We start from the raw sequence: 61733 nt of genomic DNA on the forward strand, positions 1-61733 counted from the left end.
ACGCAGCAAAACGTGCGCTTGAATGCCGCGGAGCGCTGGCAACGCCGCGAGACCGACGACCTCGTGTTATCGCCGCACGCGGTGACGCGGTTTCGAAAAGGTCACCACACTGTGTTACCCAAACCCACCATCCGCTGATGTCTTCGCCATCTAAACAATCGCTGTTTTCACATAGATTCCTAAGTACACCTTAATTACACATTCGCGCTGCGGCCTGCGACGTGGCCCGCGCGGCACCTCTCTCCGTCCCGCTCGCCCAAGTGCCGCTCCCCGCGCGCCGGCCCCGCCCCCGCGCACGCCGCCTGGCGGCAGCGCCGCGAAAATGAATACGTCGTCTATGTACACCGATGCCACTTCGTACTTATAATTATTTCGCTGGACGTAAATTTCATACGAAACGGTTCAATGGACTTTTCGAAAACATTAAACGTGTTTTGTAACGTGAAAAGTCTCGTGCTAAATAAGAAAAATTTAAGGAAATAGTGTTGCGCAATTTGTTCCGTAAAGTATTTGTGTAATCCGAGTGCGTATTCGTGCCCCCGCGAGTGAGTACCGTGTTAAATAATCCCGTTGGAGGGCTTTGCGGATTTATCAATAAAAGGTGAGTACCGAGAAACTTTCTTTGCTTAACTGTAGGAAAACTTTTCAAAAGGAAACTTATTTTTACTCTACAAAGTTTTGTATTTCATAATTATTAACTTTCCCTTCGTCATACGATCTAACTGCGTATTTAGAATTAACATTCTCGTATCTTATTATTAAATTAATAGAAGACAGTTCAGTGTCACCCATATTAGTTCATTATTATGTAAAATAAGAAATAAATATTGACGAATCTCATATCATAGTATCAAGTCCAGGGATTTTAAATTGTGGCATTCCATTCCTCAGAAAGCAGCTCATTGGTGGAACGGTCAGAAAGTTGTTGTTTGGACGTTTAGGCGCAAGGTTACGCGCTAGGTATGTCTTAAGTCTCAAGTCTATATATATATATATAGACTTGAGACTTAAGATTATACTATATATATATATATAGACTTGAGACTTAAGATTATACTATATATATATATATATATAGTATAATCGTCATTCTAAAATGGAAACTGAACTTAACTTTACCGCGTAAAGTAATTATTATTATTATCATTAGTAGTGATATATTTCTATTTCAATTCCGAAAATCGTGCCATCCTCCGAAAATAAACGCAATACTAAAAATGAAATTAAATGCTATACTAAATTATTATTCATATTGCACCTACCTAGGTAGGTATGCATTCATAAAAAATGAACTTTTAAACAATAGAATTATTTCTAAAAGAATAGTTTAGTATTCGTTTCTGTAACTAGGTAATTTAATTAATAAAAAAATTAATGTCATTAGAAAAATAGAAAAGATAGCGAGATATGAAAACATTATAAACAAGAACTGTTTGTTTTACATCCAGTAATTTCTGAGTAAACTATAAAAAATCCACGCTAAAGTACTTAGCAAATAGGCCTTAGGTACTAATATTATATTATGTATTAATATAAATAATACTAATATTATATATTAATATAAGTAATATGTGAAAGAATCGTATTTCTTAAAAAATATAATAGTCACTAGATATGCCCTGCGGCTTCGCTCGCATGAACAGTATACCTACCTTAGTAAAACATATACATCAATAAATCAGATAGGTACCAAACGTAAAGTTTTTTTCAATCGTACTGAAAGTGCTAAATTACAAACCTATGATATTAAGTATAAGTAGTAGTATTTCATTTCGACATTTTTTTAAAATGAATCCTAGATAGGTAGATCGATTTATCTATCGCCCCCGAAACCCCCTGTATACTAAATTTCATGAAAATCGTTGGAGCCGATTCCGAGATTCCAATTATATATATATATATATATATATAAATATATATATATATATATATATATTATATGTACAAGAAGTAAAAAAAAAAAAATTAGAATTGCTCGTTCAAAGATATGAGATATATAATATTATATTATATTAAATATAATATTATATATCTCATATATTATATTATTATTATGATATAGGTACAAAATCATCCACTATCTTGAAAGTTAGAAGCAGAAGGACTTCGTTTTTTTTACCCGACACTAAAAAAACGAACAAACTTGTCCGCTCCACTAAATTACTTAAATCAAGGTACAAGCTCACTTACAAGGTACCAAATTACTAATTTCCAAAATAGGTGGGAAATTAACAGTTTGTACTTAATCGCCACGTCATGAGTAAAAGCTTTGGTGTAACAGGCATGATGACTAATTTGGAAAAACTACCACTTGATGTTCGGAAGATACTTCCTATTACCTGCTATATTAAAAAAAATATCTTGCACAAAGAAAATACAGAAATTTTCCCAAATTGCCCCTGCCGGGAATCGAACCCGGGACCTCCAACCTAACTAAACAGTGCTCACCGTTGCGCCAGGAAGGTCGTCAAAAACTGTTGGAGAAATTATAGGTTTTGAAGATTTGAATTGCAAATTATATTTTATAAAAATATTTCCTACGAAAACTCTCGCCGGGGGTAATTACGCCTCTCCCATTAGTGGACGCCCCAAACACAGCCTTTACGACCTGGAAGATCAAAGAACGACAATCAATTCAAAATAGGATATATTCCTCGTTCCTGATTTCTTAAGCCAACCCAATTCAATTTACCTAACGTTTCCCAAAGTTCTGGTCTACGCCTCACATGAGGCACTCTCAGGTTGACGTTGAGTACCTCACCAGCAGTTGAACTCCCTGGCGCAGTGGGGAGCGCTGTGGGCTTACAAGTCGGAAGTCCCGCATTCGATCCCGGCAGAGTTTGGTCGTGACTGACCCATGATATCGCGTTGAAATCCTGTAACGGCCTCAAGCGGTTCAATAATACATAAACTTTATAATAAGATTTCCAATTAAAATTATTTTTTCATATAGTTTTAGTTTACTAATGTGTTTAGGAAGGAAGTCGATGTATCAAATCGCAGAACCAGGGCGTTTCTTTCTCAAAAATTGTAACTATGATATATTAATATAAGTACCTATTTTATAAAAAATAGAAAAAACAAAATTAATAAACAAAAGAATAAACACCAGCAGACAAAAATTTGCCGCCAATTGATTTAGCATTCTGGTATCATGATGCCGCGTAGAAACCGAATAAGTATGGGTTTATCTATATATTAATTAAAAGGTTATCCTGCTACCATCTTAGACTGAATCTAAACTTATCACACGGTAACATTGCAGTGGAATAAGATTAAAAAATCATTTTTTTTTCAGTAGGCTTAGTCTATAATCACTTTTAAAAACGCCAAGTCAGTCTATTTGTAGTGACTCTACCACCGATTCGGAAGGCAGACAAGAAGCTTGCAAGAAACTCGGCAGTTGAACGAAAAAAAAAGCATAATTCTCCCCCGTAACTAAGGTACCCAATGTACAGAACAATAGGACTGACGCATTGTGCAATAAATAGTCTCGTATTACTGTATCGCGCATGTGTGTTTTCGCTTATCACAGCGTAAACATGAATTGTCAACTTGCACATTATAATTAGTACAAACGATACGAGTATAATTTGAAACTTAGCATTCTAGTGACTAGGTACCTTGTTATTAAATTATTTAATTTCTTATAGTTTAAAGAGTATATTCTATTACGGTTGTTTGAGTACTTGATACTTCGAATGATTCGAGTTGAATTATCTTAACTATTAGAGTTCGATTCAAATATGGTGTATATTCTAAAAGTATTGCAAAACTATTTTTTTTTTAATTTAAATTCCCTATCGTGAGTGATTGTTGTTTGATTTAACAAAGTGGTATCACGAATGCTGTGGCACGCACAGAGTTCCTGGATAAGATGTTACAAAATAGTCTTAAAATTAAATTTATATACTAGTATTCCGGGTGATAATCAATTACTGTTACAGACAAAGTTTTGCGATCACAAGATATTCATAAATAATTACAGATCTCCTTCTTATATTTTTTTTTTTGTTTGTATTTTTGTAGAAATTGTTGCAACAATAATGTTTTATTAGCTTTTGAATAAGCCCCATTAACAAATATTTCTTGTAATATGTGGTTTACGCAGTTGACGCCGCAGTGAGTAATTTAATTTGTACTATGGATACCATTGTGTAATGTGATACTGTGTTGTTGTTTGTGAACCCAAATAAATAAATAAATAAAAAGTGAGGAAATCTTTAACTAAGTCTTTTTTATATATAGCGTTTAAGAAGTACCACTAACTAAGCTATAGGCACTAACTAAAACTTAAGTAGGTAGTCGGTTCAGTCATAGCTTCTAATTCGCTTTAATTACCATCAGTAATTTAATCCGGCTAAGTTTGTTGTGGGCTCTTCTTAGACCAGGGCGCGATTGGAACCCTCGTAGCTTTAGGTTTAAGATGGCGAACGAAGTTATCATCATGACCTTACAATTATGTAAACATATATGTATGAACGCTTCATAAGTGCCTGTGATAGGTCTACATGAATAAAGAAATTTTGAATTTGAATTGAAACTTCTAGAGGATAACTAGTAGTCTAAATTAAAATTTTCGACCAAATTCCTGTGTTGTGTTAGTCGCCATTTTGATTTGATGCTTAATTACGTATATGATATACTTATTTACTTTAAAGTGCAAATGCTAAGAACTCAATTTTTGTTATTGATTGATTCTCTGTAGTTCTATATTTTACCCATGCGTGATGCGATCAATGTTTTACTTTTCTATTTAACGGAAACAGATTATGTACTTAATACCTGCTTATTAAATGATCTCATTTATTTACTAAGCTTAGTGTTCGAAAGTATTTGGCCAATACACCTACCGTAGCACGCGTACTGTAAAGCCGAATTATTTCTTAATTAAGTTAGTTTTTCTAGAAATTTAGTAGGTCTACCATCTGAAAATGCTTTCTAGGACAGTCCCATTTTTCAGCATAACTGCAATTGGATAAATAACATTATTTGGTTCAGTGTTGTTGAGACTGAGACGGAGAGTCACAAGGGAGTCAAGTCTATTTCACCCTGTCTTCAGTGTTTCGATACTTGTATACATCACAATACATTCGAGCTGGCACATCTCACACACAAATTTTTACAAAACTATTATCACACGAGCTTTTGGTTACGATGCTCAATTGTTAAAGGGGTATTAATATTATGTTATAAATGGATCATACAACATAGTTGGGTCATACACACAGTTCGATCCATTAATTAAATATGTTACTATTTGCCGTCCGCATTAGATATTACAATACTGAACTGTGATCGATTTGTCATGTCAATACGTTTGCAATGTGACGAACTATTGAGAAACATATAAAATTGAATATGGTGAGTGGGAAAGAAAAAGAACCGTAGACTTTGCAAATTATTAGAACTGTTTGTTGATTGACGACGATGGAATTTTAATTAGATGTAATGTTATTTTGAGTATCACCTAAGAATAGGAAAAAATAGTTTTACCACAAAGTGTGCTCCTGTACAAAACAGAATGACTGTATTTTTTAGGTTAATTTGCCGAGACATTCTATTTTACACCCAGACTTGAATAAGTAAGCTAGTAATTAAGCTTAATAATATGGTTCACAAATCCTTAAATTAGTTGAGTAGAGCCAGATAATTGCTTTTTTAGTTCAATAAATACGTACCTGATAATAATCATACGTGTTGCCACTCATACGTTCATCTGAAAGCCATCGTTCAAAATACCAAAGCAATAGTGTTGATGTAGACAGTGAGTATAATAATCATCAAAATTTAAACTAAAATAATAAATATATTTAAATTGTCTTTTTACTTACCATAAAAAAATATCGGTGTGCTTAAGTTTAGATTCCTATATTGTTGCCTATGTCAATGACTGGCACTGGCGCCCACACACTACACGTTCCATTACGTAATATGATAATGTAAACTGCTTCTTGGTTTATTATATTATCCCGACCTCTCTGGCGCAGTGGTGAGCGCTGTGGTTCCAAGTGGGAGATCCCGGGTTCGATCCCCGGCAGTCATAATTTAAGAATTTATAATTTCTGCATTTTCTCTGATCTGGTATGCTGGGAGGCTTCGGTAGTGGCTAGTTACCAGCGTACCGACCAAGACTTGCCGCCAAGTAAGTAAGCGTTCCGGATGTCGCGTAGAAACTAATAAGGGATGTGGGTTTAATATAACTGCCATACCTCTCAGCCAGTTACCATCTTAAGACTGCGTCTTCAGTTACTAGCACGTGGGATTGCAGTCACGGGCTGACTTGTACAGGAATATAAATACACCCCAGGGAGTCCATGGCAGGACGTCTGTTTTCCCACTTCTCGCGATAATGTAGCTTAGATCACTCCTTGCATTTACCATGCCTCTGAAAGTCTTGTCAAAATAGGTTTATTCTTCGATTTTATGTATATCTTCTGCACGCAAAAAGTTACAAACAAAAACAACGAGGGACAAAATGTTAAAAAGTGTGTTTCATTTAAAAAAGAAGCTTTTATTTTGAATTTACTAACAAACGTAATTTAAATTTTACTTATTCGTGCTAGTAGAATCATTTATAAATATAATATACATGTGTCTACTAATAGTAAATGTTTTTCAATATGAACATTTACACCCTTGTGATCTTATAATATAACCTACTTAATCAAAAAAAATTACGTAGCAGCCCTATAGCAAACGTAGGGCGACAACGGGGCGTTGTGAGCTGGAAGGGGCGGAGGGGAAGTAGGTCTATGAGGCGGAACCGTAGAAATTTTCGATATTTGAGTGTTTACTTGGGTGAGTGTGCACTTTGTTGTAAAGCTTGTGAGTACAAAAACCGCCTCACAAACGGTTCCACTCCGCTTATAATATTTTACCTTGTCAAGCGTGAATAGGCTAGATCTATGCAAGCGCTCTTGAGACGTCGCGTCTCGTCTTAGGTATGCTGCAATATCCATCACTTGCCATTAGGACCTGATTAATCATATTAACATTAAAATAACAATTTCACTTGTAAATGCAATTTGCGACATAAATCTTGACTGTTCTTCATACAAGATTATTAACGCAACACATAATATAATTTGAAAAATATAGCTTAACTTAGTGTAATAGTAATAGCTAAAAGAATTGTTCACTTAAGCGAATACGCTGATAGCTAGTGATGTGCTTTGAAGGAGTTCCGTCTCACATAATACATCCGTGTTCTGACAGAGTAACTTACTAGCGGTGGCAGAAAAACTATTGGTTTTAAATTGCCTGACTTAATATTTCCAGCCTATTTCTGATTTATCAATTAAATCGTCATCATCATGGAAAATTGTAGGAGTGATCGTAGTTTTGCGTATGATCATATAAATGAATGGCTGAAAAGAAAACATACTTGCAGCTTTAGCGAGTATATGGCGTATGATGACTAAACCGAAAACGGCAAAATGGAAAACTCAAGGTTTTATTTTAATTAAAGCTGTTGGCGATATTTTATTTATTGGTTTAAGGCTGCAATTTATTGTGTCAATTTTGTGGTATTCATGATTATTAGTTTGAATTTATTAATTGACATGATTTGTAAAACTTAATTGTATGCCGCTAAAATTGTATGAAATAATGCATGCCAAATTACTGGCACTATACCGAACCTAAAAATAATAGAACATTTTATTCCAATATTGAGATATAAATATTTAAACTTATTATTATTACTAGTACCTATGTGTTTGCTATTCATTATACCAATTTTTTTAAGAATTGTTGTAAAATATTTTTCTGTATGTATGTGTTATTAAAACATAGTGTGATGTCCGCAGGTGGCAGTGTGGTGTGTCGGTGCTGTGTGTGAGTGTAGTGGCGTGCCATGGCGATAAGCTAGCGGGGCGCCCCAGCGGCATGCGCGCCCGCTAGCCATGCCGGCTGCGGTCCCATGGCGCAGTACACACAGAGGACACCGCCCATGCACAGGTACGAAACCCGACATGTAAATCTACTGTCAAACCCAAATTTTAAAAAAAGGTGCTATTGGGGAGACCCCGTACGATGTTCTTTACTAATTTGGTACTCTGACCATTTGAATAGAAGTCACATTTAATTAATACTAAATATTTAATCAAGTTTGGTTGCCTCTTGCCACTGCTTGATGATACTACGCTGAACGGAACCGAACGACTCGCATGGAGGGGGCATAACGCTTTTTCTTTACGCGACGTTGTTTACCACTTAGCTCCTGCCGCTGCAGGGCTAGCACGGGCAGGAGATAATAATTATATCCCCCGATTATATCCCCTAACGAGGGATATAATTAACGCATCCATCTCCTAAAGTCCGGGGACATGGAAAAGGAGAAGTTTACCTACGTTTATTATTTCACATATATTATTTCGAATTGAGCACCAGTGCTCTAAGATTTGATAAAGCAGTGGGAGAAGATAATTTTGTATCCATTCCCCGGGGATATAGTTGTTACCTGTTGATGCTAGCCGTGCTGGCCGTTATAGGTAACTTTTTCTAATATGCTAAGTGGTGTTTTTGATTTGATTAGATGTCATATTATTGTTATAAATGGTATCAATGAATAAATATGTAGTCAACTGAAGTAAAAATGCTGTCATTGAATTATTTTTGACATTAACTATTTTCGTATTTATAACATTGTATAGGGTGTAGTGCAACTAAATACCATTATATGAATAGAATAAGATAAACATATTATCTTATTTCACCCAATTTTGCAAATTGGGTAACACATTATTCTATTTAGTTATAGACAAATATTTCATTACTTCGGATTCTTCGTAACATACCTTCTGTATTGAACTAGTGTATCTAAACGTGGAAAGATATAGTAACTTTGTCCTGTAATTAGCTTAATTATATCGTAAACAAGGTCAACAATTAAAGATAAAAAAATTAAAATGTAACATGAACAGATTTCTAACTAGAGTAGCCACTAGGTGTGTAGCTGATACAAAATGGTAAAATACATCTTTAATAGCAATCATTAGGTTTCGCAGTGCGTTGACACAAGTGTAAAGTGCACTGTTTCAACGTTTAATGTTTTTAATTGGAATTTTGGTTATTCTTTCTCAGACTTCTATAGGTAAGTAATTCTCTCTCAGAATCTTTTGCGAACAAAACTTTTTCGTCATAAAACTCAATACTAGCTTCACCACCATTTTTTCCCTGACCTTTTCCTGTATTGCTAGTAATAGCTACCATCTTATCGTTTAAATTGAATAGTTTGGAAACAACACTTTAATTCGTTTTGCATGATCTGATCCATTTTCAGAATATGTTGTTTTTCTAACTCTATGGTAAACGGATACTTGTGTCAGTGTGTCCAAAAACAACTTTAAATTGAGTAAATTCGATAACAGAATGAATAGAATGTTTATATGCTAAAACTGAATAAGTCTGTACTGTTTGCGTCCCAAGACTTAATATGTAGACTGTCCGTTATATTGCAAAAATCTATACACACTACAAACTCCATTTCACACTTTTGAATAATTAATTATATTACTTTAGTCTGCACTTTTATTATGAATGTATAATCTGTCATCGTCGACGTTCACTTCATAACTGCATTAATGCACTGCCTGCTTGCATATTTCTTAAAAACCATATTATATAGCTATTGATTTTTCTTTTGTATCTCCGATTTGGCTTAAACTGTCAAAAAATATTTCTCACTAATAAAAATCGACTTTGAAAATCAGCTCTAGGCGGATCTACTTTAACAATGAATCCCCTCAATTTGGTGAAGGGGTAGGGGGGTAGTTCTGTTTCATTGATAATTCGTAAAACTGTAAACAACATACTAATTTATGCTCAGCCTACATTGTAATTTTAATGATACGTCACGCTTTAATTAAATACGGATTCCATGCGATATGATAGGTATTTATTTAAAATAATGCTAATTAATCCTAAATCGTCTGTTGTAAATATTACTCGAGCGTAGATAATTTTTTAGGCTCTCTAAAAATAAGCTGTGTTGTCCGTCTTTCCGTACGGCTTCTGTCAGCAGATTGTATCGCGAACCGTTATATTATGTGAAGTTGGAATTTTCATACAATGGGTATTTAGAGTAACATATAATACAAAGTACTTAAATATTTTATGAAAAATATATCAAATTGTTCAGTATCAGTTAAAAGTTAAAAACCCTTGACTTTTAATATAGTGTATATTATTCTACTAGACAAGCCCCTTGATTTAATCCCCTATCTAGGAGGTTGAAAAGTAAAAAATGTAATTTGCCATTTTGTTATGGCTACCATCTTGGATCGGAAATTTGGCTTAGTGTATAGTAATCTAGTTATTAAGAAGCCCTTTTATTTGATACCCATATTGAGGGAGTTGCCTGGCCATCTTGGATTGACTTTCATCAACGAAAGCTAAGAACACACCCAACTAATTCATCTTTCAAACGAAACAAAATCGATCCATCCATTCAATACGATGCCATAAACAGAACAGACACACACGAACACGTAAAACTTATAACACCCCGTCAATTTTGCATCAGGAGTTAGAAATATAAAACGTAAACACAATGTGCTTCTAATTGCACCTTGGTACGGAACCCTCCGTATTTGTTATCGCAGCAGATGATAGTAGTAGCAGAGAGCACGCTGCTGTACGAACTCTGTTATATTATAATTATAAATATACTACGACAATACACACAGCTATCTAGCGCCAAGTAAGCGTAGCTTGTGTTATGGGTATTAAGATGACTGATGAATATTTTTGTGAATAATATACATATAAACACCCAGACACTGAAAAACATTAATGCTCATCACACAAATTTTTTTCAGTAGTGGGAATCGAACCCACCGCCTTAGAATCAGAAAGCAGGGTCGCTGCAAACTGCGCCAATTGGCCAGTTCGCCATCAATGATGAACATGAGTGTTTTTCAGTGTCTGGGTGTTTATACATTTAAAACACTCAAATTTCGATTTCGATTTATGCGGATTCTTATGGTGATCTAACTTGGTTGGCTTCTCGCAAGCCACCCGATCGTGAGTAAAACCGCAGAAGCTTAATATGTTAGCTTAATTGTGCTTGTAGATGGTACCTAGTTTCGAGTATCGGGACTCTTGAGTTATGTTTATCACAATCAAACAGGCCTGAAATATATTTTGTATTACCAGCGTCGCGTCGATTGATGAGCGACCCGCGTGAATCCAAATAGCTGTATAATTTTTTTTAAGTGCTGTTTATCGAAGCAGGAACCTCTGTTGTCTGCTCTTACCAACCATGAGTCTTAACCGGAACTTCATAATCTGTAATTTAACTAACCACTAGTTTACGTTGATTAGTTTAAAAGTTAGTATAAAAAGACTGATTAAGAAGCAATTAATTAATCATCCAGGAGAATTTGGCGTTTTATATTTATGCTTTTTTTAAATTTAGCTTTTTATGTTAGTACCAATTTGTTAAATAAATTTATGGATTAATAATAAGTACGTATATCTATATATATAAAAGAGAAAGAATGTGGGTATGTTCCATATAGGCTCCGAAACGGCTGGACCGATTTCAATGAAACTTTCAGGGAATCTCCGGATTGACCTGGCGAGTAATCCTGTAAAGTTTGGTGACGAACGGAGCACTCCTATTTTTGAACTGTCAAACAATACAGATTTCATTTACTATGATGATATTCTATTGTTGGGTTTACATGGGTGTAGATAATGATCTTCATCCGTTCGAGAAGAGAAAAGAAGAGAATGGATACGGAGAGAAATAAATGATTTAATAGGTATATTATGATACTAAAATAAAAAATTTAATGATGTAAGTTTATTGTTTAAATAAAATAAAGCAAAATCTAGCCTGGCGAAGCGGGCTGGGTACGCTTGTAAATAATAAAGACAAGTTAAAGGAACATTTAAATGAAAAATATGAGTAGATAAACGGAAGTGAAATAGACACTATTTTTCATCACGCAAAGTGTTGGGTTCATTGTGTCTTGTACCTATTTATAATAAAGGATCCAACGTCATTACGTTCTCAATTCTAGTAGCATAACATCACATCTGTTCGACGTAGGTAGTACATAACTACGGCATGGCACTTTCCCGTTACATGCCGTACAAAATGCCAAATTCGCCTGTGGATGTACGCTGTACGCGGCATCTTTTCGAAGCGCAGCGGCGCCTTTGACAAAATGCGGCACAGGCCAAGGCGGCACGGCACAAAGGCACTCCACTGTATTTAAGCGAATGTACTAAGTCGCGTCGTGCATGGATGCGTGTTAAGTGTGAAGAGGGCTTTAATTGCATTAATTTAGCATAATATGCGAAGTGACCTTGAATTGTGCGACCTCCCCACTAATTCCACGCCAGTCGCGATAACGACGCGGCCAAACAAAAAGAGTTCGACGACCCCTGGGTATTATTATCAGTATCTCGCAGTAAACAGTTGCATCATCCACGACTTGAACGCTCATTTGACTAACTCACATTTCGTGGGCAAATATGATACGTACTTAATAAGATTTTAAAAAAAAGCGCATACTTTGCCTTCTTGTTGCATCCAGTTCCAATCAAGACTAACGCCCCTGTAGCGTAGATGGATTAGTTACTTTTATTTTTTTAGCTTTTCTCTCCTATAATATGATTGTATACTAGAAATAAACCTCTTGAATTCTTTTGCTGTAAACTGATAAACTTGTAATCCGTTACGTTGTTTAGAAGATCTAAATCTACAAACAGCGGGAGCTACTTTGTTTTATACTATCTGAAGAAGAAGGCTACACGATATTGAAACTCTTATCTACTACCTACCTAGGTTCTACCTACCTCTCATTTCATCTAATTTGTTTTACTAAATTCTACTTTAAAACCAATCACCTCATCACGTATTGACTGACAATGATTTAGAAAATTTATCATACATTATTAACAAAATGATTTTAAAACTAAACATAACATGTTAAGCGTTTTAATTTTTTTCTATCTTTTTTGGTGTTATGTACGAAAAAAAACCTTCTTTTGAGTTGCAACCATGTTAATTTTTCATTTGTTCTCAAAGCAGTGCGAAAATTTATTTAGACACTTCGTAACAAAACGAACATAAATTTACTTTTGTAAAAATATAACGTGAAAATTTTTACTTTACTCAGGCTTTAATTTTTGTAACTGTGCGTAACTGCTGGCCCCAGAGACCCTACCATAGCGTTGCCGGGCCGGACGATGAGGAGAGTGGGGAATTCTATCAATTCAATCCTAGAGTTTGCAGGGAGGGTCGACCTAAGAACACCTGTGAGACTCAATCCTCGGCGTTGAGCGATGTTTCGGATAATGGGACGCTCGAAGGCCGCGCGGCCGTAAAAAGAAACCACGTCATTGGTCTACTCATAAGCCTCAATCTCTGATGCGGGGTGCGGGCAATCAGAGCCGGTTATTAATGAAAATAAATCTTGATGCATTGACAGGCGGATAGAGAATAAAGATAAGGTAAACGTAAACTCTCAATAGGCCGTATATCGTGTTTTGCTTGTGGTTAGTGTGAGCTCGGGACAATTGCAAACGCAACGATCGATATCGCGTTTAGCAGTCGTAAAATCCTAAGTAGTACACATATAAAATAATAAATTAATTCTTGTTTTTACTAAAGACTGACAAAGCAATGCTTAAGTTATTAACGCCCTATCAAAGAAGATTCCTAGGCATACATTTACCTTTCACCAATCGATTTTCACTAGTCAACTCATGTAACCTAACATGTCTATGGTTCTTGTCACATGGTGTGGTATTTTTTTTTTTTAATTATCATATCTTTCGTTTTCGTATGGACTTAAGAATTTTACAAAAATAACCGAATTTATATTTGTTTCATCTGTGGAGTGTCAGTTTACAGGTCCCCTAAACTTTACGATCCGCCGAATCGAATACGGCGCCTAACGTCGTTGGACATCATATTATAAGAGTTCGTGAACCGTTTTTTTTCTCTAGGAATCATCTAAATAACGAGGCAGCCGATTAAGGCGATGCCTAGGTTTAGTGAAAACGGTCATAAAATATGCGCGATCTAATATTATGTTTTACTATCTCGCGAATTTGTCTTCGTTTTGTTTTTTATCGTTTTGGACCTGAGATATAAAGTTCTATATCTGTTTACAGGATTCAAATTCAAGAAAGATTTTTTAATATATAGACACTAATCTGTTTTTCTGTTAAACATGGTTGCTTACTCGGCGATGAGCTACTTTTTCTGTCCCACTTATTACAATTTTTGCACTGTATGCCAAAAAAGCTCGCAGATGACAGAAAGATTTCATCAAAATCCATAATTTTTTACGTGAAACAATAACAAATACATCCATACATCCCCACAAACTTTCTCATATATACGAGTATAATAATAATTTTTAAATTGTTTATATAAAAGGTACCAGCTGTTGCCTGCGCTGTTCATCTTCATAAATACGGTTTTTAACAAATCCTGTGTATTTTTATTTTTCTGGAATACCAAGTATCATATATCACTTTCCGTCCATTCAACTAACTCTGCCAAAAATCAAGTAATAGCTTGCTTAGTAAAAGAAGGGACAACGAAACGAACAAACAGTTTCATATTTATAATATTAGTCAGGATGACTATATATAAGGTTAACAAAAATAAGTAGCTACTAAAGATTAAAGATACTTATATTAAGAGTCAATTTGCAATCGTCCGTCAGTTTTTGCTGGACTGTTCTGCGGCCGGGTGACGCAACGACCATGTTTTCTATTCGCCGACAGACGCCGATGGCCGTGACTCGTTTACTGTCAAGGTTTCCGAGCAGCTTTCGAGCATACATAATGGAATGTGCTACTTTTTTTATCTAGAAACCTCTCTGCATACCTACGAGCTTATGTAACTTTTGCATAAACAAAATTTAATAAGACCATAGTAGTTAACATAATAACAAATAAATTTAAAAAATTTAAAATCCCTGACTATAAATATAGTGTACATTACTCTACTAGACAAGCCGTTCCATTTGATACCCATATTGAGGTAGGTGTGAAAAAAATGTAATGGAAAAAAGGACACTCCGGATTAGTTCACCAAAAACTAAATAAAATCAAAATCGGTTCGTCCTATCCGGAGCTCCGATGCCACAGACACACAAACACACACACACTCAGACATGGAACTTATAACACTCCGTCATTTTGCGTTGGTGGTTAAACTATTTTTTTAATATTGTATCTATTTTTTACTGCACTATAAGTTTGCCCTTGACTGCAATCACACTTGGTGGTAGGTCATGATGCATTCTCAGATAGTAGCGGGCTAACCTGACGTCGTTCCGGAACGTTATGATATTTTGGTACTGGACACTAGCCATCGCAGTTTTCCATAATACTGCTTCACATCGATTGAATCGGTTAATCTGTTTAGCCGTGAATAAAGGCTATGTTTTTAATATTCCTGAGAAAATCGTCCGAGAAATCCGAGACTACTATGGGATAAAACGCATCGTTTCCCTATCTGCAGTATATATAAATATTATGTGCCAGATAGCAAACAGTTCCGCTCTTGCATTTACAATATAAGTTTGCATATTTTTCTCTGGCAACACTCTGTCAACCATCAAATTCTCTATGAAAACCACCAATGATTGCTGCGCTAGAGGCACTGAAGTTTCAACATTAATCTTATTCTTGTTACAAAAAAAAAATGCCTCGCAGCATTCGGAAGAATAGTTGTTTTTGGTTATTCCGAAAGTTCCTTGTACAAAAAGTTCGAATTTTTTACCAAATTTTTTATCTTCACCGTTGCAAAGAAAACGAAAAGTTTGTTAATTCTTTGTGGGGTTTCGCCATTTTTGCATCTGTCTTGAAATTTTATAGAAAGTTTTACCTATCAGGAGTTCGGAAAGTTGAGAAACCATTGGAATTCTTAAGAACTTGGTTTCATTGTTTTCACGGACTTTTACATAAGTAATAGATTACTGGAACAAAAATTTATCACGATGAAAAGTTTATATTGCAGATCTTTACTCAAATGTCGAAATTGTTATTGCTCAAAAGGATTTTTATTTCGACGATTGTATCGTTTGTATTGTTTGTATTGTATCTTCGTCAAATCTGAACAGACTTATGATTTTCATTTGGAAGATCTAGTTGCAAATTTAAATTTTATGATCTGAAGCGAAACAGGAGCACATGAACCGGTGGAGCGATACTTTGGATTTGTCAATCAGCGCATATTTGTAACCATTAGTAGAATTAGAGAAGTTAGTCATTGAGTTCTGCCATATAATAAATCGTTTTATAATAATAAACATCGCAAGAGCTTCTAATGTCGCTTTATTAAAAAAACAAAAAGCCACGCTAACCATTATGTTATTATTAAAAAATAAAAACATATTATTATTTAGGCAAGGGTAGCAGGATTTTACGCCTACTGTGCTTCGCCACGTTAGTTGTTTCGCATAAAAATCCTAGAAATCTGGAAGAAATATACATTGGAGGTACATTCGTAGGTATATTATATGTATACAAAACGGAAAAAAACATAGCCTACTTGTAGGTAGAAGAATGTCTTGTATTTTTGAATTCGTTAAAAACGTCCAGCTTTCAGCCTACTTCTGCCTCTATAATAGCTAGGTCATTTAAATTCAGTTTAGTCCACATATAAACCAGAAAGCCGAGTATTTGTAGATGAATAGGCATAGACCTAGATATTGATCGCCTTCACAGTAGTATAAAATTAGGTTAAAAGTAACTGGTCTATATTTCAATCGTGCTTTCAATAAATAATTAATAGCTTGGTACTTTTGTAGTGTTTATTGAAATGTTTCTTTTATTTCAACCTATACCTACCTGACCTGGTACCTACCTGATAAATAAATTAAAATAATTGAATATATAGGCTTGTCATTGAATTTTTGTATTTCTGTTTTAACCTTTGAGTCTCTCCTGAGATTATATCATTAGCTCGCTCGCTCGTTTCACTTTGAAACAGTTTTGAAAGTGTTTTTCCTAATCGATTTTAGCCAAAATTTGCACCGAATGCTACCCAACAATCTTAGCAACGATATACAACGACATGTTAATAACAGAGGTAACTTGCATTAAAAAATATATTCTTAGCTTGCGTTATAAAGACAAATCTTATGGAAAATCATTAACTGTTTACGGTTAATTTGTAAAAATCAAATAAAGACGGCGTTCATTGAACGACATAAATCTTCAATAAAAGATATAAATAAATGTAATTTATTGTGACATTATCAATTAAATAAAAATAAGTATGTTATTATTAAAAAAAAAAAAAAAAAAGAACTAAATATCCATTCAGCGCAATGAGCCAAATCATTCCACGGAAGGAAGGCAAGGAACCAGTTAAACTGCCTTCGTGGGCTGTTCCGGGACAATCACTCCTTTCGCAGCGACCAAATTATATTTTTGACCTAATTCCCTTTTAATAGCCGGCAGTTAGGCTTTTAAGTAGGCATTGCGTTAAGCGTTCTGCGGATTTCTCGACGTTTATAGATATTTTTGAACAAACTGTTTTTGCCTTCAGTGTTACAGGTTGTCATGTCAACCTATTTTGAAAATTATATATTTATTTCTTGCGTAGTATTTCATACTCACCTTCACATTGTGTGCCGTGCACTGGATTTTCGGGAAGGTATTATTAAGACTTAGAAAAAACACAGACATTGCTTTAATGCATGTATAATGTGCAACCCACTGCTTCGAAGATCCAGTTCTCACACGTGATGTTTATATGTTTAACTTTGTTGAAAACTTCAAAGCTGACAAAATGAAAATGTCTTTGTTGGTTCGTCTTTCGGTCACACTGTATGGCTCCGAGCATGGGACAATTATATCCCCGGGGAAAGGCTAAAAAATGCATCGTCTCCCACAGCTTTATGAACTCTTAGAACATTGGAGCACAAGTGGAAATAATATCCAAATAATATATGTGTAATAAAAAACGGGGGTAAATTTTTTACAATTTTTATTAGTGTTTTTACCTACACTTAAGGGAATTATCCATTTTTTAAATTAAAAATGCATATAAAAATTTTCCGAACCGACAGGATTTGAACCTGCGACTTTCTGGCAAGATTGATGTGAAAGGCATATATACTAATTTCGCCATCGAAAGTAGGAGAGCCATAGCTTGGAAAAAGCATTGGAAAAAGCGCTCGGTCCGCGAGTGGTTCCGAAAATTTTTATATGCATTTTTAATTTATAAAAGGGGGTAAACATCTTCTATTCCATGTTCCCGTGCTTTAGCAGGTGGACACGTTAATAATATACCTTGTCGGGGGATATAATTTTTGTCCCCTGCTAGCCCTGCTGCAGCGGAGATGTGTTTTTTGCATCATCATCGTCATTATCGACCCATCACCGGCCCTCGACCTGGCACAGGGCTCCTCTTAGGATGAGAAGAGTTTAGACGATAGTCCAGAATTCTCAGGAAATGTTTCCTCGCGATGTTTTTTGCTTTACAGTTAAAGCATGAGACTTACATAAACTATTTTTAATCTCGAAATATTCACGGTTACAATGGGATATTTTCGTGAAAACTTCAGGCTAGACTGATTTTTTATGATCTGATATGTCATATGGTACATTAGGTTAAACATACACAGGGTGATTTATTTATCCCAAAAAGTCATAAAATGAAAGTATGTTTGTTATTTGTCCTTTAGCATTTTATAGTATTTTGGAGATATTGTCTCATCTGTAGCCTATAATACAGTCCACTGTCGGACTAAAGGCATCTCCCAACAAGAGGGTTGGCCCACAATCTACTGTGGATCTTATACTGTTTACTTCAAAGCCTGTATGAGAGGCCTATAAAATAAGGAAATAATGATAAATATCTTAGTTATGTATAACATATTATATATACTCTACATTAAAACATATCACGTACATAGGTACCTATGACGTATTCATAACTAGGTCACGCTAGTAATCGATAACGGAATTTTTATTTGTATCTCACTAAAGAAGACTGCAGCTTCGCTTGCATCTATTTTTTATTATTTGTATGCACTTTACATCCGCAGATCACTATTATTTATGACGATGATAATTCAATTCATAGATATTAATAAAGTGCGTTAACGAAGTACATAGCAACGCGGTACGAACATAATACCTATCTTACTGTAAGAAGGTCTACGAATACCTACAAAAGTCCTTTCAGGAAAGTTATCCAATTCACATCGCGTTCGCAAACAAGTCTGTAGGTACAATATTTGAGTGCGGAGCGGCAACGCGCGGCGGCGTCGGGCGGGGTGGCAACGCCGCAATATCCACGTGTTCAGTAGTGCGATCAGCTGATACTGCGGGAAAACAACATCCTACCGCGGAATTTTAAAATATTTCATACTCTCTGTTTCCCGCGTTCTTCGTCCACCTTTATTACGGGTTTTTACAAATTTGAAACCGTTTGTTTTCCTAGGATTAAAGTAGCCTATATTACTCTCCTTTGAACTACCTCTATGCCAAAAACTTCCTTTCCGGGGCGTGAAGTAAGGACAAATAAAAACTTGCTTAGTAAGGGTGTTAAAAAAAATTGTTTAAAAAAGACACACTTTCGCATTTATAATATTAATCGTATCACCAATATAACATGAAGATCGTAACGTCATGTTATATTGCCCTGACAGAAACCTCACAGACCTCACTCAGAGACCACAGTACACCCCTCCCGCACGTCCCGTAATATAACTTTATTTTCTTAAGCCATGCGATCTTATAACATTCTGTACAGGGCAATAATATTAACTTAAGATTGTCCTGTGAAATAAGGGATTTGGACTGAGGATTCCTATTTTATGACTAAGAACTACTATTGAAATCTTATTTTTAGTTTATTTTTGGATGATACGTTATATTGATTTAGGAAAGATACAGAGAATATCGCGGCTATTTTAAACCTCTATTTAAGATCAGTATTTTTGTAGAACCAAAGTATTTCTGAATGCTATTTAGACATCGCACGCGGTTTAAATAAATCAGACTGCGGAGGTTTTTTTTCCCGGGTTTTTTTACTCAAACCAATATTGATTGTCTTTTAGATTGATTGTCTTATTGATACTTATTTTCAAATATAGCCTGTTTTACTACTGGTTTAAAAACCTTTCCAATAATGAAAGAAATAAAAAGTTATTTTAGGCCAATTCATTGATTTTTTTTGTACTTATATATTTACGACAACGACACTGACCAAATAATGATCGCCCACCCCGCATCAGCTGCAGTGCGCGTTTTCAGCAAGGGTGAAATCACGGACGTAGCAACTTAACAATCTATATCAACTTAATAACTAGTGAAGAAATTGTTAAAATCGGTTCAAAAATTTCAATAAAAACACTCTGTATTATTTAAGAGCTGTAATTATTATTTTTAAATTTCTACTGAAAGAGAGAGGATACTGTAGAACTAAGTCCCGACACGCTGCTCCGATGCGGTGAAGCGGGCTTTAACGCATAATAACATGTTAGTTATGTGTTATTGAAACAATTGTTTCAATAATCTCACCCATCATATTTTTATTTAGCTTTAAAAAATACTTACCTACTCATAATTCTAGGTTTTTGTTACGCCTTAATAGAAGTAGTATTATTTATTTACTGAAAAATATACATTTTTACAAATAAAAGTTCTCCGAAGCAGGGGGTGGACATCGCCTATTTCCTTACTCCGTTATGGCATTAATATTTTAGTGACTGAAAACTTACCTTCTTACTCTCAAAACTTCGACCTTACCCGGGAATCGAACCCACGGCCACGTGATCAAATCAGATTTTCCCGGTTGATTCAGCATTTAATAAGTCGGGAGTTACGAGTACACGGCGGCGGCAACGCGGCATAGCGGAGCGGCAACGTCGCATTATCTTGTCTTCAGTAGGTCTTTGCTGGGCTGTGGGATCATTCAGTTGACTTATTTCTATCTACTCGTGCTGTGGGGTGAAACTTGTAAGAAATCCCGAGTTCGATTCCCCGTTTAGCTTAAAATTTTGAATATCATTTCTTGAAGTCAGGCAAACGAAAGGTCGGTTGGGTAACCAGGTGTAAAAGTTATAGCCTCCACTCATAGAATTAAAAACATACAGAACCCTCATTCATTCATTCAGCCATTATTGCGTTTCACATTTTTGAATTTTATGGTAAACGTTTACAACATTAGCGGTAAAATAAAAACTGTCAACAGCTTAATGGCATGGAGTGACTAACCGCCTGTTCAAGAACACTACTAAAGTGGACTGGTTTTAGATGCTTCAAGAGTGGTAGATATGTTTGACCAAAACCAATATGATCGTAGAATGTTCGTAGAATTCCAACATCAATTTACAATTTAACAATCATTTTTTATTTTGTGAGAGATGAAAACGGAGCGACGCAACGCGGCCTGCTTCCAAGCAGTCTCGTTAATAAATTCATCAATTGTGCAGTACCTGGTATCCTCGATGTAGTAGGTGGGTGTTTTTATACATTATTTAAACTTGTGCAAAGGTAAATCTAATATTACCTTTGCTACTGTATCATGTTATAAAAGCCTATAGGCAGCCCTACAAATGTCTTCTATACTTCTCTCAGCAAATATGCAGATATCACCTATTTATGTTTTGGACAGGTAGGTAATTTCGTTAGATCTTCGATTATTTTTATTTATTTGACAGTTATGACACTTTATTTTAACCTTAGGGATATGAATGTAATAAAAATACAATTATTGAGTACTCCAGAGCAACGCGGTAGGTGTGACGAGCTGGCAACGCCGCTTTACCCCACGTAGTCAGTTGTGCGATCAGCTGGGCTGTAAATTGTTGGGCATAAGGGCTGCTGCGATACGAATGCTTATATTTCAAAACTAATTGGGTTTTGTGTCGTAGTAAAAAAGTTATATATTTTTTAACATTTCGCATTTTAGTGACACAAGTGAGTGTGGTGCAAACTTTTCATCTTCGGCCAACAAAATGTAGGTAATTTTATGAAGTGAGTAAATAACCTAACTATAAATTCATATTTGCCAGATATTTTATTAAATTGATTAGTATTTTACAAATACCCTAATATTAATTAATTAGTTAATTGTTCATGACATTGAGTTGGTGGGTATTTTGATATAAATACGACTGCATTATCGATATACTTCAGTCCTACATGGACTCGAACGATGCAAAGATACCTCCCGTTGTCTAAGTCGTTTATCAAAAGATATTAGGTTTACCAAGCTTTGGTAATACGGCTGTGGGCTCGAACCCTAAAAATGGAACAAAATTCAAATATTGGCAAATACATAAAATAATTTTCGTATAATAATTGTATATTTTTAGGTGAGGTAGGGTCTTTTCGCCTTTTCGCGTCCGACGCCCAATTCGCGTCCAAACGACGGTACACTGTTTTACAACAGTGAAAAATAACAATACCGACACACCAATCTAAACAAGAGCGCTTCTATTGATGTTCGGACCTATGACAGGTACTCACACACAAACAAAAGATCTGTGCGTGCAACCCAAATTTAATGAAAAATAAACTAATCTTGCGTGTGCAACCAACAAGTGCTGACGCGCGAATCTGTTGTAAAAAAAATAGTGAGCAGCTGTACTTTTCACGGTAAGTATTTAAGGTGTTTATGTGAAATTTAGAATACTTTGTTATCCCTAGACCTTAATTGTGAACCACACTATAGGAATAACGATGTTTGTGCTTATATTTTTCTACTGACAGTTTTATATAAGGTGGACGCGAACTGGTACATAAAATTTATAAAAAAACCACTTTGCGTCCGCTGTGGACGCAGATTACTCTAACTATTTCTCAGTAAGATGTTTAATTAAATACGATAACATGGGAAAAACAATATAAACTTCCTATCAAGTTTAACAACATTAACATGCATAATATGATGGCCGATTTGCGTCCATATTATTAGAAATATAAAAAAAGATAATGAATGTCAAAAATCAGACTTGGACGCACAGTTTTCCTACATAAACCTATAACATTTTGCGTCCATCTTTTTATCACACGTAAATAATAGAGTAAAATTTATATAATTTTATTTAAACATACTCTTTATAACCTACCTTACCTAAAAATATACAATTATTATACGAAAATTATTTTATGTATTTGCTAATATTTGAATTTTGTTCCATTTTTAGGGTTCCTTACCCAAAGGGTAAAAACAGGAACCCAGTACTAAGACTTCGCTGTTCGTCTGTCACCAGGCTGTAGCTCATTAATCGTGATAGTAAGACAGTTGAAATTTTCATGGATGATGTATTTCTATTGCCGCTATAACAATAAATATTAAAAAATAAAATAAAACACGGAACGCGCGAGTCCGATTCGCACTTGGCCAATTTTAAAGGCTTTGTACCGAAATGGTAAAATAGAATCGTATAAAGCCATCGACATGATATTCGAAATAATAGTGAATCTATTAATGGAGTTAGTTGGAGGAGAAAAAAAAAATATCCTGAAGTGCAATTTATGTTAACTTTTATGATATCAGCAATTAGGTATTAAATAAATGTTTTGATTAAAATCACAAGCTTCCCTTTTTATTTCCTATTTCCCTTCCTAATTATTTCTAAACAGGTGGACGCCAATTGGTCCACAGGCGGACGCAATCTGGATTTTGTGGACGCAAAATGGGAAAATCGCCTATTTCAGCTATTTGTACCTGTGTAGAATAAAACATCAGATGCGTTGTCCAAAACTGTGCATTAAACTTGACAAGACTATATAGGGACTACATTACAACCATATTTGATTAAAAAATACCGCACGGACATTTTTTTTTTCACGTTCAAACCTAACAACTCCACTAAGTGGACGCAAACAGGCGAAATGACCCTAGGTTATAAAGAGTATATTTAAATAAAATTATATAAATTTTACTCTATTATTTTCGTGTGATAAAAAGATGGACGCAAAATGTTATAGGGTTTCTAGGAAATGTAAGAAAACTGTGCGTCCAAGTCTGATTTTTGACATTCATTATCTTTTTTTATATTTCTAATAATATGGACCGTCGTTTGGACGTAATTTTTCACTGTTGTAAAACAGTGTACGTCGGACGCGAAAAGGTGAAAAGACCCTATACTGCGACAATACAAACATCGCCATCTAGCCCCAAAGAAAGCGTAGGTAGCTTGTGTTATGGGTACCAAGATAGCTGTTGAATATTTTCATGAATATAATACACATAAATACTTAAAATATACAGATAAACACCCAGACACTGAAAAACAATCATGTTCATCACACAAACATTTTCCAGTTGTGGGAATCGAACCCACGGCCTAGGCCTCAGAAAGCAGGGTCGCTGCCCAGTGCGCCAGTCGGGCGTCACAAGTATATAGTAATACCTATTACCAACACGTCCTTTGCGCGAACTCTAACCAATTCGCATCGCCTTCGCAAAGATCACATTCGTAAATAAGCAATACCTAAAAGGGCGGAGCGGCAACACCGCACACAACTTTGGTAATCGCTCAGAGCGGAGCGGCAACGGCGCGCTCCTAACGAATTCGCGATACATGGTCGCAATCAGCTGGTCATCGAGATAAGCTTATTTGATTGAGAGATGCGACTATAGTACAGTAGTTATTTTGAAGCATTGAGAGACTTTTTTTTATGATTACCTACTCTCTACCCTTACACGCAGTGATTAATGGAACTAATAATAGTGAAACACGACAGTTGACAAGAGGGTAGTGATTGGTGAGGCCTAGTTGCGATAAACAGTGGGACGTACCTACATCGATTTATGGAATTAAAACTTTTTTTTTTTCTTAAAGAAAACTTACATTCGACGCTGATCCTTTAAAGTCCCTTAGAATCGGAATTGTTATTTCTACTCTACTCGTTATTCGAATTGCCTCGTTTGTCTAGCGGTTAGTATGTTCGACTGCAGACCCGGGCCAAGGAAGACTATTGGGGTTTTCTATCAAGAAATTTTTAGTAGCAGCCAGAGGTTTGGAAATTGGTGGTGATCCACCCCCGTACATCGGATAGCACGTTAAGCTTTCTATGCGCCTGATTTGTTTCTGGTCGTGACATAGCTGCCGTCCATCGGACTATGAGAGTGAGGGAATAGAGAATACACCTGTGTTCGTGTACACACTATTATAACTCCCGCATAGTCTGGAGATTGACCCCTGACAAGCGATATAATAAAATTTTCCGCTATCTCCTTATCCATCTTTCCGCTGCTAAAGCACGGAAAGATGGATAAGGAGAAGTTTACCCCCGTTTATTAATACACATATTAGGTATTATTTGAATATTATTTCCACTTGTGCGCCAGTGCTCTGAGAGTTGATAAAGCTGTATGAGATAATATTTTATCCTTTTCCCAGGCAGATAATTGTCTCCTGCCAATGCCGTGCTGGAGATTTATTTACTTTTTAAAACCTTTTTTTTTTTCAAGCACTTAAAAGTGCAGAAAAAACAATAATTTATTTTATTCGGGAGTCAGCGAGTGCCTCTTGTATTCCCTCTCGTCAAATGAATGCTGCCTATTTTTTTCAATATATATCGCACAACGCACGTTATGGACTTCGGGTAAAAAAATAGGTCAGTAGTAGTTATATATAGATTATAGATACATATATATTTTATTACTATTTTTATCTATATTTATGACTAGTCATTCCCCGTGTTTTCAACTATTTTAAATAAAGGGCGTAATGTAATTTTATTATGGATACCTTGTTTATATATACGGCCTTGCTTACTTCTGGGCCAGCATGGTGTTGGTGGGTCGGTAATGGGTTGGTGTGATGATGATGATGAAGTATTATTTTAAGCAAGTTTCAGATTTGTAAAATTAAAATTTTACATAATACTAATATCTGGTTCAAATCTACCTTTTCCTGCCCTACTCACAGGCTGTTCAACCTTAATACTTAAATGAATATAAAGGAGCCTTAACGTGGCGTGCTACATCGACATTAATTATTCTCGCTAGCTTTGGTCTTCAGCTTTGTCCACATTTAATTCGGGTCACTAGAAAATGGTGCCAATTCTACACAAAACTAATTAATAGGTCAAAAAGTACTACTATGCAAAAGGTAAGAACTATTTTTAAAGACGCGTCAATTTAATAAGTTAAGAATATTGTGTACACAAGAATAATTATTGTCACATGGCATTGACATCTGTTTTGGTTTTAGTGGATTTATTTACGGTTATTTATGCTCTTTATTGTAGCTACCTGGACCTTTTGTCTCATTCCGTCTAGCCATAAATATGCAATAATTTTTTTAGGTATACTTAAAAATGAACAGAATGTGAATATATATCTTTGTCTGGACTCTGAACCTTGACTTTGTATGTCTGTCTGTATGTTCGGGTTAATGATTCTAACGGCAGGATTGATTTTGATAAGGCGTGTTTAGCTGACTGGCAGATAGGAGTGTAAATTCAAATTCAAAAATTACTATTATAGGTAAATGATAGACATTTTTGAGAGTTCGCAAGGAGATAAATTCCATTATTGTAAGTATAGATAACCACAGTCGTTTAATTAAAACGAAGAATAGGAGGTTTCCAAACGCGCCCTGATCCCAGAAGATACTTAGCCAGGACTTTTTTTGTTATCACCATCTCACTAACAATTACATATGTTAAAGAGAGAAGCGGCAAAACCAGAATTCTGCTCGAACCAAGTGACGGGTATCAACTAGTAATAAATACGTGGCGTGCACTGGGTTTCTTACCAGTGTATGCATATAGTAGGAAAATTGCATAAATGGCAAAAATCCTTCTCCTACAAGTTTTATATCAATTTTAGGGTAAGCACCGCTTTTGTGCACTATTTATTACTAGTTGATACCTATTAGTGGTCGTAAATTATTTTATTAAATGAGCGGCAAAAGAATGAGGGAGGAGGCTTTTATGTTGAACTGCTATAATAGACTGTTACTTTACTTTTACTCGTTCGCCAAAATGCGGTATTTTGTAACGGTTTCAAGCTCTCAACCAATTAAATATGGCGAAACGGGTTCCCGTAATTTGGATTTTGCAGTTAATTGGCCGCCCGCGAAATAACCGCAGCACAGACAGACATGCCGACTTTCAATTCCAACTTACATATCAGCAGACTTTTTCAAGTTTACTCTCTACTCTACCCGACTCAGTTATGGTGTGGCTGGATTTTCTCAACTCTTTAATTTGGCTATTAGTAAACTGAGTCATATATTTTATTTTTAATAATAAACTCACTAAGATTAGGTGCCGTTTGGTGACGGCAGATTTATATAAAGTTGTCACCATCTCTCCTCTACCCGCGTTGGTGATCGCAGTAAATCCTACTATCTTCTGCGATCAACCCGTTTGCCCAGCGTGGTGAGTAAGAGCAACCTTACCGTTGGGGCCTTCAGTCCAACAGTGGACTGTTTAAAAGGCTATTTTGTTGATTGGTTGGAATTCGGCATCAACACTAGCTAGAAAATGTTCGTACTACCCTAAGCAATCCGAAAGAAGAAAATCGCACATTAAATTTTAGAAGTGTGTCAGATTGATGGCCTTTTAGCCCAAGTCAGTCGTCACCTTACTTGTGGTTAAATAGTTTGGTTGGTATATCGATACCACCTACCACATCACTACTTCCTCGACGACTGCGTGAATGCTTTGTACGTAACTATTGCATAGTTCCGAGTTCTACTCGTTCTACGTTTAAATTATAAATATAGGATTGATATCATGAACAATTAAATGCATTTAATTTTATTAATAAACGTATGTCTGTACTAAGTTCTACGTAAAACAAAATATAATCATCTGTTATGTGGCTTAATAACTTGTTAAAAATGTTTAGTTTATATGCTGTAAAGTTTTAAAAAGGTATTGTAACCTGCTGAACTGTAAGTAATATATTATTTATTTGTTTAACCTAGGCTAGTCACTAGGATATGAACTGTAATACAAGTATTTAATTTATAAAGATATTTTTAAAACAAAACAAATAGGTTTGTAAGAGTTGGCATGTCTGTAGACGTCTTGTAATTACCTTATAACTGCTACGTTCTACGTAAAAGCTCAGCGGGCAGGAAAGGGCAGTTAGGTATTCAAGTCTTATCCTATTTTTTTAATGCGCCCTTTTTAACCATTATAAAAGCAGACGTAAATTTGGATATCTGTATTGTTGTTCAGTGGTATAATTACAATTTTACCCTAGTTTCTACTCTCTAGTGCCAATATATCAATTAATATTAATTTTATATTTTCATTAGAGAGGCCATCATCGCTAAGCGCTTTGGACTATTTTTATTTTCGAGGGCTCTGTTAAGTTTCATATACTAACATTATAAACTCACTACATCTAGTGTTTTTCCTTAATTTTTCACTTGTATCACGATTTAATAATTGACTGGTTCTGCAAAGCTGCGCTTACGCTTACTAAGAGCTATAAAAAGATTATTTAAAGAGTGTTGTGTTTTATATCAATATAAACGTACGGTAAATATATTATTTTAACAGATGACAAGAGGGTAAGTATTTTATTATATTATTAGTTGCAGTATAAAATAATAGGAAGTTAGATACGTATTAACGTATAAACCTACTAGTTACCTAATTTACTATGCCTAAAGTGTCACAAGAAACTCGTTATTTATACATGTCGTGTCACAAAAAGGTTAATTCAACTTGAATTAATGTTATAACATTAATAAATTAATTGCTTAACGGGTAAAGGTGTCGTTACAATGTAACAGAAATTATGGCCAGTGAGTATTTACTTAAAGTTAACAAACATAAAGCCCTATTCGTTCTCAATATATATAAAAGTTCAGGATGGAATTGTCGAATTACCATTTGGTCGTCCAAAGAAACAAGTTTCGTTGACTGAAATTACAAATATTTTTAATGTTATGTAATCACATATGCCAATTTAGAAGTCCCTAAAATAAATATGATAATCTGAAACAAACATATTAATAGAATAGTATAAGTTATGGTTTCAATTTTGAATTACCAAAGGTGCATATAAAAACTGAAAATATCTTCAATTCACAAAGCCAGGGAGAAAACCATCGAAGAAAACATTTTATTCGATCATATAAATTGTACTCGCTCCTAGCGCAGTTGAATTTGTAATGCAATAAATCGTATTAAAAATATATAAATTTGCTAAAGAAGCACATCTGTACGTTAGTTAAATATATGTAACAGTTACTGTTTGTTTATAGCAGTGCATTTAAATCATGAATATAGAATATTATGGAAGGCCCTAAGATAGTCATATAGCTTGTGCGTGCCCATTCACCATTAAAATGTCCACATTTCCTGAGTACATAAAGTGTCATCACAAGCCAAAGTGTTTTGTTGAAATTCTGTATTTCATTGCTAAGTAGAATTTTATAAATGTTAGTAGCGTTAATCGCCATTTTAGTGTCCACTAAACATATGATAGGCAGCCTTTTTTCTTAGTTAAATAACAGGTCCTCTACAAGGTTTTTTTAAATTATTCCACCACAAGCCAGCCCTTGACTACAATTTCACTGGTAAGTCTTAAGATGGTAACGGTCTAATAACTTGTTAGAGGTATGGCAGTAATAATATTTATACCCCAAATCGATTTCCTTGCTACATCGTACTGGACCGCTTAATCGCTCAGTGGCAGATTCTTTTCGGTAGCGTGGTAACTAGCCACCGCTGAAGTTTCCCAACCTACCAGATCAGAGAAAATTTTGATATTATACCGAATTGCTCCTGCCGGGGATCGAACCCGAGACCTTCTATATCTAACTAAAACAGCCCTCGGCTCTGCCAGTAAGGTCGTCAAAGCTGCCTTAGTCATTGATTTGAATAGGGAAACATTTCACAAAAAGCAGGAGCAAGCATTTTGCACGTAACATCAAATTGATTTAGTCATCCGCATCGATCGCGCTGCGGCGTTGCCGCTCCGCGCGGGGCCGGCATCCCCGCAGCGACGTTGCCGCCCCGCCGGGCTATTATTATTTATTGTATTGTAGCCACTAGCCTGCATTGTATGCTGGCTAGCTTTGCGTCACCCGTGCATTGCCCGAGCGTATTGCTCCAAACTCAAAATCTTAGATTGTTTTGTTGAGACTAAATTATGAGTAACGACGCTGTGCCACTGCGTAATGTTCGAAACTCAAAATCTTAGATTGTTTTGTTGAGACTAAATTATGAGTAACGATGCTGTGCCACTGCGTAATGTTCGAAACTCAAAATCTTAGATTGTTTTGTTGAGACTAAATTATGAGTAACGACGCTGTGCCACTGCGTAATGTTATAAACTCAAAATTTTAGATTGTTTTCTTGAGACTAATGGTTGGATTATGCACGCCAAACCTACACCAACGAGGCAGATCCATAGATCAAGAGAGGTCCAGGCTCCAACAGACCTATTCAGTATTCGGTGGATTGAAAATAACGTTAGTTACTGATAAAAAATGTCCGTAAAATAACTATAAAAGCCATCATTTTTAATTTTTTAAGTGAAGTCATAGGAACTTCATGACTGTTGGAAATTAAAGTTACAGAATGTAAAATAAGGGTTGAACCAAAGTTTCCAACTAAATTACGTGCATTGAAGTTACTGCACAACTAGCCTGCTGAGCTCAGTGTCCCTTTCGTATCAAATATTGGTAAAGGGATTTGTCTGTTTAGAAATATTTTACTACATACCTATCTATTAATTGTAAGTTCGCACTTAGAATATGGCCGTTGTTCTACCCACGTGGTTCAAAAAGCAGTCACCGTTAGTCGTGGTTTCTAGCATATTGTGGGATATTACTAGTACGCCTACCGACACGCAATAAAGCATCGTGAAGGTTCGAAACTCTAGTTAGGTATGTTACATTATTGCATACAGCTTCACCAGCTTGCCAAAATTGCATGTTACCAATAACATTGTAAATATGTGCCACCGATAAGGACGGGTAACGGGGAGATATATGTAACCTAAGTAAATATCCTAACTAATATAATACATTCGACTGTTTGTTTGTTTGTCCACATAGAGTTTAAGTACGGAGAGTGACATTGGTTACTTACTGTCACAGGAGAACACTACCTCGTGATTTGTAAAAAAACGTAATAAACGCGGACAACAACTAGTTAATCAATTAAACTCCATTTGAAATCAACAGAGTTAACACTATTGCTGGCAGAGTTTTCAACGTTTGATTGATTGTCATTTTGGAAGTTTTTTATAAAAAAAAAAAAAAAAATCGGTAAGAAACAAAGTGGTATCAATATAACGCTGAAGCCTTCTTTTAAGAGTAGTATTACTACCCCTGTGCCAATAGCTGCGTACTGACAAGATACAAAGACTCAAGCCAAGCTAATGGCTAGTCGCTGTGTAAACCACACATATCGTGAGTTTAATTGTAAGTGTGTATACTCACTTTTGTTGACGGAGTAAATTTTTTACACCCATGTATTTTTTTTGTGACTAAACAATATCTTACGAGTTTTATTGTTCTTGGGCTAAACCTTGGTAGCACCATTAACAGGGGAAAAAATACTTAACCTTCAAAAAACAATGCGTGCGGTTTAAGATAAAAGTTAACATTGACATTTAAAAGCGGAATTCAGTGATCAATACGTTATATTATGAAAAAAAAGTCACACCAAACAGATCTTCGGCAATGTACCCCTCTACGCACGTTTCGCTCCGAAACCGGAGCATCCTCAGATGTTGACTTCACAATGAATAATTCTTAATTGTCAACAATTATACATTGTAAAGTCATAATATATCATGGATTTCCGCAAAGTAACGCATTCTTCTATCCAATATCAATACGTTACATTAGTAGATAATAAAAAATATATCAATGTGATAAAAATGAGCAACTCAAAGGATTTTTCACCTAAGTTGATAACGTTTCCCCCAAATAACTTAGATAAGTACAATATTTACCCGTAATAAAACTTAAATATAAATAATAAAATATCATGGTATCGAAAAACATCAAAAAATTCCAAAAGCAACGCACTTATTTTATTGATTGCTATTACAAAACTTGTTTCACTGTTTCATTGATACATTAAATAGGTATTGCTGTATATACTATATATACGGTAATGTTTTTTTATTAATTATTTTGCACGCCATTTTCTTAATGAATAATCTATTGAATGGCCTTACTACATACAGCTTGTCGTAGTAAATGTTTTTATTTATTATTTACTACTATATTTACCCTTTTTTATGTTACAAAGTAACATAACAATGTAACAATAAATAAATTCAAATTCGGTAATATTGAAGTTGTTGATTGAACACATGTTGATTAATTTTTGTATTGTGGTGTTTTGATACTTCCTACCAGTTTCCTATCTACGAGCGGTAACTGAGATTTCTTTAGCAAGAAAACACAACATTGTTTATTTATACCCGAGCCGAGATTTAAACCTAGAATACATCTTAATCTGTAGTTGAACGTGTTAACCAAAAGCGGCTGTTTGTTTTTATTTATTTATTTAATGTATCAATGAAACAGTGAAACAAGTTTTGTAATATCAATCAACAAAATAAGTGTTGCTTTTGGAATTTTTTGATGTTTTTCGATACCATGATATTTTATTATTTATATTTAAGTTTTATTACGGGTAAATAGATAGTTACCTAGATACGTTCCCGTAGTCGGGTAAAACGAAACTTTCAACAGCTAGCTAGCGGCCATAGCGAGTGCGGTTTGCGACGTTGCCGCGCCTCACTGCAGCAGCCACCTATCATCTGTAGTTATTAGCACGCGGCCAAGAATAGATCTTGCTGGCCCAGTGGTGCAGGGAACTTGTGTGTCTGCAGCCCAACAACCCGCATCGGAGTTGCGAGGCGGGTAACCAATCAACTATTTTATCATAAAAAGCCTACAAGAGTCCACAGCTGACCATAGATAGGTATGTTCAAGAGCGCGCCACCACACGCGGTCCTTTCTCATTCAGCCCTTTCTAAGGTCTATTAATTAAAAGATTTCATTAACATCGTGTCCCAAAAATTGGTCCTTACGTCGGTGACCTACGTCGCTGGTGCTAATTCTATATAACGGCTAAGTCTAGCATTTGAAAGGGGTAATAGCGCCAGCATTTTAGACGGCTTATATTTATTGTAAATATTAATTTTAGTTTGTAATTATTGTTTCCCTAGAAAACTATATTTTTCGTTGGTTCATTAAAACAATTCAAAAATGTCCAAATAAATTCGACGGAATTAGCAACTTGCAAATGTCAAGTTCAATATCAAGTTAGCGAGCAGACGCGATCTAGAGTCATTAACCATTGCTGAAAAAGAAAAGAGGGTCTCCTTCCACAATGAGCAGTGTTTTGGCCGTACTTTCGCTGGTCCACGATGCCCCAGTGCGGCTAGATGGACTCCTTAAGCCTTTACCAACATGTCTGGAGAACTTTCAGGCATGCAGGTTTCCTCACGATGTCTTCTTTCACCGTTAAAGCAAGTGATATTTTAATTGCGTTGTATTCCGCCAATCGGCGTTATCTAGTTGTGGGCTAACTTCGTATTTTGTTTACACGGGAGAGACGGAACGTGAATAGCATTCCAGCACGGTAATTTTTCTTATTTAAACGCATGTTGCAATCGATAAGTATGACTTAAAAAATATAGCAATTTGAGTATTTTTTAAAGGAACTTGTGCATCTTCTTTCGAAAGGTGCCATATATGTGGTCATGTGTGTCGTGTCATGTCATGGATGGCCACCGGAACGATACAATAATAAGTATTCGATTATGGTTTATAGCTGCTAAGCAATTTATGTTCACCACAATAAAAAAGCTGATGGGGAAGTGCTGGGAGAGCTCTTCAACCATTAAAACCCCAACCTCGGGAAAAGCAATTTTATAAAGGGTTATAAGCAGTTGAAATTTGGTTGTATCTCATCATTTCATTAAATTATCACCGGACTCACCTTAAATAAGTTTTAAGGTTATAGATTTATTTTATAAATCTTTATATAATAAGTTAGGGTAAAAGTTATAAGACTATATATGTTTACACCACCAGCAGGGCTAGCATAGATAGGAGATAAAAAATATTTTCTTAATAATTAAGGTGTCGGCCTGCTAAGGCACGGGAACATGGAATAGGAGAAGTTTACCCCAGTTTATTATTACACATATATTATTTGGATATTATTGCCACTTGTGCGCCAATGCTCGGAGAGTAGATGAAACTATGGGAGAACATAAATTATTATCCTCTCCGTGGGAAGATAACTGTCTCCCGCCCATATTAGCCGAACAGGAGTACCGCACTGGATTGTTTTCGTCGTGGTTTTATACTTGTTTCCATTCCCAAATTCATAGTCCAGTAGATAGAAAGAAGTACATAAGCTGAATATAAAAGGGACAATAAACTACTGTTGGACTTCCCATTAAACTACGTAACCCTAGAACCAGTTTCTATACAAGAATAACAATTCAGTTTTGTTATTTACAAAAAACACCTATCTATCTACCAGAGTAAAAAGAAAGAACTCTCTCTATCTCCGGGACGCAATTTGCATATTCAAACTTTTATAAAGCATTTAGCATGAAACACAGAGCACCGGAATGAGATAGACGTCACACTACGAATAAAGTTCGTAATAACGGACATAGCTTTACTTGTACATAATAATACATACATAAGTAATAAATACATAAGTTATATGACCCATACCCTAAATCGGTTCCTACATGACATCGAAAGACGTCTTTCGAACCAAGCGATTTAAATTACCTTACTTACGAAGCCACCAGACCAGACCAAGTTGTCCCCTGCCGGAGATCGAACCCGGGACCGTCCACTATAAGACCACAGTACTCACCAAAAGCCCAGGGACTCAAGAAGCCAAGTTTTAATATGTCCAAGTTATTCACGTATTTTCACAACGTCGTCGTAACTTTTAACGCAGGTGAATTTAAAGTAAGTTTAGATCAAAAATGAACTATAAAGTGATATATGCAACGTAATCAATTCAAATCCCTATTCACTAATCGGCTTTCTATAGATTCCCAATCGCATTTTTGTTTCCAATTTTTTTATTTTATTTACATATTCGAATCAGATCTTTAACAAAATTGATCATTCCAAAAACTGCCTGCTATTATATCTTTTGTGATCACACGAATAAGTGAACAAGAATTGCTCACACAAATGCACCCCTGTTTCATTTATTGCAGCTGGTTTACTGTCTATTTTTTTCCTCTACTCTGTGCAGCTAGCATAAAAAGCACAGCGCAACTAATTGCCTACAATGATTAATGCAGGAACCAGTTTAAAACATTTTCTACCAGCAGTTTCATTTCTTTTTTTTTCTCTCACTATCCCAATGCTTTTCTCTATCCATTAGTAATAAAAGAGATTCTTTCATTACATAAATCTCTAAAAAGGATTATGTAGGTAGTAGCTTACAGGAAAGTGGACTGTAATTTAATTTATGGTAGAGTAAATAGAAGTACCTACCTAGATATCTACACTACCCTACGCCTTAATGCACTGTAAACAGAAATAATAATTATTTGAAGTTTCAGGTAGGTAGGTATATAGTTGAATGTTAGAAGTTTAAATGTTATTTCAAATTCGAACTTAATACTTCGAAGGTTAGTTGGTTTTAGTTGCATTACTATACTGCATATACCACTACAAAATGGCGATTGGTTCAAACAACTACATTGGTAAATAAGTATTTAATAAGATTTATAAGATTGGTAATAAACCGTAAGTTAGGAATTTGAGTCGACAGAAGCTGCAATGTCTAAAAGTTTTTTAAAATATGCGTAATAAAATAAATTTAATATTCAAAGAAGTTCAAAAATCGAACTGCAAGTCGCTATGTAATAAAATATGCATGCGGTTTCTGAACCTAATAGACAGCAACAAGTCATAACAACATGAAGTTGTAGTACAGTCGAGTCACAGTCAGTCGGTCTGCGCGGAGTGGCAACGTCGCGGGGAAAGTGGTGCGGAGTGGCAACGTCGCGCGGTCGATGCGAGGCCGGCAGCGAGTGGCTGACCCTTCAGATTACACGTTGATTCAACGTAACTTGAATACCTATCACAAATAAACGTATAATACCTACGATCATAATAGCTATAGAGCTGTAGTCGATGTGAACACGTGTCTTTTGTTTATTGAGACCGTGATACCTACGATATTTAACTTTATTACAAAGTGTGAACGCTTATGTGCGTAGTTTTTAAATATAGAACGTATCTTTTGCGGCCCTGTGGCGTAGTGGCTGTGACTTTTGAGTAGGAGATTCCCGGCTCAGGGCCGCGGTTATTGATGACATTCGCAATAACGCACGCATAGCTGTTATTTGTGATGTTAGTTAAGCAGTTAAAGTATGAATACCTTTATTAAATAACGTCATCAATTTATTTCCATACTTGTATATAATTATTCGCTTGTCTTGGCGGCAAACATGGGCAGTGGACATTTTTTTCCAAGGGACGGATACACCTAATGTTAATTTTCTCTCACAGCTTTATCCACTCTCAGAGTCCGAGCATGGGCGATCGGGTAGAAATAATATTTAAGTGTAACAGTGTAACAGTATAAACGGGCGTAAACTTCTCCTTTGCTCTTTGCCTTGATTTGGCAGTTGGAAAGCTAATTTTTATCCCTTGTCTTGGATATAATCGGAGAATAAAATTTTTGCCGGTGTGATGTGGAGTCTTCCGTCAATGTTGAACAAAAAAGCTCATGTACAAACATCAATCAGTTCTTTAATGTTTGTACGTCTTTTTTGTGTTTAATATTTATACGTAGAACTTTTATTACCCTACGTAATTTATTACGCCCACCATGCATTTTTGTCTACGCATTAGTGCGGTAATTTTGTAGAGGCCTTCAAACTTATAGGAAGTGTTGTAACTAGTAGGCCAGTTTAACAAGCAGATACCATTCAGTCGTAGTTTAAACGAAATTAATTAATTAGCTACCTGTGTAGAAACAGTGTAGCAACTGTAACTATTAGAATTCAATGTACAGAGGTTTACTTTCTAATCACATGTCTAATAAGGTGAAACAGAAATTGTAATAACAATGCGTGGTGACCACGTGAGGTAGGGTAACTCTGCGTAATTTTGAAGACATCTGCTAACTAGAATTATTATATAGTACATACACTGCCGCTTGGTAAAATATGATTATTTTTTTATTGACTTGACCAAAGGTTTAATTAGATTAGAGTAAGTTTACACACACACACAACTAAAAACTAATATAAATATCTAAGTCTAAGTCTTCTGTTTGTTTCAGGTATAACACTTATCGCATACAAAATGTTATAGGTAGGAGAACTTATCCGCGTATTGGTGTGAGTCTGCATGGGTGTGTAATTTACAGTAGTAAAATTATGATATAATGATATTTCACGTAAAGACAATTATACTTTATTCAGTATATTTTAACTACAAAGGTTTAAAAAAGGTCTTGCTGCAAAAAATGAACGGATATTACTTTAAAAATCAGAAACTTTCAGATAATTTTTAACCCCTATTTGATGTTTTTAGGGGTGGAATTTTCTTACTTTTGAAACACGTATTTCTTTATTTTTAATCGAAAATTTAAAATCAAAGATTCATGGATGTAACTTGAAAAATAAATTCATTAATGAAGGATTTTGTAGAAACTTTTATCCCCCATTTAACGCTCTTAGGGTTGGAATTTTCAAAAATCCTTTCTTACCGAACGCCTAAGTTGTAATAACTATCTGTGTGCAAAATTTCAGCCAGATCCGTCAAGTGGTTAGAGCCGTGCGTTGATAGATCAGTTAGTTAGTCAGTCAGTCACCTTTGCCTTTTATATATAGATTAGAAACTTTTAAATTAAATAACAATTTTGATTCGGAGTTATCTAAATATCTCGTTAATACCGCATCAATTGTACTTTTATAACTATCTCGTTGTGCTAATATTGCGTTAATTGGACATAACAAAATCAAATTCTCTATTCAAGAATTCAAATAGCTGCGTCTCGTAACGGTGTTGCGATTCCAGTAATTTTATCTCATCTAAATATGCGTACCGCGCAAAAATAAGTTTTCACTTTAGAAGGTGGGTTAATCCAAGTAAAGTTGATGGATAAAGCCCCATAACATTGTAAAGCTTTATATAAAAAATAGGGGAAAATATCCTAACAATGTTCTTGATCCAAATATACCTACTGAACTTCGTTATCCATTAAAGATTTCCATCCTCCATCATGAAAGATTTCCACCTCACCGAATTCAAATGTGATCAATTTAACGAAACATAACATTTCGAATGTGTATGAAATGAATCACATATACGTTATTCTGTTTGGGAGAAACAATACCACACGTACGTTAAAGTAACATAGTATTTATTATATCGCTGCCTACGTAGCATTTTATTATATTACCTTTATTTTAGGGTTTCTATGTATTTGTCTCTACTATATTTAATTTTATTCAGTAACCTTATTTTAATGTCTTCTTTTATGTACTCCCTGATATTTTGTTTTGTTATGTATGTATACTTGATATATAGTTTTTTATGTGCTTTTCCTTCAAATAAAAGACTGTAATTATATTATAAAACTATATATTTTCTCCAAACTGTTCCGAACTTACCCTCCTATGTTTGACCATGGGACTGTTCCTACCCATCGCCATGCTGTTACTTCTGTCCATGACATTACTAGTGCTGGGAAACGAGTTGTTGAAGTGACAAGTGACAGCTTCTTGCATGACATTTGCTATCTGTGCACGCGCCCACATCTTGACGTTTGCGGGCAGTTGCTTCATCTCTGGCAGGAATGACATTAGAAATAACTTGTCACTGTCGGTCTCTTCGGCCACATCCATGTTAAATACGGGCATCTCCATTTCCTCAGGTGCTTCGTCGTACGATGAAATGGATTTCTTGCGACGCTTTCGTTTCACTTTGACCGCCGGTTTATTTTCCGGACCCACTGGGAACAGGGGGTCCGGATCCTCTGAGGGCGAATTGGCGAATATTATATCATTCCCATCCTCGTCCCTGTAACAATATTTGTACTTTAATTTAGAAAATATTAATTTCCTTATCTAATTTTGAATACAAAATTATAAATATAACCGCTCCTTATTTTTATTAAGAAATAATATTACAATTACAATCACCCAATAAAACCGCTGTTTAAAAATACTTTAACAGCATTTAACGACACAATTAAAGAAGTAAAGTGGTAGCTATTGAAAATCATTTCATGAAGTTTGTCTCAGAGTGTTGTTCCCCATCGTCTAAAACATTATAGATTGATGAATTGGTGGGGAACATAAGAATGCTAAGAGTTCATATTTAAAAAGAAGGCGCCATCGATATCGCCAGCGCCATCATCGTAAGTTTGCCATCGCCCACCCAGGGCATGTGAAGCTTTGATAATTAAAGATGTATTTTGTATGACGAACTCAATGAATCTTTATGTTCAATTATTTCATGTAATAGTATAGTAATTACACGGTCTATTGCGTCTACGGTAACTTGCTAATTATTTTAACTCGCTAGTTAATTAATAGTTCATTGTTTCAAGTTTAGCTAATTGTGGGAGATTATATTATATTTACAAGAATTACCAATTCTATACCCACTAATTAAATTTATTGAGGAATTCTTCATGCTTTAAAGTGTTTGTTTTGATAATAGGTATTTTTATTTCTTTCAGAATTTTTTTCTAAAACAATAACAATGTCAATGTCATCATAGCAGAATATTCTAATTCGTATTATTGATATTATTTGTAGTTTTGTACATAAAATTTGTTCAGAATTTTACCAAGAACAGAAGTTATAACTAGGCCGTACCCTGATTAAAATTTTCTGTGTCCCGGATTAAAGTTGAAACGCTCTTAGCAAAAGGCGCTTATTGTTAATCTGATGGGGTGGACCGTAATTCCACTTATCTATCTCTCTTTAGGACATTTGTGAGCGCGCCGTCCAATGTAAAATCTTATCTTTTGCAATGATTTAATCCATTGCCATACTTTTTACACATAACAGAAGAGAAGTTTAGTAATTTTTTGTCTTTATCTTTCTTAAACGGCTACTTTGACCTTTCACAAAAAAAAAATTACATCTGGGTGTATTTTTTACAAAAGATAAAAAAATAGAGGTTTTTATATATTTTATAATAATGCTGCTTCGAGCGATGGTAGGACTCCGTCACTCTGGATTGCGAACAAGATATGAATTTTATTTTATGAAGACTCACTCTTCGCTCACAGTTCCCTCAAAGCCTCCAAGGAAGCTCATCCTTTTGAAGTAGATATAAACACGTCGGTGGCCTCGCTGCGTAGACTTCCTTGCCCTTAGCTCCCGGTTGTACGCGTCGCGGAGAGACCGCCATTTTCTTTGCAATTGCAGCACTGCACAAAAAAAATTGGGTCTTATGCTACTGCTAATTTATTTTTGAGCTAAGTCTCATTAGTAATTTTTGAACGTGACTTAATGTTGTCTGTGTTGTTAATTAAAAAAAAATCACACCAGAAATATGATTCACATTCGTTCTTAAGTGAGTCAAAAGAAAAACAGAAATAGAATGAACTACTTTATAGAATTCATTGTTTCTGTTAATAAAATTACCAGTTATAATTGGATAATAACTAAAGATGAATTCAAAAAGTTACATTCTTTGGTAAATAATTATTCTATAACCGTTGCTTTTTTATATAAACTGTAAAATTAACTAACGTCATATTAAAACCGTTAAATATCTTTTATCTGTTTCTTCTACTCATACAGTTGCCTTATTGAAAACAATCATGGCCTTGTTGCCATGAGCTGCGAGAACTATATAATTAACATTGAAAGGCAGTATGAAGCTAACCGCACCCCGATCGTACGCCGTGGCCTTGTTGAAGCTGTCCCAGTCGTCGTATATCTCCGCACCGACCTCCTTCCACAGCTGCAACTTCTCCTCGCGGTCAGCTGGGTGCTCGGTGCGGTACAGCCCCGGCCGCTTCTTGATCTCCTCGATCAGGCGGATCGGGTTCAGCTGGTACATGGTCGTTTTTATCATCTCCGCCAGATTTCTAATAGGAAGCGAAAAGAATATGATTATCAGTAAATAAATCGATACATAAATATACTTCGACAATACACACATCGCAATCCGCCCCAAAGTAAGCTTGTGTTTTGGGTACTAAGATAGTGATGAATATTTTTATAATAATATACATTAATACTTATATTATAGAAATACACCCAGACACTGAAAAACATTCATGTCCATCACACAAAAATTTTTCAGTTGTGGGAATCGAACCCACAGCCTTCACTCCGAAAGCAGGGTCGTAAAAGATGAGTCAAGGGCTTAGACCTCCTGCTGACCCTTGACGATTACGTTATTACTTGTTAGTTCCGGGAACAAAGGCTGTGGCTGTCAGAGGCACCTATTTCGCCATTTTCACGGGCTGCTATGGGTAATATCTTGGCAAAGATCCCCGTCTCTAACAGATTTAGCTACGAACCGGGTATCGAACCAAGGTTTTCGCGATCCGTATTGAAACATTCTAAAAACTCCACCAGACGAAATATGTATGCGACCTCAATATTTCAAGTTCCCAAACGTGAATCAATCAATCCGTACACGGTCAGAGTCCACACTCGCGATTACAAGGGACATTTGAATTGTAAAACTCTCGTAACTACATATTATGGCGTCATAATAGACAGTTCTTGAATAGGTGTCATAAATCACGTCACAAAATGCATTTCGTAAGCAGTTACGATTTCAATGTCAAAGAGAATCATCCCAGTCGACCGGCCGTATGTAATACACTTCCCATGACCTATATCGCTGCAGACTACATTGTCTATCGATTAAATTCGTACACAAGGGTACTACACGAACATACGTGTTGCCTACAGTCGTACTTAAAAGTTTCAGCTCTAATAAACTACTTATTTTTAAAAAATAATTATGACATAACAATAAATATATAAAAATCAATTCATAATTTGCAGAGTAAATCACCTTACACATAAAAAAACATACAGGTTGAATTAAGAAAACTGAAAACTTTTTTAATGCTATATTAGGCACTGGCCTTATTACCTACCACAAAAATAATAATAACGAAAATGAAACTTCTCCATACAGCTTTGTCAAACATACCTCGGTATAATTGAAATGATTACGTATTAGGTACTATCGGATGTTACTAAACCCAAAGATTAAATATTTTTAATTAAAAGTATTTTAATTATAATATATATATATATAATTTTAATTATAACAAAATTTTCAATCGGGCAATATTACGGATTGAGTTTAACCAACTTTACAATATATAGGTATGCACTTACTATGTATTTTCACACACTTTTTACAATAACTTCTACCCTTCTCTCCTATGTTTACGTAAATTCGATACACGAGCACAGAGTTTATAATATGGACTTTGTTTACGAAGCGACGTTCCTCGTTGCGACAAAAATGACGCGCGCTCGCTCGGCGCGGCTCGCAGCGTGCGACTGCCGTGGCTGCGCCGTGCTGCACGATGGTCGCTGCTGATTGGCTGTTGCGACAGTCGGCACGCCCCCAAGACTGGTCGCACGCACACATCATGTCTTTTTTTTTGCAGTCGGCTAGGAATGTTAGGTTGAGTTTTTACTCGCTTTGCTATTTTATTGTAATGGAAAAGTTTTTAGGTTAATCGGTTTGGCAGCAGGCAACGATACTCTATGTTACTATCCCCGTTGCAAAAGGGGTGTTGTATCTTTAACTACTTTATCTGACTATGACATCACAGCGCAGCGCTCATGCATGCGGGTTTTTTTCGAAGGTGTTGTTAGATCGGCATTGTTGAATATTTCATAAATGTCCGTTTAGTCGATTGAGAATACTGAATTTTATCTCTTCTCAGCTGGTAGCTGTCGGGGTTCCAATCATGTAATTAGCTTTATCTACACCAAGCATTTCTTAATGCAACTTTTGGATAGCAAAACTTCGACAAGTTACAGTGGATGAGACGTGTTTTTGAGTCCGAGTAGACACCTTAAAGACAATGATTAGCAGAAGGATGATTTAAGATTTTAGCATTTTAACATTTTTCTGGATTTTTATAGCAATCAATTTGTATATATAAATTAATTGCGTTAGTAAAGCAATGTGAATCATAGTCAATAACAGGATGGACGTACGACTCAATTCAAATGATTACTAGGCAGTTATGTAGGATAATAAGATACCTATCAAATTTATTAATACCTATTAGGTACCTTTTCATGCAATTTTTTTAACAGCATCCGATATTACTATATGGTTCTGACGCATTGCTGCAAAACACATAAAGAATCTCGACCAACAGATTATAAATACGCCGTCCAGTAGGTATATTATTCAAACGCCATATTTAAAATTTAAAAATATAGAAGTGCCACGGGCTCCGAGTGAATATTTTTTATTTAATAAAAAGCGGCGTTGCCAGCTCGCGCGACCGCGTTTTGTCTTTTCATTTCGTTCAAAAGATTATACCTAGGTAGGTAATATAAGAGATTTTAAAGGTTTTTTTGTAAAACAAATGCCTTATTCCCTATTGTTAAAAATATTTACCTTCTCTATTATTTTTATTTTTAATATGTAGAAAGAGTTTTAATTAGTTGATTTCCTTAATTTAACTAATCTGAGTTCATGGTTAATTTCAGCTCTTCTGAAATAGGCAGCTACAATGAACACAACTATATTCAAAGCATAAACCTTTCTACATAACCTTAATAGGTCTAGAATTATACTGCTACCTGTGTATTATTATATATTTTAAGATTTTCATATGAAAATAACTGAAATAATTTTCATAAACCGTTCTCAAATAAAAGAAATAAAAGTCGTACGTTAATATGTCTCTTTTTTTTTTTCAATTGAACTGAATTTTATTTTATTCAGTCCTCTGGGCAGTTCCATTAAACTGATAGATCGAAACACGGAATTATAGCACTACTTCACTTGATGACGTCTACTTCTATTAGACCGTGTCTTATAGATCTTTAAGTAGTGTTATAATTTTTCTTTTATCAATGAATGTATTAATTTTAGTCATCGTAGAAAACACAAATAAATAATATTAGACAAATGAGATCGAAATTATTACTGTAATAAAAAAATTCAAAATTTTTACAGGATAACATACCTAAATTGCGTTACCATTTACGATAGAAGGATTTTAGCAAATATCACAATTTTAGAGCGTGCCAAATGTTTTCAATTTCTACAAATTATTGAAAAGTCTGGGGTGGTTGGATTTGAAGTGAGAATGCAACTTAGTTCGCAGTATATTTTTAAAATTAATTCAAAACTTAACTATTTTAGAATCTTCGAATTCTAAAATAGTTAAAAAAAAAATTGCCATGGAAAACTGCCAGGAATTGACTCTATTCTATATTTCAAATTTATTATTCCAACACATTCATATATTTAGCACCCAGTTTAGAGCAAGCCATTACTATTCAATATAATATGCAGACGTAGGCTCCGGTTTACAAGCCTGGCTCTGGTCGCTCGATCGAATATCTTTGATTGTTCTCAGAACTTCGTATCTGAACTTCAGTTTCTGATCCATGTCGAACTCCCGCACTGCTGGTAGTAATGAATCAAAGAAGGAACGGTCTTCGTCGAACGTCGCAACCGACACAACTTCGCTACCGACTTCTTCGTTGAGTCGCGACATGGAAATCGGGTTTTCGAATTCCGAACACGGCATCGTAGTCATAGTGCTCATAGCTGGGTCGACTATTTCTATGGTTGGCCAATTCTTCCGTCGGCTTTCATCGACGTAACCCGTGTCTGTGCTCGATGTGTTAACGATTTCTATTTTTTTCCTTTTCTTTGAAACCCTGCGGCGTTTAAGGTGCTCTATGACAGATGGTTCATCGCTTTCGCCCGAGTTGTTTTCGTTGTTAGCGTCATCTTCTTCGTCACTGGTCGGGTCGTTGGATTGGTCGTCGCACTTGTTAGAGCCGTTGGGGTTGGGTTTGTACCGGGTGTCGAGGAATGTGAGTTGCTTCATGAAAATGTAGCCGCCGGACTTATTAACGCGTGTGCTCCTTACGTTCCGGACGTACGCGTCCCGGATGTTGCGCCATTTGTTGTATAATTTGCGATCTACCAGAAAGAAAACATTTTTAAATTTTATCCGTCATTGACAATCAGAGGCCTATACTTATCTACTTAATTGCATGAAATTAATTTTTTAAATGTTTAGATATCAGGTTTGCTCATTTTTTTAGTAAATAATCACAAAAAAACACACTTGCAAACTTTAGACTTAGAGAATAGTAATAGAATGACTACCTATATGGAGTAAGTCGCATCTATTACACTTGTGCCAACTTAGACATTGTCCACTGCCTATCTTCGCCAGTAGCATCAGAAGAGGAAAACGTATAGGTTACTCACAAACTTCGGCCTGTTCGGGTTTAGTGAGCGCGTCGAAGTCCTGAATGAAAACCCTGGCGACCGCGCACCAGGCCTTCTCCTTGGCGCTGTTCCTAAAGGGCTTGCCCTTGGAGTCCACGTCCCACAGCTCTCTATGCTTCTTGATTTCTGCGATGAACTTCTCTGCGTCCAGCGAATATGTCGACATGTTCACTTTTATACTGTAACAAAACAAAAACTCGCTTTTCAGAAGAAGATACTATGGAATGGACCCAAATTAATGATATTGATGCATTCCTTTACTCATTATCTCTGACCAATGTGAGAAAGAATTAAAGCAACAGACTCACTTTGCAATGTACTTAGGCAAGCAGAAGATTACACGGACAATGAAGATCGCATTTTAAAGCTTTATTAATATGTTAAAAGTAAGAGACATTAAATAAAATCTACAGTTACAAGTCTTAGTAAACATATATATGTGTAGAATAGGAGATGACAGGTTACTCGTATGGGAACTTTTCAGGTGTTGTATTCAGACGAAGATGAAGGCAATCGCTAGCTTATACCTAATATGATTATGAGAAAAAAATACATAACAGTTAATGTTAGTTTAGTTCTGCTTACCTATAAGGCCTACAAAGAGTGCTAGCTAAAATCAAATATAAAATGTTAAACACTAGGATATTGTCTTAAAATATAGCACCACAAAGTAGGTACCTAATAATAGACGTTTCAGATTGGTTAATGCCAAGCACCAACCATCCGACCATGTTACAGTTGAGTTTGGTCAGACGTAGTTCTAAAACGCAGCGGTTGGTAGGTGTCGCAGTTGCACGCACCAGTTTTTTATCACGACATTCGAACTTTAAATGATTAGAATCACTTCCCGTGCCAATCCCGTTATAGTAACACGGACGTGCCCATAAACCCCGTTATTGAGTTTAACACAGTTTTAACACAACAAATTCTAGCAAATACACTTCAACGTTGGAACGTGAGCGTCAAACTGATGCGACGAAACCGCGCGGAATGACGCTAACACGGGCTGCGATAGGACGCGTTCCACCGTCCGCGCGGCGCACACGAATTAGATCCTTATTGCATTGAGCTAAGAGCGACGGCCAAGGCCGCAGCCACTGCAAGCCGGAGCGGCAACGTCGCAAACCGCAATCGTGAGTCGACGAACCGCGCTGTCGCCGCCGCCTGGTCGTTCCGCAACACAACTCTCTTTGAAATAATTCCTAAAAGAATTTACATTTGTTATGTAGGTGGGACCTACTATCATTTTTAATTAATTAATATTTCCGCATATAAATATTTATAATAATGTTGCAGGTATTATTATTTTCTGATATGAATAAACAATGAGTTGGTAGTTAATCGAACTTTTTGTTTTTCAGTGTTAGGTAGGTAAGTTAGTTAGTATAAAACTTGACCTTCGTAACGCAGCGGTGTGCACTGCGTGGTATTTAAGTTGCAGGTCCCGTGTTCGATTAATTCGAAGTTTTTATCAATATTCAGTTTAACTTACTTTCTTTGTTATTGAAGAGCTATACCGATCGTTAGGTGAAAAGTTTGCTGCTAAGGCTTTATTCTGCCTAATAATTTTCGCGGTCGCTCGTTCATTTCACTCGGAAAGCATCGTCTCCATTTCTAAAGATTTCTTCATAAAACACGGAATAGTTAATAGTACGTAGGTACATTGGATAGAAGCAGGCGTTACTTTGCGGAATTCCATGATATATTGTGAAAAGTACGTACGTACCTACTGCAACAAAAGTAGATTCAATTCAAAATTTCTTTATTCATGTAGGCCTATCAAGGGCATTTATGAAGCGTTCATATTATATGTTTACCTAATTGTAAGGGGATGGTGATTACTTCGTTCGCCAACTTAAACCTAAAGTTAAGAGGGTTCCAAACGCGCCCTGGTTTAAGACGAGCCCACAAGAAACTTAGCCGGCTAATTTTTTTTTTGTTATCACCATCTCACAGTAAATTATTATTAAGCTTTGAAGTTAGAGCAATTCACACCCAAGCATTTTTATCGTTTAAGTAATCCTTAACATTATAATAGGATTTTTCTGTAAGCTTACGTTTTATATAAACTTTGAACTTATTGAAAGAAAGTGAGAGAGGAGTAATTTGTTATAAAATAATATTATGCAATTGAATTAATTATAAGTTTTATGTAGCCTAGTAAACTGCACAACGAGCTTAAAAAATTTAAATATGTACTGATTATGCAACGTTATTATTTTAACTTCTTTAAATTTATCCCTTAATGACTCTCTTGGGCCCATTTTATATATCGCACGAACAGCCCTTTTCTGCAGGACGAAAATAGAATCTATATCAGCAGCATTACCCCATAATAAAATGCCGTAGGAGATAATGCTATGAAAATAACTTAAATACACTAGCCTAGCAGTTTCTATATTTGTCATATGACGAATCTTTTTTACCGCGTATGCTGCAGAACTGCCTGTTCGCAGCATACGCGTGATAAAATATTGATATGTGAGCCCAATTGAAGTTGAGATACTAGGTATGTTGGTCTTGGACAAGGTTTCAAGTAAATAAACTATTAACTATGCTATGGCTAGCATAGCATATAAAATTAAAAAAAGTTAACGTATTCTTGCCTATATGTACATATAAATAAATATAATCTACCTTCCTACCTACCTACTTACGAAATTGTAAGTTTGTCTTCATTTCGCATTCGACTCCTGCATTGTTACATCTGGCCCATACTGCTATATGGATGCGAGGCTTGGACTATTAAAGAAGACCTCAGGAAACGCATAGAAGCATTTGAGATGTGGACATTCAGACGTATGTTAGCCATTAGTTTCACTCTCAAAGTATCCAATGAGGAAGTTCTGCGACGCGTCAACCAACGGCGTGAACTTTTGCACACCATCAAGATCAGAAAAGTTGCATATCTGGGGCACGTGCTAAGGCACGAGAGATATGAGCTCCTTCAACTTATTATGATGGGAAAGGTTGCAGGAAGAAGAGGCGTTGGTCGCAGAAAAAAGTCCTGGCTTCGTAATATCAGAGAGTGGACTGGAATCGCGAGTGCAGCAGAATTATTTCGCCTCGCGAAAGATAGACAAGAATTTACGAAGCTGACTGCCAACCTTCGCTAGTCGGAGAGGCACCGCAAGAAGAAGAAGAAGAAGTTTGTCTTCCTATAATAATATTGTGAATACTTTACTGCTACACCAACTAGATAATTGAGGAGTCTCTCTCGCAATTATAAAACTGCTGGTAAATACTATATGAAAAGGTTCTTTAAAAATGCGACTACGGTCTTAGGGAAGGTATGGGAAGGGGTCCCATAGTGGGAGGAGACCCGTGCTCTGTGGTGGGCCGGTAAAGGGTTAATGAGATGATGATGAATGTGTAGTAATGATTTTACAGTTAGGTAATGTTTAATTTAATACTGTCTTAGTGCGTGCAGAAACAGTTTTTTCCAAATGTGCATGGATACCTACATATAATCGCATAAAGTTTTACCGTTTGTAGGCAAAGTTTAGAATTATTGCACAAGTTGAGCTGGGAAAAATTTCAATTTCCCCTCTCGCCCTGCAAAGTTAAAACTTCAGCCATTGATATTGAGTTCAGTTTGTGTAAGGATTGGCTTGAATATGTAATAGTTTTTTTTTTTTTTTTAATTTTCTTAGATACACCATTCGTCCAATAGGGCTAGTATGCGCGCCACGGTTTCTTCAATTTAAAGAACAGACGGCAGGCGCCAACATACTACGACTATTTTTTAAGGTTGACTCATACGCGGACGAAGTCGCGGGGGTCCGCTAGTAAAATAAATCTATTATTATTTCTGCCACGAATTCTAGTAGGGAAACCTTTTCATTTGATACCTATATTGAGGGAATTGGCAAATGCGCAATTATGTGGTGGCGATTGGCGGCCATCTTGAAACGATTTTTATCAAACATAGATCTAAAAAAACAAAATCGGTTCATCCGTTCGGGATATACAATGCCACAGACTGATACACACCTAGAGACTTTAAATTTATAACACCCGTCGTGATTGCTTCGGGGTATAAAAATCACAAGGCATGGGTATAATTTTGATAACATGAACTTACCTGATATTATTATTATTTGGTTTGACTTCTATGCTATTCATCCGATAAGTATGAAACTGGCCATGCATTATGATGATAATAAAATTATTGGGTGCTATTTTATTAATTTTAATGTATTGTTTGTTACAGGTACATACATGAAAGTAAGCCATTACATTGCGACAGGAAAAATAAACCTTTCTCGTTAAACGTTCTCACTAAACCTAGGAATGGCCTAAATCGAATGCCTAATAATTTAGGTGATGTCTCTGGAAAAAAATGTTTATTAACTCTTAGGTTATAACTATTGGTGAAAGGTCGATGTATGGCTAGGAATCTCCTTAGATTAAGCGGTACCTATTAAGGCATTGCCTCGTTCGTCGTTAGTGAAAAGAGGCATTAGTAACTTAACAGAATAATTTTTGAATATTTTTTATATTACCAATATAAAGTTGCAATTATTAACCCATCCCTTCCCCTCGTCAGCAAAAGTAAGCACAGCTTTTACCCCTCCCCTCCCCATGCTTACTACTAATAGGTTTGGTATAGAGGACTGTAACGCACATAACATTCATTAAAATAAAATTTACTGACACGCTATTCGACATAGAGTAAGTTACCAATATTAGAAACATAAGTAATATTACGAACAAAACAAAGCTCTTTTAAATTTTTGGTATATTTATTAATTCCTATTCCTATTCTATAATAGTCTTCAGTCTATGAGACGAAAATCCATGATTCTAAGTTTTCGATGACATTGGATGTTTGTTGCTCAATGTTGGTTGTGCTCACTTTCATCCGATTTTGGAATGTAGTAGTAGATAATTACTGCTGACGTAATCACTATCTAGATCCTCTCACCTCCCATGCATGCCTACCCTAGTATTTATAACTAGTACTGAAATATTTCTTCATTTTTTATGATCTGCATACCCTGTGCATACCCTCAATGCACGCCACTGCCCCCGGGTCATCAAAAATAAGCAAAACAAAGACCCATTATTCCATTTATTATTTGTCATATTAATTGGAATAGGCTTGTAATAAGGAGAGATTTAAATGAATAATTATAATGATGATATTACCAAATACATACTTACGTTATAGCAAAAGGGAGATGTTCACATCGTAGCTACGGTAAGTTTTCTTTAGTAATAATTAGGTAGATTTAGGGGTAATTTATATTAGAGAAGATTCTCACGATAGGCTTTCTTCTGATGTTCGACTATAGTAATACTTACTGTTTGATGTACCTATTAGCTACGTACCGCTTTATTAAGTCCTACCTAATACCTACCTGTTAAATGAGCTACAAATTATAATCTTAAAGTGAATGTAGAGATAACGATCTTCTCAAGGATTCGCAGTTATTAGAACGTATAGTTGTTTGATCTGAATAGGTAGGTAGGTAGGTATCTTTAGGTAGAGCTATATTTGTTACAGAGGAGTTGCCGTTTCTGACCTACCTGTGTTTTCTGGTAACTATTCGGTTTTATTTTCTGAGATAATACAGTGGACAACCCTTACTAAATGTAATGACTAGCTGCACCCTGCGGCTTCACCGACGTTAATTTAAGGAAAAACCCTGTTAATATAGGTATACATAATATAACAATTTCATGAGGTTGAAACTCTATTAACTGGTATAGGGTATATAGGTAATTATGATATTTTATGTACATCACGCTATGATCAGTAAGAGTAAAATCATAGTACGATTCCGACACGTGGTGGTGCTTTTTTACTTTTTATGGGTTGTTGGCGTACGGTTTTGTACAGTTGTTTCTCTAAAATTAGTGATCTTATAAAATATGTGGAACGAGTTTTTTTATATAAATACTGAAAGAGGTACCACCCTCCATCGGCTTAGTGCTGCTCCCTTTTTCAAATAACCTTGTAAAAATGCCTCAAAGAAATAAAGAGATAGATAGGTAGGTACCTACTTACCAAATTCAAATTCAAAATTCAAATTCATTTATTTCAAGTAGGCCTACTTTATAAGCACTTTTGAAACGTCAAGTATGTATGTTTGTGTGACTCTACCACCGGTTCGGAAAGCAGATTCTACCGAGAAGAGCCGGCAAGAAACTCAGTACCTAGTTGCTCCTTTCCAACATCAACATTTACAATCATTATCATACCAGTTTTGCTTGGTACCCGTACGGCAACATGTTTGTGTGGGCGTAGTCATTTTAACGCAAGAGTAACAGGTTTGGTCTAGTGGCTTGGCCTAATAGGATATTAAATGTAGGTATAATACCTTTTGACCAAACGACGAGGGCCTATCAGTTTACTTTGACAAAATGCTGCCTCAATTCAACCAATTGAGTTCCACTGCTAGACAGATGCCTTTTGTAAAGAGTTCCACAATCTAGAGGCAAGCGGCCCAGGACCGTAGATGTAAGTTATAGACTGGTACTAGACAGCCTCCCAAAATGCCAACCTCACCTGCCCATGGTGCATCCTGCCGCCTGCCCAGCGTGGTCATTACCGAGCAAATGAAGGTTTGGATGGAGAAAAGAAAATTTGCCTGATAACTTAGAAATAAAATATGGAATATTTAATTCATCATCATTAGAACCTACTTATTGTTCGAGGCCCTATACAGAGCCAGAGCATGCTACGCTAAGGCGGCAAGGTGTAAAGCGCCTTCTATGCAGCGCCATAGTGTATTTTACATAGGCTTATTGTCACGCGCAAACTTATGTTATTTACCAATTTTGGTTTTTGGATTTTTTGTTGGTTCCTTGGTACCCAAGCAGGTAACTCCATAATTTTTTTTTGCCCACTACAATTTAGCCCTTGACTGCAATCTCACCTGGTGGTAAGATGACGCAGTCTAAGATGGTAGCGGGCTAACCTGTTACGGAGTATGATAGTCATACCCCTATAAGGTTTCTACGCGACATCGCACCGGAACACTAAATCGGTGAGCGGCACGTAGACCAGAGAAAATTCAGAAATAATAAATTCCCAAATTAGGGGAATCGAACCCGGGAGCTCCTAATTAAATTCACAGCGCTCACCGTTGCGCCAGGGAGGTCGTCAAAACAATATTAGCTCTAAGCCAAAAATTACAGTTCAAAAAACAATTTGATTGTAGATATCTTTGGTGGTCAAGGTGGCCATGTTGACTTTTAGTTGAAGTTACGGAAAAATATTTCACCAACCTAGTCTCTAGCTATCTTTAAGTGACACTTACAAGGTTAAGAATTTAAGATAAATCGCTTTCTTAAATCAAATGAGCTCACGGTTTACAGCACTTACAGTCGAACGCCATAAAGAAACAAGCTTCCACAATACCACTCCTTCGGGAGTCAATGCGAAATCAAGTAAATATGATATAGGTACCCACGTCCTGCCTAGTTACTATCAAAATAATTAACAGCGCGAAAGATCTCATCTTATCTTCGTGAACAATACGCGTGATTGTGAGCCTACGAATCAGTTCCATTACCCACAACATGCAATTATGATACAATTATTTAAATTACGCCATTGGGCATTGACATTGAAAGTGCACGTTCAAAAATAGTCCGAAAACAACAGATAATAAAATTAGTTTTAAAAAGAATACTGTGCACGCGTTCTAAATTCCAATTTCAAAACAGTCTCGTCGCGTACGGTCGGGTGGGCGTCGAGCGTACCCACGTAAACTTGTACAACGTATAGCTCTTATCTGTATTGTTGTATGGGCTATATTGCAGCGACAGTGTATCCTAGTATAGGCGCATGGGACTAGCGTGCGAGCCGAGGTATTGATGTAGGTGGATATGAGCGGCAACGTCGCACCGGCTTTACCGCGACGGTACCGCTACGCGACGTTGCCGTTTCGACCCACTTCCAAGCCGACCGGCAACAGGGGCCGACAGGCTCGCGTTTTTTTCACTTTGCTAAATTACTGCGAGTTTGTTTACGACTTAATTTGTGGACGATTTTTAGATTCCATTAAATGCTTCCTGGATAGGCTTTGGGGCCTACTCAAGTTCTATAAAAGTACTTTGTTTACCTGACTCTTATTTAGGTATTATTTTAAAAGCACAAGCTATGACTGAACTTCCTAAGATAGTAGGTGTAGATATGTTCAAAATATCTAAGCCAGAATTCAGGGAAAACATAATTGAGAATGACTTTACTCTTTTTGGCGTTTACGAACATTTTTCTATGAAGGTAACATTGTAGCTAAAGGTAAAAATTCAATGTTAAATAAGCCTAAACTAAACTATCTAGGTACCTACCTATCTATGAAAGACCATCGAAATACTCAGCGTAGAACAACAGTGCTATTTTTTGCAACATTGAATTGGCACAACTTTGAATCCTGTCAATTGATTGGGATTATTAGGAAGAACACTAGCTTGTTCTAAACTGAGTAAAAAGTGGTGACGATGCATTTTGGCTGATAGGAAATCCCTATCAAAGCTAAAAATTTGCTAAATTAGGTATTGCCTCATCTAAATATAGCTACCTATAGACACTATTGAAACTGGAAATCATTATTGGTCTCCTAAGTTTTTTACATCGCGTCGCGCGTTTTAAGGAAAAAGAAATAAAATTCGGGATTAAGAATCACTTCTTAGGTTTTATAACGTGATCTTCTGCATAATATTTCGCCATGTTACCTAAGGTAACTTCAATACGCCATATTGAAAATGGGAAAAGAAAGTCTCGTTATGACGACTCAGCATGTGCGTTTTCATCCTGTATCTTCCGTCTTTGACGCACGCGTATAGCGTACCGCCAAAGTGCATGCGTCAAACTAGTCGAACAACAGCGCACGCCTCTAGCGCACGCCAATCTGGCGTAGATTGAACTTCGTGCGTTTTAACGAGTCAACATGGCGGAAGATAAGGATAAAACGTTGGAATTTATCGATGATTATCAAACATGCAGAATATTGTGGGACCAAAATAACATAGATTACACAAATAAAAAAAAACGATACGGCGCTTTGACTGCCCTGGGGCAAAAACACAATTTGGACGTGCAAATGGTCAAGAACAAGATAAAGAGTTTGCGTTCGTACTTCTCGAAGGAACATCAGAAAGTGATCAAAAACAGTGGCGGCGCGTCGGGCGAGAGCTACCAGTCCTCGTGGTTTGCGTACAACTCACTTTTGTTTATATTGGATTCCTCAGCGCCAAAAGAAAGTGGAGATAATACTTACGAAAATGTAAGCCCACCTACCTAGTGCTTTCTTTGTATTGGGAACAATATTTTTAGCTATTTTTTTTTAGTTTGATTTGTACACTGTATTGTTAACAACAAGAGCCCTATTTGGAAAATAGGTTAACATTCTTGAAATAAAAAACGGAACTCGTCAACGCATACTAAAAATCAAAAGCGATTAGCCTACAAGTTATTTTTAATAATAAAAGTTAAAAGTTCCTAATATTGTCCCATGAGTACCTAGGTACTTACTAAAGTTGTGACATGCCATTTAATTTTATGTGCCAGTTTGGTTTTCTAAAAGTCCTTTTTTTGACTTACTTTAGATTTGACTTAATTTCAGTACTCCGCGACAACGGAAGAAAGTGCAGAGTATGAGGCTTTGCTGAGTACAAATTTATCGGAAGGTGAACACGAGTTTATTCAGCCAGCACGAATAAAGAGAAATTTTATCAAATCCAAAGGAGACGACAGATATGAAGAGGCGTATGATTCAAAGGGTAGTGCAGAACAAAGCAACAACGATGAATGCTCCACATTTGGACAGCTGGTAGCGCATAAACTGCGGAAGCTCAATCCCCGGAATAAGTTATTAGCTGAACGTCGTATCAGCAACATAATCTTTGATCTGGAACTTCAGGAAATAGATCGAGTTGACAACTCTGTTTTTTTATCTGCTTTACCACCAAATTAAGTGTTAACCAGAGCTCTAGAAACTTTTCCAGTTCGTACGAGATCTAATCTCAGAAGTTATGGTGGCCCAAACAATTAAGGTTGATGAAAATCAGAGGCAAAGGTGTAGTAGTGGTGTAAAATAGCAAGGAATGCAGAGATTGGTAAAAAGTCGTATGTGTTATCAATGGCGATACTACAGCTCTATGTAGATTAAATAAACTTACAGATTGACACTTATATGATTAGTCAGTAGATACCAAAGCAAAACCAATCGAAGTTTTCAAAAGCTTTTTACTAAAGATTGCCTTTTATCAGTATTACTTAGATCTCCCAAAGATTTCAGTAATTAAAAAAAATACCTTAAGGACTCCATATATGAACGAAATATAATATATCTAAGTCGCCTGTCTTATTGTGTCGGCGCGATTAGTCAAATGAGTAAAAAAAGTATGATATTTTGTGGTTATTCATTATAATTATCTGCATGTTATATCTTTACTAATCTGATCACTGCTAATAACATATTCGTGTTCCACAGTTTGTATGGAACATGACAACTGTTACAGGTGTGGCAAGCGAAATGTTAGCCATTGTTTTATTGATTGCGCGTACCCAGCAGTAAATTCATGGCAAAAGTAGCTTATTATTTTAATTTGTCTGTATTAATCTCCTGAAAATCCAAAGATTAGCCCGAATAAAACAACTGTTAATCTTTAATACTTGCGTATTTTTGCGTTCGTTAAAATAATCATATTATGTTATTATATCCAATTCACAGATATACGCTTTAAATTTATTTATATGTATTGATGAAATCGATTAACCATCTTTTGTTTTTGGTAGCTTCCAATCGGAATTTGCCTCTCAGCATGTTGAATTGTTCGATGGACACGACTAGCATTTCACCATTTGTTTCTATAAACAGAGTCAATGTACTCAATCGTTAATACCCACTTATGCCGTAACAGAAAAAATAATAATATGTATAACCTGTATAAATAATATAATGATCCTTTAATCATAGAACAATTATAAAAGTACCTTCGCTAGATTTTTTGCTTCGATCTACAAGTGGTACACTGTGCAGTGCACAAAATAAAGAGATAAAGTGTGCGACATTTTTCATATATTGAAAGTTATATGTATTATGTTGAAACATATGCAATTTAAGTAACTTATCATATAGATAGGTTCCTACTCAAAGATATTCATTCCGTCATTTTCATTTTTGTTTAATTGCGCCACTACATAGTCAGGATGATAGATAACATAGGCTTAAACATGGTGTTAAAGTGCAATTTACCCTGAGCGTATAACGTTTAGGTATGTACAGAACGACTGCATTTAAGCTAAAAGGTATGCAACTTCTGTACTGAGGTGCCCGGACTCTGGTGGTCTGGACACCTCATTACAGAAGTACCCATAATTGGGGAAAAGATTTATACGCTTTTAATCGTAAATCTCTTACACGTGTTTTGATACACGAAAAACTAATCTACACTAAAACAAATCTTGTTTTCCGTATACTTCTAAGTTAAATAAACTCTAAAATAACCTGCATTAAAGTCGAAAGTTCTGTTCCTGTTTATATTAGACACGATCCGCGTAAAGCCTTGGCCGTACACATTTGAGCTTTAATACAAGGTCATTAGACCCAAATCACAATGTGTCGTTCCAGAGTTTCGATACTCGAATACGACGTCAGTACTATTCTGGCGTACAAGTTTTATACTAAGAGTACAGCCATGGTATTCTCTTACTGCAAACTGCACTAGGCATAGCTGTTTTTGCGCCACCCGCCCACACAATGCACATCCGGCGCATTGTCCGATCAGATGTGCATCTTCATGCTCTCCCGCGTATACCCTAGCGTACCCATGGATATAGCAAAATGCACCTTATTACCTATGTGATAAGATTTCAAATTATTGAATGATATGTGAGCATAGTTAAATAACCAATAGATAGGTAAAATTGCATATCATTTCGTAGCATGATAAGTGAGCTCGTGTCCTTATATTTTACCTGTGATAAGTGATGACAGATTATTCATCGCAGTCAGAGTTTATTGAACTTCATCATAAACCCCTAAGGAATTCAGTCTTAAATTAGCAAATGTATTTATACTATCACTTCACAATAATGGTATCATATACTCGTATGTGTAAAGGTTTTATAAGTGCCGTGATAGGCCTACTAGAACAAAGATTTTTTGAAATTGAATTTAAATTTGAATGCTGTAACCCTGGGTGTGCCTTGCGTAGTCAAACTAGCTTTATCAGAGCTCTTCTTTCCAACTCGGAACTTCCTTTCAAGTCACTCTCCAATCAACTGTTCTAGATTTCACTCCGCTGTATCGCCCTCTAGCTGGTCTGCCAAAAAACCGTCCATATTATGAAAATTAAGCTTAATTTTGTATACTCCGCGAAAAGCAGGAGAATCTGTACGGTGTAATTTATAATTTCTTCAATCTTTTTACTCCACACCAAACAGATCTCCGGTAATGTTCCCCTCTACCCTCGTTTCGCTCCGAAACTGGAGCATCTTCAGGAGATGTTGACTTTAAAATGAATAACTGAAACGTGCGTAGAGGGTCCATTGCCGAAGATCCGTTTGGTGTGAAGTATAAGGATTGAAGGAGTTATAAATACGGATTCTCCTGCTTTTCGCGGAGTATAGCAATTTAAGCTTAATTTTGATAATATATCATGGATTTCCGTAAAGTAACGCCTTCTTCTATCCAATATTTAAAACCTCCGTCTTTGCGTCGAACATGTCCTGCCCATCTTGTGAGATAGAAAAACCTGCTTCATAAAAAAAAAACAAAATAACACTTGCCAGGTATCGAAGTTGGACCAAAAACCCTTCTAACTAAAGCTTACGTATACATATGCAGTAGATAGGAATTTTCGGTCGCAAAATTTGTCAAATTACTGCCGGTCCTGGGTACTCACGACCCTTGCTATCCCAGCCACGTCACTTATCCCGAGGCTCGGGAATTATACCGTGAATATATTTTACAGGAGCGTAAAATATTTTTTATCTCGCGTTGTTAAAACTGAAGTAGGTAGGTAGGCAGCTATATTTCATGCATTTTCAGACTGCTATTACTTACTCCCGACTTAGTTGGGATGGGTTGTGATTTTATGGGGCTATGTTTGTATGTTTGTTAATATTATCCATCGTTTATATTTCACACTTTTCAGCTTCTTATTCAGTAATTTATTATTTTAAGTTACTTTGATATGATGTCAATACGATACGATGGTCATATAGTTTATCACACATAATTTTTTCTTCAAAACATAAAAAAATAATCTAGCACAGAATTCACTTTATCCAATAAGGTACATACCTACTGAAAGCTTATTTGTAAATGCGTATTCAGAAGAATAAAACAGAAATAGCAAGCCCGAAATAATCAAAGTTATCAAGTTTACCTATCGACAGGGAAGTGTAAGATAAGGATAGCACTGTTAAATTTAATGTGCCATCAAAAATTTTGTATTAGGTTATTCAATCGGACGTTAGTGCTCTTATTCATGAACCTATGGCACCCTATAGATATAGACACTACTACACGTATCAATTCAATATCAATCGACACTATGTCTATGCTTATCTTAACATTCCTAAATGCATTTGGAAATCATCACGAAACTCAGAAATGAAAAACACAAACCTCTATCATAATGCGCGTCAGTAGTCCCTAAAGCAGGGATTGCAAACCTTTCCGATCGATGAACAAAAGGAAACGTAAATCCGATGCGTAGAAGCATGGTGAGCAGCATTGCAATGATATTAAGAACACTTGAAATCATTGCAATGCTGTATAAAGTGACTTTATTACTTCTAATGTTAAAAACATACATATTATAACAGGTTGAAGTAGATGTGTTTTTACATCGTAGTTATTCGAAGAACTATTTAATGTGACTTGTAACTCCTCAAGGTTAATACATCACCATTCACAAACAACTTCTTTGACTGGGTTAGCTTAGTGATTACTGAGAAATACCTTTTTTATTATACGTGAAATAAAAATGTAAAAACATTTTTGAAAATGGCGGTTATTAGTGTGCTATTTAGATATAATAGGTGCCAAAGGCCAATAAACATTGATCTCGATATAATATAGCCAGCCCAGCCACTAAATATCTCACTACAAAAATTGTATTATTTAATCAAATAAAAGAAACAAGATATTTTTGGATTTTAGTTGGTTACGCCTACTTTTTGTCCGAGAAACTGCGGAAAAATGGTCCACTTACGCTGAATAAACGCACCAAGTGAAGAATTTAAGCCTTTTTAGAAAGAGGTTTATAAAGGATTTACTTCAGTAATAATAGAATAGCCTACATAAATTGCGCACTTACTTTTATTAGCCCCAGCTGGGTTTGCTATCCACGAGAGCACGGTGGTATTCCGGTGAGAGAGTGTGGCATTCGAGACATGCATGACTTGTGCAATACTAGACACATAGGTATATGTATATACTTCCTGACCTGGGGTGGCAGTGGCTCAAAAGTTACTGGTTTATCGTCGAAGCCGTAAAGCCAAGCTAGTCTGGGGACAGAGTTCGAAAAAATCTTTTATCTTTAGATGGGTTATTATCTAAAGCAAAAGGATAACATAAGAAAGTTTATGGGGAAAACTTTATACCTTTAAAGTTTTTAAAGGTATAAAGTTTACTAATATTAAAAGCTAATCGTTCATCCAAATTCAAATTAAAAATTCTTTATTCATGCAGGCCTATCACAGGCAATTATGAAGCGTTCATACATATGTGTTTACATAATTGTAAGAGGATGGTGATATCTTCGTTCGTCAACTTAAACCTAACGCTACGAGGGTTCCAAACACGAACTGGCCCGCAACAAATTAATTAATAATAGCCGGGTATTTTATTTGTTATCACCATCTCACAGTAAATTATTATTAAGGTATAAAGTTAGAAGAATTCATACCCAAGCTTTTTTATGTTTAAGTAATCTTTAAATTAAAAAAAAATTAAATTCTTTAATTTTTCTGCGGTGGTTTCAAGGACGTTTTTAAATTTTTATTACTTTTTATTTTATTTTTTTTATTTTGAAACAATATTACTATATTAAAACTGATTATAAAATTTCTTGTAGTAGTTTAGTTTTCATCTTTAACATTATAATAGGATATTGAGAGTGATATGTTATGTAGGTAGTTATAACACCAAGGGGCTGTGAACATTCCCCATCCCTATATATATGACTATGTTGTAGTGAATTAGGCATAGTATAGAAGTAAGCAGTTATAGCCTAGATGGTGAGACTTTAGCTTTCCTTTGGGGTACTAATTCAATCGTCCTTTCTTTACAAATTCAGGCAAATAAAAAAATCTTGCTGTGTAGGTGAAGGAAAAGGGCATATAGTGGGCTAGTAATGGCTTGATATTGATGTTGATTATTTTTTTTTATGAATGCATGTAAGTTATTTTCGTGCCAGCAGTTCGCCAACCCTGCCCGCCTACGCTATTCCGGAGGGAAAGTACGGCATCTGAGTCGCGCATTACCCGGGCGGTACGAGATAGGCAGGCATACCTACCTACGACCACAGAATTAAGAACATACAGAAACCGTGTACACGACTATTATTGAAGCATCAAAAACCATCCAATTTAGTACTGTTTCTCAAAAAGGTGGTAAGACACTTACTATTTAGCACTACCATTTAGCAGTAATTATTGTACCTCTAATGTTCTAAGTGTTATATTATAAAATTGGAACATGGGAAAAAGTTTGTGAGCTAGCAACATTCAGGAGCTGTGAAGTGAGACCGTTTTCACTGTTTTTGGACGCAATGCACTGCAGACAATAATGGCTGAATGAGGGTTCTGTATTTGCTTAATTCTGTTCCTAATACATACCTGCCTGGGACGGGTGTGGCGATCCGGCGACCCGGAAAACTGAGACGTGCTGCAAATACTTGGATATAGTATAACCTACCTACACGTCGCTATTATGTGTCTAGCTATAGTCGGTCTTCGGGTTCTCCCGCAGGGAATTCGGGTCGGATGTGGGAGGGTATGTGGGACTCTGTTCCAGTGGATCGCGTTTGATTAAACTTGCAACAGTATTATTTTAGTTTCACTAGTTAAGCTAGTGAGTGTTTTCTTTATCGGCGTAGATACAGCCTACGTGATATACTTCGACCTTTTTTTTTGGCTTGTTGAAAAGGATTATTGCTACCTTCGACCCTTGGGCAGGACGGAGGTTATGTGGAACTCCCCCCTCTAAAGGGGGTATACCCAAACTAAAACCACCACGGCATGCCCCTCTTGTTGGTTTTAGACGCCTGGGGAACCGCTGGATATATTATACAATAACCTCCAGAAATACGGGTTCAGCATGGCAATAGACCGCGATTTGGTAGAACTTTCTATAAAATACCTAT

The 61733-nt window shown here is 35.9% G+C and overlaps 3 protein-coding genes across 4 annotated transcripts; 1 reads left to right on the top strand and 2 right to left on the bottom strand.

Moving 5' to 3' along the window:
• Window positions 1-38528: 38528 nt before the first annotated feature.
• Window positions 38529-43156, bottom strand: LOC120627804. The gene is made up of 4 exons (XM_039895850.1): window positions 42290-43156; window positions 40814-41013; window positions 40194-40347; window positions 38529-38984 (listed from the first exon to the last, which is right to left on the bottom strand). The coding sequence occupies exons 2-4, from the start codon at window positions 40998-41000 to the stop codon at window positions 38543-38545; spliced, it is 783 nt and encodes a 260-aa protein (XP_039751784.1). The 5' UTR covers window positions 41001-41013; window positions 42290-43156; the 3' UTR covers window positions 38529-38542.
• An 899-nt stretch (window positions 43157-44055) lies between these two features.
• On the bottom strand, window positions 44056-46423 carry LOC120627803. Of its 2 annotated transcripts, XM_039895849.1 has the most exons (4): window positions 46077-46135; window positions 45984-46008; window positions 45378-45577; window positions 44056-45083 (listed from the first exon to the last, which is right to left on the bottom strand). In XM_039895849.1, the coding sequence occupies exons 3-4, from the start codon at window positions 45562-45564 to the stop codon at window positions 44425-44427; spliced, it is 846 nt and encodes a 281-aa protein (XP_039751783.1). In that variant the 5' UTR covers window positions 45565-45577; window positions 45984-46008; window positions 46077-46135; the 3' UTR covers window positions 44056-44424. The 2 variants fall into 2 exon arrangements, with proteins under 2 accessions (XP_039751783.1, XP_039751782.1); XM_039895848.1 differs by lacking the exon at window positions 45984-46008 and having other exon boundaries at window positions 46077-46423.
• A 7787-nt stretch (window positions 46424-54210) lies between these two features.
• LOC120627805 lies at window positions 54211-55974 on the top strand. Its single transcript, XM_039895852.1, has 2 exons — window positions 54211-54637; window positions 54977-55974. The coding sequence occupies exons 1-2, from the start codon at window positions 54302-54304 to the stop codon at window positions 55325-55327; spliced, it is 687 nt and encodes a 228-aa protein (XP_039751786.1). The 5' UTR covers window positions 54211-54301; the 3' UTR covers window positions 55328-55974.
• Window positions 55975-61733: the final 5759 nt, after the last annotated feature.

This window comes from Pararge aegeria, chromosome 12, assembly GCF_905163445.1.
Source record: "Pararge aegeria chromosome 12, ilParAegt1.1, whole genome shotgun sequence".
NCBI classification, from domain to species: domain Eukaryota; kingdom Metazoa; phylum Arthropoda; class Insecta; order Lepidoptera; family Nymphalidae; genus Pararge; species Pararge aegeria.

Excerpts from the sequence above, each read along its gene's own strand:
- LOC120627804 (XM_039895850.1), bottom strand. The coding sequence starts at position 41,000 with ATGATAAAAACGACCATGTACCAGCTGAACCCGATCCGCCTGATCGAG. Across the intron at positions 40,348-40,813 it reads GGCCACGGCGTACGATCGGG|TGCTGCAATTGCAAAGAAAA; the intron begins GTGCGGTTAGCT and ends TTTTTTGTGCAG. Across the intron at positions 38,985-40,193 it reads GAGGGAACTGTGAGCGAAGA|GGACGAGGATGGGAATGATA; the intron begins GTGAGTCTTCAT and ends ATATTGTTACAG.
- LOC120627803 (XM_039895848.1), bottom strand. The coding sequence starts at position 46,129 with ATGGTCGGATGGTTGGTGCTTGGCATTAACCAATCTGAAACGTCTATT. Across the intron at positions 45,578-46,076 it reads TCTGAAACGTCTATTATTAG|TATAAAAGTGAACATGTCGA; the intron begins GTACCTACTTTG and ends GTTTTGTTACAG. Across the intron at positions 45,084-45,377 it reads ACCCGAACAGGCCGAAGTTT|ATCGCAAATTATACAACAAA; the intron begins GTGAGTAACCTA and ends TCTTTCTGGTAG.
- LOC120627805 (XM_039895852.1), top strand. The coding sequence starts at position 54,302 with ATGGCGGAAGATAAGGATAAAACGTTGGAATTTATCGATGATTATCAA. Across the intron at positions 54,638-54,976 it reads GAGATAATACTTACGAAAAT|TACTCCGCGACAACGGAAGA; the intron begins GTAAGCCCACCT and ends ACTTAATTTCAG.